The 58,977-nt window shown below is 37.6% G+C and overlaps 5 protein-coding genes and 1 pseudogene across 8 annotated transcripts; 2 read left to right on the plus strand and 4 right to left on the minus strand.

Moving 5' to 3' along the window:
* Positions 1-1,304: 1,304 nt before the first annotated feature.
* Positions 1,305-6,952, minus strand: LOC131785423 (microfibril-associated glycoprotein 4-like). The gene is made up of 4 exons (XM_066172559.1): positions 6,626-6,952; positions 4,005-4,125; positions 3,419-3,830; positions 1,305-1,637 (listed from the first exon to the last, which is right to left on the minus strand). Exons 1-4 carry the CDS (start codon positions 6,950-6,952, stop codon positions 1,409-1,411), a joined length of 1,089 nt encoding a protein of 362 aa, XP_066028656.1. The 3' UTR covers positions 1,305-1,408.
* A 1,542-nt stretch (positions 6,953-8,494) lies between these two features.
* Positions 8,495-16,077, minus strand: LOC131780793 (microfibril-associated glycoprotein 4-like). Its single transcript, XM_066173467.1, has 5 exons — positions 15,936-16,077; positions 12,204-12,370; positions 11,135-11,255; positions 10,547-10,958; positions 8,495-8,723 (listed from the first exon to the last, which is right to left on the minus strand). Exons 1-5 carry the CDS (start codon positions 16,075-16,077, stop codon positions 8,495-8,497), a joined length of 1,071 nt encoding a protein of 356 aa, XP_066029564.1.
* Positions 16,078-16,932: 855 nt separating this feature from the next.
* LOC136280023 (uncharacterized) lies at positions 16,933-18,259 on the plus strand (annotated as a pseudogene).
* A 334-nt stretch (positions 18,260-18,593) lies between these two features.
* Positions 18,594-22,801, minus strand: LOC131772179 (ficolin-2-like). The gene is made up of 3 exons (XM_066173554.1): positions 22,484-22,801; positions 19,194-19,314; positions 18,594-19,018 (listed from the first exon to the last, which is right to left on the minus strand). Exons 1-3 carry the CDS (start codon positions 22,799-22,801, stop codon positions 18,594-18,596), a joined length of 864 nt encoding a protein of 287 aa, XP_066029651.1.
* Positions 22,802-25,420: 2,619 nt separating this feature from the next.
* Positions 25,421-33,051, minus strand: LOC131785505 (ficolin-1-like). Of its 4 annotated transcripts, none has more exons than XM_066171150.1 (7): positions 33,014-33,051; positions 31,897-31,948; positions 30,748-30,812; positions 29,042-29,431; positions 28,044-28,158; positions 26,718-27,132; positions 25,421-25,728 (listed from the first exon to the last, which is right to left on the minus strand). In XM_066171150.1, exons 4-7 carry the CDS (start codon positions 29,360-29,362, stop codon positions 25,500-25,502), a joined length of 1,080 nt encoding a protein of 359 aa, XP_066027247.1. In that variant the 5' UTR covers positions 29,363-29,431; positions 30,748-30,812; positions 31,897-31,948; positions 33,014-33,051; the 3' UTR covers positions 25,421-25,499. The 4 variants fall into 4 exon arrangements, with proteins under 4 accessions (XP_066027247.1, XP_058958388.2, XP_066027242.1 ...); XM_059102405.2 differs by lacking the exon at positions 33,014-33,051 and adding an exon at positions 32,783-32,829 and having other exon boundaries at positions 29,222-29,431; positions 31,897-32,011; XM_066171145.1 differs by lacking the exon at positions 33,014-33,051 and adding an exon at positions 32,783-32,829 and having other exon boundaries at positions 31,897-32,011.
* Positions 33,052-35,479: 2,428 nt separating this feature from the next.
* Positions 35,480-55,448, plus strand: LOC131785527 (uncharacterized). The gene is made up of 29 exons (XM_066173593.1): positions 35,480-35,524; positions 35,634-35,711; positions 41,079-41,163; positions 41,783-41,818; positions 42,756-43,205; positions 43,658-43,789; positions 44,106-44,336; positions 44,636-44,812; positions 45,524-45,661; positions 46,069-46,320; positions 46,606-46,752; positions 46,964-47,101; positions 47,499-47,600; positions 48,133-48,242; positions 48,707-48,892; positions 49,257-49,328; positions 49,920-50,035; positions 50,979-51,207; positions 51,491-51,565; positions 51,766-51,908; positions 52,443-52,557; positions 52,672-52,822; positions 53,020-53,146; positions 53,271-53,328; positions 53,413-53,501; positions 53,611-53,731; positions 54,290-54,331; positions 54,628-54,763; positions 55,249-55,448. The coding sequence occupies exons 3-29, from the start codon at positions 41,100-41,102 to the stop codon at positions 55,314-55,316; spliced, it is 3,705 nt and encodes a 1,234-aa protein (XP_066029690.1). The 5' UTR covers positions 35,480-35,524; positions 35,634-35,711; positions 41,079-41,099; the 3' UTR covers positions 55,317-55,448.
* The last annotated feature ends 3,529 nt before the right edge of the window (positions 55,449-58,977 follow it).

Here is a 58,977-nt window from a genome sequence, read left to right on the forward strand (position 1 = left end):
TGATTTACTTTTAGTGTTTTGACTGCGATCAGGTCCTCATTATAGGAGCCTCCAATGAGCCCTTGAGCAACGCAAGTCAGCGAGAGGGTCTTGCACCAACCATTGGTTCTAGACCTCTGGCAACCTCTCCCGACTCGTCTCTAATCCTCCTGCGGGCGGAGAAACGCGCTTCCTGCAGCGCTAATGACTGGGGCGTGGTGCTCGCAGGTTATGACACTAATGTTCTCGTAAAGGTTTCGTCGCCTCCAGTAACATCGACTTCCTCAACAAAACGTTTAGAGAATAAGTTAGTGCCAACCGTTTACTGAATTTTTTTTCTCGGGATCCGTTTATGTTGGTCTCAGTAATTAGGTCTTATTTATGCAGCTTAGTTATTTCGGCAGCCAGTAATGCAAAATCAGGAATACATTGTCAAGGGAGGGCTGGGGAGGAGGGAGGCGGAGCTGATCCCGCTCCAATGGTAAACGTCCTGTGGGCTTAAAAGTTACAAAGGGATCGAGGAATTTTTGATTGGGTGGGTTACAACACATTGATTCGGAAAACACAGTCTAAACTGGAGCTCAAATAATTTAACAAGTATTTAATGAAATTTGAACTCTTAATTAATACTTCTAGTTCAGCAGTGGTAATATGCGATCCCGTCGTTGAAAGAATTTTGGTTAAAGACATGGAATAAACTTACTCACGGGTTTTATAGGGAGGGGGGGAGGTGTGGAGTCCCTAGACCATCCCCTCCCCGAGTTGTCGCTGAAGACTTAACTAAATTTGAATTTGGTGTCTGCTCCCTGCCCATCTTCGTTAATAATAATAATAATTCTTAAGAATTAAGCGTGAGTTTATGCCTAACCACAACTTGATGCTTTCTTTAAAAATCTAATTCGGCGACAAACACTAAATGAATAAAAGTCACGGGAGAAAAACGAATACGAAATGTAAGTGAAAGTAACTAGAAGCACATAAGGGAAACTTGCCAACGCGACACTCAAACCCACAGCGCCCAACCAAGGAAATGATAAAAATACGAACAGACTAAAGGTTAATCTTATAATGGTGACATGGACAATCCCTGGGGATAAACCACAAATAGCCCAAGCTTACTCATTCACAGGGCGGATAACTCTATCCAACGGATAAATCGCTAAAACGTTTTGAGCTATCTACCGGATAGAGATTTATCCAGTGAATAGTGTTCTCCAACCATCGAACAACCGAGGCCAGGTTCACCATAAAAACCTCATACTAACTGCGGAAATTATTGACGAGAAATGAGCATATTATGGCTGCTTCTAACGATATGCTTTGCTATTGCTATAAGTCGGTCTGGATTAATCCTATTGAAGCTGTAAAAAAAGTTTCTTTGATGTCGTCATACTTAAATCATGTTTTGTCATCTACGATAGAAACCATCTTATTCCTTGGCTTTTACTTTCATCTCAGTGCGTTTTAGTGAGTAGTAAAGGCCTCTGAAACTAAACCAGTTGACTCCCTCAGCATGAGAGGCATGTTGGCCATTCAAATACAATCCGTTTAGATTGGATATATGGCAGCCTTTGTACCACCAGGCTCCTTTGTAGTATTGGGCACAGCTTGTTCCAAATTGATCACTATCTTGATCTTTCGTGGAAAACTGCATACCGCTGTAATAAGAATAAGACTTATGTTGCCCTGTTTCATTTCTGTCCAGCCGTTGAGGAATGAAGTTTTCACTTAAAACTTAGAAAACCAATTCTTCTTAAGGGAACTACTTTGACAAATTGCTTTAAAGAAGGAATCAAGAGACGCGAGAGAGACAGAGATAAAGAGGTAGATTTATAATATAATATCTTAGAGTAGAATAAAATAGGATAGAATAGAACACAGTAGTTTAGGATAGGGCACAATAGGATAGAATATAATGATATCCTCAGTGAAAATGAGTTTTTTTGGCCAAGGAAATAAAAGTCACCAAAAATTTCACGTGTGTGTTGGCTGTTCTTAACATAAGATGATCATGTTTTTACCATAGGTGCTACAATTTTGTCTAAATAGCTGGAAATAAGTTGAGTGGGACAACGATCTAGCATTCCGTTTAGCCATTCTTACTGAAGCCATATCCATTTCATTGGCCATTGCCTTCATTCCAAAGTTGTTCCTAAGGGTTTTCGCTTCAATTTTCATGCATCTTCTTTTTCTCATTCTAATCAATATCGTGACCAAATTCAGTGCGCCCACAATTTTTTTTTCGCGCCAGGTGATATTATGAGAATCACAATCCGAGCTTTGTGCCAAAAACGTGACGAACTCCACAAGAAAATTCTACATTGCCGCTCTGAACTTTCTAAAATTTTTCCAGTTGTTTTAGTAAAATCTATTCGTGCCAAAATTCAGGATGCCTGTTCTAAAATATTTAACTAATTGCACACAATTAAGGCACAAAAAACTCGACCAACTTATCGGTCCTCAAAATAATAGCGACTCATCGCCTGAAAGCCTCAAAACGTCAATTCGCATTCCAGAAAATTTACCACTTTCCGATTCAGAAAAATCAGTTCTTAGTAAGAGCTAAAATTTTGTTCCCATTTCGGAAAAATCGACGAATTTTCAGTCAAGAAAGACGTTAAAAAATCCCTCGCCGATTTTAAGTGAAAGTCATTTTTTCACGACAAAGAGGATGATTCTAACACCTTGAACAAAGATACTTTCGACAGTCAGCATTAAAAACGGCTTAGAAGGAAAACACTAATTGCATTCCATTCACTCTCACATTTCACCCTCACAACCACGCAGTTAAATCTATCATTCTTAAAAAGTTTCAATTAGTCCAAAACCATTCAGAGACTGGTATTGTCTTTTCGCAACCTCCACTAATTTAATTCAAACGTTACAAAAACATGGGCAACTTTTTTTGGTCAAAAGTTCATTTGAAACCAAAGACCAGCCTGAAACTTTCAAATGTGCTCGCTCACGATGCAAAACCTGTCCTTTCATTCATAACGTAGAGAAAATGACGGGACCCAAGAGAGCCATTAAGATCAGTGATCACTTAACGTGCACCTCCGGCAAGTCATTTACTGCATAACTTGCAATTATTGCAAAAAGTGTAGAACAAAAAATTATCTTTCAAATCGGCATTCTTAATCTCCAGGGTATCGACGAGCGCTTTTCATTCAACTGACTTATTTTTGTTTTCTCTTTACGGAGGAAAGCGCGCGTGATCTTCGACCAATAAGAGTCTTCCTGTTTACGCTTCGCTGCTCAGAGATCTATGATATTTTCGCCACTGCGAGAACAATATGAATTCTGCCCAATGACCTCTACAATTCCTATATCTTTCATTTTCAGAGGGAACTTCACTCTTAAAGAATATCAAGAGAGAATATAAGAGTTAAGCGTGCATGAGACATTCAACACCAATGCATTTCTTAACTATTTATGTTACCTATGATCCATGAAGGAATCTCCCGCTGTGCCATTGTATTCTCTGAGAGTGAGTCTGTACTTTTTAGCCTCGTCTGCCACCTTAAATGTCTTGTACTGAGCGTATGTGATGTTCCCCTCAAAGTCCTCTAAGTCAACTCTCAACATGACGTCATTAGCATTCGTCAAACGGTGAAGATTGTCGTTTCCAAGCCAGAACTCGCCGCTCAAACTTCCGAACCCCTCTTTGTAAGCTTTCCAGTCACGATAGAAGTCAACGGAGCCGTCCAAACGTGTCTGGAAAACGGTCCAACCTCCACCGTCTGTGGTCATGTCACACAACACTGGTATTGGCTTACCACCATCTGGGTTGATGGTGTACACGCCATTGGAAGTGAAACCATCTTTAAGTAGTTGAGCGCAGCATTTCGCTTCTGTTTATAGAAGAAAAAGAAATAATTAATAGAGCTCAAATTAATTAAATGACCAGGGTGGATGAGCTGTAAGAGTCATTTTATTTGATCCAAATTGGGATATTTAAGACTTCACGCATGCTTTCAGTCAATATAAAGTGGCAAACTAGTGAAAGCGTTAGACATGATACTCACCGCATGGTTTTCCCGTATATCCAGAAGCATAACGACATTTGCATTCTGCAGTGTTGTCTTTATAGTTGGGAACACAAATTTCGTTCTCTGCACAAAGGGAAGAGCTGACCTCACAATCACTCTGTTAAAACAAAAGCACCTGATTACTTATACTAAAATACAGGTACCCTATGAATTGATTGACTGATAGACTTTTAAAATTGCATGTGTTTCGTATTCTCAGATTGATTCAGATCATAAGCTTCCAGAGAGGCCAACATTAAGTTCCCTGACCAGACTAACTCTCAGGGTTTTAAAAAAACTGAGGGCAATGCGTTACCTTTGATCTGATAACTCCAAAAAGTTAGACGTTCTAGTCTTCTCAGATAAGGACGATCGAGTATCATTGAATTGTTCTGAAATCTGCCCACCGGTGGGCTTAAAAGAAACTGGAGATCACTTCTCTGTCGCAAGAGAGGGAAAAATATCAGTAGGACGGCTTCAGACCGCGAGGCTCAAATTGTTTAAAATCACCTACATATCCACATCATTTTTTCTGAAGTAAAGTTAAATCAATGAAGGGGTAAGTTTCTAAAGAAACTGTGGTGCTGCGTCGGTGGGAGAGTATAGCAGGTAATTTAGTGTTAACAACTGGGTTGAAAACGTAAATTAGCCACCGTAAAGAGTAAAAAAGCTGACATTTCGAGCGTTAGCCCTTCGTCAGAGCGATTGGCGAAGGGCTAACGCTCGAAACGTCAGCTTTTTTACTCTTTACGGTGGCTAATTTACGTTTTCAACCCAGTTGTTAACACTAAATTACCTGCTAAAGTTAAATCAACCAGGCAAACTTAATGTTTTCGCTGCGTACTTTCTGGCTTGTTATAGATTGCACCCGCAGTGCATTTACAGCAGACAATGTGTTGAATAAGATAACTAAATATATTTCTTGTTTTAACGACTGACCGGCACCCAGACACAAATCAAGACCAACGGATGTCATTTTTAGACCTTCCGAAAGCATTCGATTTCGTACCCCATGAACGATTGCTGCCTTAGCCAAAATGGCATGGAATAGATAGACCTCAGTCTTCTATCTTGGTGTAGAAATCTCTTTGGCTGCCCAGAACGTGTCGTGGTGCGTGGCACTTACTCTTCCTGGACCCAAGTGTTATTTGGTGTCTCCGTGGCACGATCCTTGTTCCTATTCTCTTCTTAATATGCGTCAATGAAATATCATCAAACATTTCCAACATTATTAAATTAGTGTCCGCTGATGACACTAAGATATGAAAGGAACTGGAAAACGTAGAAAAAGAAAAACAGGAGCCACAATTCGATATCGATGAGCAAGCAGCATGGACTAAAAAATGGAATCTGCGCTGCAATTTTATCAAGTTAGAAGTAATGGCGAATAGTGCACAGACAGAACAAATCCTTGCAGCGAAGAACACTAGTGAACTAGTAGTTGAAAATAGGACCTGAAAAAAATTCAGGTCCGTACGGGATTTGAACCCATGACCTCTGCGATACCGGTGCAGCGCTCTACCAACTGAGCTAGCTTTTCAGGTCCTATTTTCAACTACCAGTTCAGTGGTGCTCTTAGCTGCGAGGATCTCTTAAACTCGTTTCTGCACCGCAGTGCAAATATATAAATTTCATATATCTAAAATCATTATTCATCACTTGGATGGTTTATTTGGACCCAACATATTGACCAGCTCCCAGTTGGCTTGTTAGCTCAGTTGGGAGAGCGCTGCACCGGTATTGCACAGATCATGGGTTCAAATCCCGTACGGACCTGAATTTTTTCAGGTCCTACTTTCAGTCTAAAATTCAGTAGTGTTCTTAGCTGCGAGGATCTCTTAAATTAATTACGATTTTTTATGTCTGAAAGATCCCCCATAAGTATTCTTTTTTGAAAGAGGTGGGGTAGTGAAGGAAGAAGAAGAATTCAAAGAACATTTCAGTTAAAACGTTTCGTTCAAAAAAATCACGTGCATTTGTCACATCAGCGTTGTTAAAGATACCTCTTTCTTGAGCAAAATTAGTCATTGCCACGATACCAAATGGATTATACGATGAAGTTTTAAATTTTAATGGCCTCACAGATGAAATGTTTTTCAGTCATAATAAGCTTGCTCATAAAACATGCATATGGAGTGTTTCCCATGAAATGAATATGTTTTACAGAAATTCAAATAATTGAAAACATTCTTTGTATGCTGCAGATGTTTATCTCTCACAGTATTAGAATCAAGTCGAAACTTCTTATCAAAACTGAAAAGGATAAATCGAACTTGATCTTACGAGATCGACGAAATGTTAAGAACTTTGTAAGAATTTTCGTCCCATTTTTTTCCATTCTCTTTCCAATTCTTTTCAGAATGATATTCGAAAGAACCCTCATCTTTCAATTTGAAACAAGAATATTAAGGATATGTGGTTTTAATAACACAGTTGGTTACACTGTCTTTGTTTCATTAAAAGTAAGGAAATTTGAGTTCTTTCCGAAGTTGTTTAGAACCTTGAAACACTCAAAATTTTACACATTACGTCAGCACACATTTTAAAAAAGTTTATTCTACAGGGTATATAATGCTTACCTACTTCATTCTAGAAAAACTAAATCTAAAGTTTCTTACCTTCACTCCTCGGTAGAGAAATTTTTTGTCTTCGGTGAAATTCTTAAAACTAGCAAAGCGATCGGAGTCGCTTAGTTGACATTTAAACTTCTTGTTGTTTATTGTGAATCCAAAGTTGTATGATACACATGAGCTTTCTTTCACGCAGTGTAGTCGACAAGAACTCTCTGAATCCACCTGTATTTCTCTAATAACACTTCCATTAAGGCGTCGACCTCTTATTTCTCTGGCAAAGTTAACGGCTTGGAAGACAGGTGTTGTCATTCGAGGGTCTCCGTATGGAAAAGCAATCGTTAGAGACACTAGAAGTAGTTTAAGCAGATACATACTTCGGAATCTCTCAGTTCGATTCCTCAGCATCTCTCAGTGTTTGATATTGGTCGCAATTTTTTCGGTTTTCAACTTCACGGTATTAATTATTAATCTTGAACTTGTTGAAATTTCAATGGATAGAAATTATAATCAATCGAGTAAACAAGACTCGTTATTGTAGCGTCACTGGTAGTTGCAATTGTATGTTTGAATTTTGGAGAAATTTTTTTTGCGGAAATTTAGACAGTACCCTAAGATAACTTTGATTTTAATTTTAGTGTTTTGACTGCGATCAGGTCCCCATTAAAGGAGCCTCCAATCAGTGAGAGCCCTTGAGCAATGCGAGTCGGCGAGAGGGTCTTGCGCCAATCATTGGTTCCAGACCTCTGGCAGCGCTAATGATTGGGGCGTGCTGCTCGCAGGCTGACTCTAATGTTTTCGTAAACGTTTCGTCGCCTCCAGTAACATCGACTTCTTTAACAAAACTTTAGAAAATAAGTTAGAGCTAACCGTTTACTGAACTATTTTTCTGATCCCCGCTCCAATGGTAAACAAACGTCCTGTGGGCTTAAAAGATACAAAGCGGATCGAGGAATTTTTGATCGGGTGGGTTACAACACATTAATTCGGAAAACACAGTATAAACTGGAGCTCAATTAATTTAACACATGTTTAATGAAATTTGAACTCTCAATTAACACTTCTAGTTCAGTAGTGGTAATATGTGGTACCGTCGTTGAAAGAATTTTGGTTAAAGACATGGAATAAACTCACGGGTTTTATAGGGAGGGGGGGGGAGGTGTGGATTCCCTAGACCGTCCCCTCCCCGAGTTGTTGCTGAAGATTCAACTAATTTGAATTTGATGTTTGCTCCCTGCCCATCTTCGGTGTCTCTCTATGTAAAAACTTGCAAATTTAAGGTTTTTTTTCCTTAAGACTTAAGCTTGAGTTTACGCCTTACCACAACTTGATACTTTATTTAAAAATCTGGCAAACATCAAGTAAATAAATGAAATAAATAAATCCACGAATTAAGGACCCCGGAGAAATACGAATACGAAATATAAGTGAAAGTAACTAGAAGCACACAAGGGAAACTTGCAAACGCGATACTCAAACCCATATCAGCGCCCAACCAAGGAAATGAGCATTTGCAAGTATAAAAATACGAGCAAACTAAAGGTTAATCTAATAATGGTGAAATAGTTAAAAAACATGAGTTAAACCACGAATAGACCAAGCTTAGTTATTCACAGGACAGATAACGCAATCCAAAGGATAAATCGCTAAAAAGTATTGCGGTATCCACCGGATAGAGATTTATCCGGTGGATAGTGTTATCCACCCTTCGAACAACCGGGGCCAGGTTCACCATAAAAAACTCGTACTAACTACGGAAATGATTGATGAGAAATGAGCATATTTTCGCTGCTTCTAACGATATGCTTTGCCATAGCTATAAGTCGGTCTGGATTGATCCTATTGAAGCTATAAAAAAGTTTATTTGATGTCGTCATACTTAGAATCATGTTTTGTCACCCCGCGATAGAAACCATCTTATCCCTTGGCTTTTACTTTCATCTCAGTGCGTTTTAGTGAATAGTAAAAGCCTCTGAAAGTAAACCAGTTGACTCCCTCAGCATGAGAGGCATGTTGGCCATTCAAATAAAATCCGTTTAGATTGGATATATGGCAGCCTTTGTACCACCAGGCTCCTTTGTAGTATTGGGCACAGCTTATTTTAGATTGATCACTATCTTGATCTTTCGTGGAAAACTGCATACCGCTGCAATAAGAATAAGACTTATGTTGCCTTGTTTCATTTCTGTCTAGCCATTGAGGAATGAAGTTTTCACTTAAAACTTAGAAAACCAAATCTGCTTAAGGGAACTACTTTGACAAATTGCTTTAAAGAAGGAATCAAGAGACGCGAGAGAGACAGATTAGATTTAATATAATATCGTAGAGTAGAATAAAATAGGATAGAATAGAATACAGTAGTTTAGGATAGGGCACAATAGGATAGAATATAATGATATCCTCAATGAAAATGAGGTTTTTTGCCAAGGAAATAAAAGTCACCAAAAATTTCAAGTGTGTGTTGGCTGTCCTTAACGTAAGATGATCATGTTTTTACCATAGGTGCTATAATTTTGTCTAAATAGCTGGAAATAAGTTGAGTGGGACAAGGATCTAGCATTCCGTTTAGCCATTCTTACTGTAGCCATATCCATTTCATTGGCCATTGCCTTCATTCCAAAGTTGTTCCTAAGGGTTTTCGCTCCAATTTTCATGCATCTTCTTTTTCTCATTCTAATCAATGTCGTGACCAAATTCAGTGCGCCCACAATTTTTTTTTCGCGCCAGGTGATATTATGAGAATCACAATCCGAGCTTTGTGCCAAAAATGTGACGAACTCCACAAAAAAATTCTACATTGCCGCTCTGAACTTTCCAAAATTTGTCCATTTGTTTTAGTAAAATCTATTCGTGCCAAAATTCAGGATGCCTGTTCTAAAATATTTAACCATTTGCACAAAATTAAGGTACAAAAACTCGACCAACTTATCTGTCCTCAAAATAATAGCGACTCATCGCCTGAAAGCCTCAAAACGTCAATTCGCATTCCAGAAAATTTACCACTTTCCGATTCAGAAAAATCAGTTCCTAGTAAGAGCTAAAATTTTGTTCCCATTTCGGAAAAATCGACGAATTTTCAGTCAAGAAAGACATTAAAAAATTCCCTCGCCGATTTTAAATGAAAGTCATTTTTTCACGACAATGAGGATAATTCTAACACCTTGAACAAAGATACTTTTGACAGTCAGCATTAAAAACGGCTTAGAAGGAAAACACTGATTGCATTCCATTCACTCTCATTTTTCACCCTCACAACCACGCATTTAATCTATCATTCTTAAAAAGTTTCAATTAGTCCAAAACCATTCAGAGACTGGTATTGTCTTTTCGCAACCTCCAATAATTTCATTCAAACGTTACAAAAACATGAGCAACTTTTTTTGGTCAAAAGTTCATTTGAAACCAAAGACCAGCATGAAACTTTCAAATGTGCTCGCTCACGATGCAAAAACTGTGCTTTTATTCATAACGTAGAGAAAATGACGGGACCCAAGAGAGCCATTAAGATCAGTGATCACTTAACGTGCACCTCTGGCAAGTCATCTACTGCATAACTTGCAATTATTGCAAAAAGTTATACATTGGTGAAACAGGAAGACGATTAGGTGACCAATTCCGAGAACACCTTCGCGACGTAAAAAGAAATGACCAGGACGCATGCAAACCAGTCCCTTGTCAGTTTAATCTCCCTAATCATTCTAGGCAGCATATGGCAGTTTGCTGTAGGCAGTTCGGAAAGCCGCAAAACTTTAGAACAATAGGCATTCTGCCCAATGACCTATACAATTCCTATACCTTTCATTTTCAGAAGGAACTTCACTCTTAAAGAATATCAAGAGAGAATATAAGAGTTCAGCGTGCATGAGACTTTTCTTGTAACCTTTTTGGTTGATCATTACTTCGGCCCAAAACAAAGAGAGAGAACCTAACACATTCAACACCAATGCATTTCTTAACTATTTATGTTACCTATGATCCATGAAGGAATCTCCCGCTGTGCCATTGTATTCTCGGAGAGTGAGTCTGTAATTATCAGCCTCGTCTGCCACCTTAAATGTCTTGTACTCGGCGTATGTGATGTTCCCCTCAAAGTCCTCCAAGTCAACTCTCAACATGACTTCATTAGCATTCGTCACACGGTGAAGATTGTCGTTTCCGAGCCAGAACTCGCCGCTCAAACTTCCGAACCCCTCTTTGTAAGCTTTCCAGTCACGATAGAAGTCAACGGAACCGTCCAAACGTCTCTGGAAAACGGTCCAACCTCCACCGTCCGTGGTCATGTCACACAACACTGGTATTGGCTTACCGCCATCTGGATTGATGGTGTACACGCCATTGGAAGTGAAACCATCTCTAAGTAGTTGAGCGCAGCATTTTGCTTCTGTTTTTAGAAGAAAAAGAAATAATTAATAGAGCTCAAATTAATTAATTGACCAGGGTGGATGAGCTGTACTGAGTCATTTTACTTGATCCAAAATTGGGATACTTAAGACTTCACGCATGCTTTCAGTCAATATAAAGTGGCAAACTAGTAAAAGTGTGCGACATGTTACTCACCGCATGGTTTTCCAGTATATCCAGAAGCATAACGACATTTGCACTCTGCAGTGTTGTCTTTATAGTTGGGAACACAGATCTCGTTTTTTGTACAAAGGAAAGAGCTGATCTCACAACGGCTCTGTTAAAACAAAAGCAACTGATCACTTTTATCAAAATAAAGGTACCCTGTGAATTGATTGATTGATAGACTTTTAAAATTGCACCTGTTTTATTTTCTAGGATGGAATCAGTAGCTTCTAGAGCGACCAACACTAAGTTAACTGGCCGGAATAACTCTCAGGGTTTTTAAATAACTGAGGGAAATGTGCTGCCTTTGCTTCATTCGAAATCTCCGAATGATTAGACGTTCTAGTATTCTCGGATGATTAAGGGCGATCAAGTGTAACCGAATTGTTCTGAAAAAGTTCCATGGAATGCGTGTCAACATGACGAAGACTTCTAGAAATTTATCTTACAGCTATTATCCACAACAAGAGAAGCAAGCATTTCAATTTAAATATAGTTTTTCATTGACAACATTTTTCGAAAACATTAGATTAGGAACATAAAATACATTAGTCATCAGTACTCATTATTACTTTAAAATGTCCCTCAAAGGCGTAGAGTAACGTTTAGCCAATAACGAATGAACACATTCTTTTTCAAATCGAAAACACTGGATTACATCTCGTTTCTGAGCCGTCAAGTTTACAGGCCCAATGCAAAGTTAAAGTTTAAATCTTACACTTTCAAAATCAGAGGATGATAAGAAAAGTTCTACAGTAATTCTAAAATTGTATTTCTTTACCATTACCAAATACAATATATAAACATCTGCATCGTTCCTTCAATCATACATAATACCGCTTGGAATTAAGTAAAAGAGTCGAAAATTGAGGTAAATTACCTACCTTTATGCCTCTATAAAGAACTTGGGGGTCTTTAGTGGAATTGCTCAGTCCAGTAAACCGACCAGAGTCGCTTAGTTGACATTTATTGTCAGCATACACTTACACAAAATTTATCATATAGGCAATATAATGCTTGCCCGCTGCATTCTGGAAAAATTATATCTAAAGTTTCTTACCTTCACTCCTCGGTAGAGAAATGTGTTGTCTGCGGTGAAATTGTTGAAGCTAGCAAAGCGATCAGAGTCGCTTAGTTGACATTTAAACATCTTCTTGTTTTCACCGGGTCCAAAGTTGTATGACAGACATGAACTTTCCTCCACGCAAAGCAGTGGACAAGAACTCTCTGGCAAAGTTAATAGCTTTGTAGTTGGATGTTGTCAATCGACTTTCTCCGTTTGCTAAAGTAATTACCAAGGAAGTTAGAAGGAGTGTTGGGTACATGTTTTCTCAAGAAATGTTGCCAATTATGGTGATCTTTTGGGTTTTAGCTCTTTTTCATTAATTATTAACACAGAACCTCAGTGAAAGTAGAAAAACATCATGTTGATTGATTTAAATGCTTTAACCGGCATGATAGGGCAATATTTAAATCAAACAATAACATTTTTAAAAATTTATTCATGTTTTGAACAACTATATTATTAGCTGTTTAAGGATGATTTTCAACCAATATTTTAGTTTTAAAGATTTTCGTAAGATGCCTCTGTTGAAATACGATGAGGGCAACGAAACAATTTACCAAAATCAGAACTGTAACTTTAAAGTCGCCCGAAAGGTCGCTTAGCGAAAGCTTATAAACAACATTTTATCTTATGTCCTTTGGTACAATGAACTGTCGAGAAATCAAAATATTGTGTTTTGATATTTTGGGGGAATGAATTCAAATCGTAAGAACGAATTTCGTGGTAATATATAAAAAAATACCTAAAGGGAACATTGGAACTTTGTGAGACCACACACGCACACGCACGCAGGTGAAGTTAATAAATTTTAAACTAAAACTTTATTCAAATAGCAGTCTTTTACAAAACGTTTCGCCCGGTTAATAATTAATTTTGCAAGTGATGATAGGAATATTAGAAGAGAAGTAGACAAGTATTAAAGGTGAATCGACAACATACAAACAAAGGCTAGAAACTAAACTATATCCCCCGTAGAACTTTATATTTGCAGATATATGTAAAAGTTGTTGACAATAGCTAAAAGTAGAGGGTGATATTCTCAAATTCTGTGGCTATATAATTTATCAAATGTTACTTTATTCTTAGTGCGAGCTGAGTAACTCTAGATACCCTCTACTCCAGCCTTTCGACACTTCAAGTTGTACGTGAGAGGCCATTTACGCTAATTCAGGATTACAAATTCAACTTGGTGTTGCATTTCCTCTTGTGAAACCATCCATTCGTTATCTCGAAGTTATGTGGGGTTGTTCTCATCATGCCAGGCAAAATTGAACATGATGAAATATGATCAAGAACTACGGCTAATACTATTTTGCGAAACTAAACGAAACGAGACGAAACCAAGCGAGATATAACAAAACTAGAGGAGTAATGCAGATGTATTTTGCAGTAAGGTAAAGATAACTTTCACGAGGATTTTTGAGTAATCGGTAATTAAAAAGAAGGGTTTTTATTCAATTGGCAATGTAGTATTTTAAGAAGAGTTATTATTTTGCGAAATCGACTGAAGTCCATTTCGCAAATTAGTATCTCACCTAAAATTACTATTTGGCAAAATATATTTTAAAACGGTTTAAGAAGTAAGAGGAGGCCAAAATCTTCGGTGATATACTAATTGTTATGTTTAAATGTATTTTTGGGACATGAATAAGAGGTCACGTTGTCACCGCAGGGTGAAAATAGTCGATTCCGCAGAGTAGTAACTCTTTTGAAATTACTACTTCGCAAAATGAATAAAAATCCTTCTTATGAAATGACGATTACACCATAATCCTCGTGAAAGCTATCTTTACCTTATTATAAAAGAATTACTACAATATTCGTTTCGTTTCGTTTCGCAAAATAGAGCAAGCCCAAGAAAACCTGCAGAGCTGTTAAGACAAAATAAAAATCCACTCTGATCCTAGGCCTGCTTCTTCGGGTTTTTAACGACCCGGCCCTGATGTGGAAATTTTGTCTTTAATGAGCTGTTTGGTATCCTTTTAGTAATCCCCCTCAGATTTACTTTTGATTCAAATACTTAATTCAGATTGTGTTGCCTGATTTTCACTCTTTTCATAAACTAGTACTGTTTCTTAACTGATTAACGCTAACACCTTCAAAACTATAAAGGACATAGCTTTGTCACACCACTAGCAAATGATTTTGCTGGTTTATATAAACGACATGGGGGGAAGGTGGGGGAAGGGGGGGAAGGTCTGGAGTCCCCAGACCCTCCCCCCGACTTATCACTTACGATTCAACTAAATTTGAATTTGACGTCTCCTCTCTGCCCATCTTCGTTGTCTCTATGTATAGAAACTTGCTCATTTAAGATTTTCTTCCTTAAGGCTTGTGCGTGAGTTTAAGCCCATCCATAACTTGATGCTTTCTTTAAAAATCTAATCCGGTGAAAAACGTTAAATTAATTAATGAAATAGATAAATCCACGAATAAAGGTGCCCGGAGAAAAACGAATGCGAAACGCAAGTGAAAGTAACCAGAAGCACATAATGGAAACTTGCTGACTTGACACTCAAACCCACATCAGCACCCGCCCAAGGAAATGAGTATTTGTAGATATAAAAATACGAACACAAATCAAAGGTTAATCTAATAATAGTGACAGGGAGAAGCTCTTGTAATTAACCGCGAATAGACCAGTCTTAGTTATTCACAGTTCAGATAACGCCATCCGATGCATAAATCGCTAAAACGTATTGTGGCATCCACCGGATAGTGGATAGTGTTATCCACCCTTCGAACAACCGGGGCCAGGTTCACCATAAAAAACTCTTTTGTCCCGTTTGTTCTCCAGTTTCAAACTTGGCTATCAAGTAGGCCTTTTGCTTATCAGTGAAACGAGTATTGCGAGAACAACTCTGCTTTAGGGCCTATCCCATTTCAAGAGAAGCTACAGACGATAACGGGTGGATTCCGTGTCAAGCAGTTGCGGCACGGCGCGGTCAAAAAGAGTTTCATATTCAAGAACATATTTGTATCTCCCACATTCGAGATGCTTCTGTAATGACGAATGGCGTTGATAGGACTTAATGCAACCCTCTTCCGAGCAGAAAAAATATTTCAGTTGTGGAATCGCGCGATTCTTCACTTGAATCATCGCTACCTTCATCAGTGTTGTCTTGGTGCTTTTGAGATGTTTTAGCAAACTCAGCTCGTCTCGGCTTGATAGGAACAAAATCGAAAAGCGAAAAGTTCGTTTTTCTCGAAAATAAAAACATATTTGATGAAAAAAAATACACAGCCTTTCTTGTCTTACTAGGGTCTACTTGTGTGCAAAAATTGAGACAATTTGAATTTTGATCCTTGCCATAAAAATTTTATTTTTGCTTGATTTTTGCACGGATGTCCTCTTAATATAATCTATTTGAGCCAAAACTCAGGATGTCAGTTCTAAACCTTTTAACAACTTGCACCAAATTAAAAGCCAAAAACTCGACCAACTTATTGGCCCTCAAAATACTAGCGACTCATCATCAGAAAGCCTCAAAATTGTAATTAGATTCCAGAAAATTTACCACTTTCCGATTCAGAAAAAACAGTTCGCAACGTTGACAAAGATCTCATTTTCATCCGTCAAAACATTGTCAAAAACACGGTTAACGATCTTGTAGCTAAACAAGAATTACTTACCATTGCAAAAAATTTCATCATCAATACTACTGGAACTTCGTGTATTTACTTTTTACTTAAGAGCTAATGTCAGCATGCATCAAACAACCATACTTTTGACTTCAGCCGGCAAAGGAATCATTGATGGATCTGGACATTTTAGTTTTCTGAATGCAGTAATTCCAGAAAGGTTTTTTCTAGATGTCATGCAAAGAGGAAAAAAACCCATCTCTTGGTATTTCGGAGGTTGATTCATCTTTGAATTTCTGTGTCACGCTTGTCACGCAACTGATATAATAAGTTAGAGAAGATATATAAACTGAAACTCAAATCTGGCTAGAATGTGGTAGAGCATAATTAACGTGATCATCGAAACGGCTAATAAAATCATAAATAAACAAGGTAAGAATATTATGCTAGACTTTTCATGACGGTGGCGACAAGTAGGCGCACCATGTACATTTCATAGTCGCTATCAAGTAAATTTTGCGGGACTTTGAGTTCGTCTCAAGATAGAACAACACAAATACACAAGGAAAGTTTTACAGTAACTTTATAACCATCCTTTGGTCTTTTAAAAGCTTAAAGCTCAGTAGATTGTGTCATATCGGTCATTGTTAAAACTGTCTTTGTTTCGATGCTACTTTTCGACATAGGAAAAGTATGTCGGACAAAAATATTTACCAAAAAAAAAAAATTTCTTTGGCAGCTTCAATAACGACAGGAGATTAAGTTAAGATAATAGAACAAAGGATTATGTTCTCAGAAATACCGTAAGTCTTATACATTCGTTACATGAGGTCACACAACTCGGCTAATATTCACGGTGAAAATTTGCATATTTGAGCGGTCGAACGAAAAAAGTCATTTCTCGAAAACTAAAATATATTTTCGCAAAAAAACTACACCACAATTATTAGAACATATTGGGAAACAAACTATGAAAGTAGGAGAGAAAACGAATTTTGGCCGACTTGCCACAATATTCCAAATTTGTTCGATGGATGTTGACATCCTCTCTTAAAATCCGCAAACCTAACCTCCCAGGTCGACTAATTGTTTCTGCCTGCAGTTTTCCACCGAACTTATTTCCAACTATTTAGACAAAATTATGGCACCTATGGTCAAAACTTTACTATCTTACATTAAGGACAGCCAACACGCACTTGAAATTTTTCGTGACTTTAATTTCCTTGGCCAAAACAAACTTATTTTCATATGGATATTACATGGATATCACTGTCATTCCCAAAGACGAAGGTCTCCGGGCCTCCAAACACTTTTTCGATCAACGTAATGTTAAGGAACCTAGCTCTGAAACACTACTACGTCTAGCCGAACTAGTACTTACACTCAATTTCTTTTCAGAAGGTGGCAACAAGTACAAAGCAAATAAAGGTGTAGCCATAGATACAACTATGGGACTCAGCTACGCCAATCTCCTCTTGGGTTTTATCAAACACCAATTTTTTAGTCCCAGCTATACCACGGCCTCAAACCTGAACTCTACGGTCGCTACATCGACAACTGCATCGGTACTACCTCCTCTACCAGAGAAGAGCTCACTCAATTTATAACCGCCGTCAATTCCTTTCAATCGGCTCTTAAATATACCTGGCAAATTTCCGACACTTCTTTAGCTATTCTAGATATCAAAACTTAAATTGAAGGCAATGTTCTATGCATTAGTGTTTACTACAAATATATAGGTACTTGTTGTATTCACCTTCGCATCCACCCCACGTCAAGAATTCCATACCGTGCCCAATAAATTGATGGACAGTCAGCATTACAAACGGCTGAGATGGAAAACACTGATCGCATTCCATTCACTCTCACATTTCGTCCTCACAACCACGTAGTTAAATCTATCATTCTCAAAAACTTTCAATTACTCCAAAACGATTCAGAGACTGGCACTTTCTTTTCGAAACCTCCACTAACTTCATTCAAACGTGACAAAAATGTAGGCAACTGTTTGGTCAGAAGTTCATTGCAAACCAAAGACCAGCCTGAAACTTTCAAATACGCTCGCTCACGATGAAAAACTTGTCCTTTCATTCATAACGCAGAGAAAATGTCGGGACCCGAGAGATCCATTACGATCACTGATCGCTTTAAGTGCACCTGCGCCAATGTCATTTACTGCCTAACTTGCACCTATTGCAAAAAGTTATACATTGGTGAAACAGGAAGACGATCAGGTGACTGATTGCGAGAACACCTTCGTGACATAGAAAAATATGACAAGGACGCATCCAAACCAGTCGCTAGAAACTTTAATCTCCCTAATCATCCTAAGGAGCATATGGCAGTTTGCGGCCTTTCCCTACATGTGGGCAGTTCGGAAAACCGCAAAAACTGTAGAACAAAAATTTATCTTTCAAATCGGCATTCTTAATCTCCACGGTTTTGACGAGCGCTTTTCATTCAACTGATTTATCCTTGTTTTCTCGTCACAGAAGATAGCGCGCGTGATCTTCGACCACTGAGAGCCTCCCTGTTTACGCTTCGCTCCAAATATCACAGATATATAATATTTTTGCCATTGCAAGTTAATGTCGCGAGAACAATAGACATTCTGCTCAATGACCTCCACTATTCCAATGGCCTTACAGTTTCAGAGGTAACTTCACTCTTAAAGAATATCAAGAGAGAATATTAGAGTTAAGCGTGCATGAGACTTTTCTTAAAACCTGTTTGGTTGATCATTACTTCGGCCCAAAACAAAGAGAGAGAACGCAACGCATTCAATACCAATGTATTTCTTAACTATTTATAATACCTATGTTGTGTAAAGGAATCTCCAGCTGTGCCATTGTATTCTCCGAGAGTGAGTCTGTAATTATCGGCCTCGTCTGCCACCTTAAATGTCTTGTACTCAGCGTATGTGATGTTCTCCTCAAAGTCCTCCAAGTCAACTCTCAACATGACGTCATTAGCATCCGTCAAACAGTGAAGATTGTCGTTTCCGAGCCAGAACTCGCCACTCAAACTTCCGAACCCCTCTTTGTAAGGTTTCCAGTCACGATAGAAGTCAACAGAGCCGTCCAAACGTTTCCGGAAAACGGTCCAACCTCCACCGCCCGTGGTCATGTCACACAACACTGGTATTGGCTTACCGCCATCTGGATTGATGGTGTACACGCCGTCAGAGGTGAAACCATCTTTAAGTAGTTGAGCGCAGCTTTTTGCTTCTGATTTTGTAAGAGAAAGAAATAATTAGTAAAGCCCAAATTCGTTATTTGACCAGGGTGGATAAGCTGTACTGTGTCATTTTACTTGATCCAAATTGGGATACCTAAGATATCACGCATGCACTCAGTCAATATAAAGTTGGAAACTAGTAAAAGCGTGCGACATGATACTCACCGCATGGTTCTCCAGTATATCCAGAAGCATAACGACATTTGCATTCTGCAGTGTTGTCTTTATAGTTGGGAACACATATATCGTTCTTTGCACAAAGGAAAGAGCTGACCTCATAATGGCTCTGTTAAAACAAAAGCCCCTTATTACTGTTGTTATAATAAAGGTATCCTATGAACTGATTGACTGATAGACTTTTAAAATTGAACGTGTTTCATATTCTCAGATTGAATCAGATCAGAAGCTTCCAGACCTATCAACATCAAGTTCCTGGAGCAGACTAACTCTCTGAGGGAACTGCGTTACCTTTGCTATGATATCTTCAAATGATTAGACGTTCTGGTTTTCTCGGATGAGGACGATCGAGTATCACTGAATTGTTGTGAAATCTGCCTACCGGTGGGCTTAGAAGAAAATGGGGATTACTTCTCTGTCGCATGAGGGGGAAAAATAGTATCAGTAGAAAAGCTTTAGCCCACGAGGCTCAAATTGTTTAAAAGCACCTACATATCGACATCATTTTTTCTGAAGTAAAGATTAATCAACTAGGCAAACTTAATGTTTTCGTTGTGTACTTTTTTGGCATGTTATGGATGGCACCTGCAGTGCATTTACACCAGAGAATGCGTTGAATAAGAGAACAGTTCTTGTTTTAACGACTAAGCGACACCCTGACACAAATCAAGACCAACAGATGTCATTTTAAGACCCTTTGAAAGCATTCGATTTCGTATCCCAAGAACGATTGCTGCGTAAGCTAAAATGCCATGGGATAGATAGACCTCTACTATCTTGGTGTAGAAATCTCTTAACTGGCTGCCCAAATCGCGTCGTGGTGGGTGGCACTTATTCTTCCTGGACCAGATTGTTATCTGGTGTTCCCTAGATCCTTGTTCTTATTCTGTTCTTAATACACGTCATTGAATTTCATCAAACATCTCCATCACTGAAGAAATGTAAAATGGTTTCCGTGTTTACATAGCCTGATGTAAACACGCGGGAGGTTGGGAGAACACGGGATAAGCGTAGGAAACCACGACGCGAAGCTGAGTGGTTTCCAGCTTATCGAGTCCAGCCTTGGTCTAGAATCGTCATCTAAAGACATGGTTCTGTCGGCAAAAGTCGAAAGAAGAGCTTCCTTGTCAGAAACACTTATGATGACAAAAAAAAGCGCCCGAATGGCCAATCAGAGCGCGCGTACTATTTGAATTATTTTATAAAATTAAGTTAGAGTCCACTAATGACACTAAGATCATAAAGTATAAAGGAAACTGGAAAACGTAGAAAGAGAAAAATACGGGCCAGAATTCAATATCGATGAGCTGGCAGCATGGACTAAGAAATGGAATTTGCACTTCAATCCCGACAAGTCAGAAGTACTGGTGAATAGTGCACAGAGACAGAACAAGTTCTTGCCAACATATATGTCGATTTCAAGTCTTGCAACCGTCAACAGTACTAAAGGCCTACAATCGGCGATAGTAATGTTGACACATTGAATCCTCCAATCCCATATTACTTCAATTTAATCTCTTTTGCCCTTTTAATGGGGGATGGGGGTCTTGTCAATAGTTTAGGGTATGTTAGAAACATGAGTGTGATTCTACACATTGATAGATTCTGAACTCTTCAAAATGATGTGTCAACTAATTTTGACGCTGATTGTTGTCGTTGATTGCCTCGCACCTGTAACGAAGCGAACACGTTTATACTCTAGGAATCAAAGCCAGAAAAAGTATTAGGTTTAATCCATAGAAAATTGGTCTCTTCGAATCCCGAGGCTTTCTCGACGATATATAATCATCTTGTGCGTTCTGTGGTGAAATGTGCAGCCTTGGTCTGGAATCGTCATCCAAAGACATGGTTCTGTCGGCAAAAGTCGAAAGAAGAGCTTCCTTGTCAGAAACAGTTATGATGACAAACAAAAAGCGCCCGAAAAAACTGAACGTGCAGACAGACTTATCCTCTTAAACACAGACTTATCTTCTCCCTCTTGGTAGATAGTGTATGGCGTAAATTAATTCAGTTATTATTCAGAGTTTTCTTGGTTAAACTAAGTTTCACTAACCTGGTTATCACAGTTTGACCATCGCTTCTGACATCTCGTTCTAAAGACAAAAGTCTCAGTCCACTGTGTAATGTAATAGCTATTTCAATTTAATATAGGTTTTTCCATGCATTTAGGAATGCCATTTCAAAATAAAATAAAAAAATCAAGAGTCAGACGTAACGTTTAGAGTTTGCTTCTCCTGTATCTGTGCTTGCTTTCCCTTTTTGACGTAAGTAACTAGTCGTAGCTGGTCGTGAGCTAATAAAAAAGCTGACACCAAAGGATGATTTAAATCACTGCACATCGATTGTTGAACCGTTTGCATTTTGAACGTTCAGTTTAAGTGCTAGTGAAGCATGATTAAACATTATTGTTCGGCTGATTATCAGATTTGTTCGATAGGGTTGAAATCTTCTTTAAACCTCTGCGGAAAGTTTTAAGGTTAGAGGAAGTCTTCCATGTGCCGGGAAAACCACACTGAACTCTTCCAACTCCAAATTTTGGTTGGAGCCTCTTCTTCCGCCAAGTGAAGACAACTTCTTGATTTTCTTCAATTTAATTTGTTTTCAAATCACATTCGCCTCGACAGTCTGAAAGCATCTCGCAGAATGTTTCCTTAGAGAGTTCAAAGCGCCTGTTTAATAATCGAGTGTAAATTGGGGCTGAGAAGCCTACTCGACTTCGTAGTACTTTAGGTTTTCTGTATATTTGTTTTAAATGTTAAAAGGCGCACACGGCTCCAAAGTATATCGGTTTTCTTGCCTTAATTATAATTTTGCTCTTACGAAATTTTAAAAATTTGCTAGATAAGTGTTTTTGACTGAATAATACCTAGTAATGAAAAACAAACTATCGCCTTTTTTATTTCTGCTCCCGCTTCCCGCCCCCATATAGATCCCGCTGCCTGCCCCTCGTTCTCTCGCTTCCCGCTCTCTCCCGCCCCCTGTTCTCCCGGGCTCCCGCCTCCCTGTCTCCCTCCACTGTTGTTGATAGTAATTTCGCTAAGGCTTTCCATTAATAAGTCTTCCATATGCTAGATATAAATTACAAGGTCCGACAGAACGCGCATGCTACTTTTGGATAGGAAAGCAAAGGAAAGTTTAAAACTTTTCGATGAAATTTGTCTGTTTTTCTTTTTAAAGTTGTGTCCCTTTATCGCAGATCTCCGCCACCCTTAAATATAAAATGACTCATACATTGAGCCTCAAGTCATTGTTGATGCACTAGGACAGATTTAGCCTACCATCACTCCTCTGTAAATGAAATTATTATCCTCAGTAAAGTTAGCAAATCCAGCGAATCGATCAGAGTCGCTTAGCTGACGCATGAATTTCTCTGAGTCGCCCTTAATGGTTCTAAAGTTGTAAGATTGACGCCGTTCATCTGCACTCTCCGAATGACAAGAAATTTCCAAATCAACTTCCATTTCTCTTATAACGCTTCCGTTCAGCTTTTGTTCTTCTATCTTGTTTGCAAATCTAACCGCTCTCAGATCTGGCTCTGACATGCGGCTTATGCCGTACATAACAGCACAAAGAAGAAATAGCAGACAGAGATGCATTTTTAATTTTCACCGTCAGAAAGTTTATGATGAAAAGGAATGAATGTTTCTTTTAATTACTATTGCCTAACCAAGCCATTAGGTATAAGGAAATTTCCAGAATGAAAAAAGAATACACCATATAATTTAACATTTTGCAGGTTTTTTTGGGTATATAGTAGTCTTTATCAAATGTTAAGTCATTTTACAATTCTGTAAATAAAATTTTGTGAGGGCCTCCTTAATCAACAGAGCATTAGCTTTCTTTCAGAGCCACTCTTTTTAAACACTATTATTTAAATTTATTTTATCATTATGTTACTGTACTTGTATCAAAACTCTATCAAATTGCATGATATTACAGCCCTCAGATCTGGCTCTGAAATAAGACCTATGCCGCACGCAAAGGCACAAATAAAATATATTTTACAGAGATGTATGTTTATTCTTCACCTTGAGAAAGTTTGTGATGAAGAATAATTAATTTTTTTTTCTTTATTATTGCCTAGGTAAGCAGGTGTAAGGAAATTGTCAGAATTAAAAACAGTATAAGTAAAAGGATATGCTTTTTAAAGTGACCATCTGCTTATTCCTGTTGACTTTGTGGTATCTAATTCCTTTCAAGTTGCACTAGGTTGCCGACTATCTCTCATGAAGTGAGGGTTGGTTCATTTTTTTTCTTATGCAGAGAGCCTGAGTGAAGCATATAATTAGTTAGTTTACTTATATTCTCAGCCAGATAAAGAACTTTTAAATTTTCTTAAGCCATTTTTGCTGTATATATTGTTTTTAATAATTTCTGAGAAAATATGACTTTTTCTTCATCAAAATTAAAAGCAGTTAGAATGGATTCATGTTCAGTCGCAAAGGAAAACCGGAGTTTGAATTTGTTTATTGTCAGAAAAATCAATGAAGAAGGTGAAAGAGTAATAAAAAAAATTTTTGATGTAGGAGCGTGCTTTACAAAATGTGGAATGCTTTTAAGCCAGTAGCTAATTAAGGCCTGTTTAAATGGCCCATCAGTTCTATAAACGCGGGCCGCTGGCACTCTGTCAAAGCTTTCTGTGTTTCCTATATTTCCCTGAGGCTATTTTGCTTTTGAGCGCTTATTTTTCTTATACTTCATGTCACGAACTTAATTGAGACACAGAGTGATGAAAACATAGGTGAACATGTAACCACGAGTCTTTAATCATAATTCATATTTTCGCTCTCGTTTATTTTACTAACTAATCTTCTCACGTTTCTTTATCAAGTTACATCCGGCTACAGATCGGTGATACCCAACTGTTTATCTTTCTGGCCAGGAATGAGAGCATTTAAACTGAACTCCAAAATAAGCGCAATTGCGGTACCAGTTGTTTGCATTTATTGATAAGTTTACTCTCATTTGGAGGTTGCACCTTTTACAACAGAAATTATTTGAACCGCAACAAAGCAGGCAAAACAACTTCTTAGGCCCAGAATGGTTCTTAAATCAAGAGTCAGAAAGAAATGTTCTATGGACGACTATGTCAGAAGAAGTTAAAACAACTCAATTAAAATCCTGACTGCACATAATTAATTCATCGTAAATTGTTTCTCCTGGGGTTCTTCTTTTAGTCTGAAATTTAAAAATTTGAAGAATGATGATCTCCTCTAGCGATTCGGTGCATCCATAACTTTTTTTATTCACATGCGAGGTGATAAGGAAGCAACACAACAATCATAATTGTAATCATGATATTGCTTATTAGACAATCAGGTACAGAAGATAGAATAAGTCACTTGGAAAAGCAAGCAATGGATCATGAACGATTTAAGTTTCAAGTTCTGAGTTCACCTTTGAAGTTTATTAGAGCCAGCTTACACCATAATAATGTAAATAAGAGTGTGGAGATGTCATATGTCCTTGCTAACAGTTTTATAATTATTTTAAAAAAGATAATGCTGTACATCAGAATTTGCGATCCCCCTTGTTCAGCAAATGGGTCTGAAGTTATTACATGACGGCTGAAGTTGTCCTTCGGTGGCATGTTTATTAAATGGAGGATTAGATGGAGACCTTGAGTTCCTTTATTTTGTTTTTATACTAAGATCCCCATTGCAAGTTTTTTATCATTTTAACTTTGTGACTAAATTCAATGATATTGCTGGAAGTTTCCGTTAAAGCTAAATTCCTGGTTGTACATCGTTACCTTAGCAAGAGAGTTTCATTTATCTCTTGGAGAAAAAAACGTAGAAAGAGAACTAGAGCTAAGTTAAGGGAAGAAGTTTCGTGGTAAGTAAGATGAGATTTCCAATCAATTTTAGTCAACTTTATTTGAGCCCTTGAGGAGATGTTTGACTTGCAATGTTAACCTTGCGAGCCAAGCAATTACTATCAAGATGTCAAAAATTTTAGAAAAGAGTTGAAAAAGAGCCTTTAGCTGAAATTTAAACTTTCATCTCATTCGGATGAGTATGAAGAACGTGGTCCTTTGAGGAACAAATCGCTCAGATTGAACAACTTGCATAATTTGTACCATGAGGCTCTCCTGATGAAATACACACCACTTTCATCCTTTACTATCGTGATCCTTGAAAGAAAAACACAGATCACCGACAGAAAATTGCGAACACGATTAATCTATTTTATTTTCCCGAAAATTGAACTAGTTGTTGACAGCAGATGACCATTTAATCGAATCTCGAAGTGTTACTACTACACAGAGTAATCGTTAATTTGTTGGAAGGAAGTTTATTTTTTGCTTTTGAATTTCATCTCAGTTCGTTTTAGTGAATAGTAATGGCCTTTAAAATAATACCAGTTGACTCCATCAGCATAGGAAGCATGTGCACCATTGAGGTACAATCCGTTCAGATTGGATGCGTGACAGTTCTTGTACCACCACGCACCCTTGAAGACTTGGGCGCAGTTGTTACCACGTCTATCATTATCATGATCTTTCGTAGTAAATTGCATATTACTGAAAAGAAAATTACAAATGAGGTTAATTTCGTTGTGTGTCTTAAGTAAATTATCTAACCATATAACGTCTGGGGCACGTTGGGAGCAGTTTAAATAGAGAAGTGGACAAACGAACAGGAAGGCAAGGAGACATGCTCAAAGAAATAAATGTGCAAAATGATAGGTGATTGTATAGAAGGAGAGACAGTCAGGTGACAGACAGACAATCAGACGGACGGACAGACAAACAGACACGCAGGCAGATGGGTAGGCAGGCACACACAAACAAACACGCAGGCAGGCGGGGAGACTGGCATTAGATTATGGAAAACCATGGAAAATAATTATAAGTGAGAATAAAGTTTGCAAGGTGTGCTGCCCTCATTATCCTGTCTTCAGCAATTTAAGCTCTAGTTTTCCCGTGCAAGGGTCCCCATCAACACAAAGAACGTAGAAGGAAAATGTTCTCAGACTTTGTAAATCTGAAACCAAATTAAAGTTCTTGGTCCTGTTCCTGGCAGTCTTACCTCGTTTTCGGCCAAAGCGAGAGAGAGAGGAGTAGAAGTTAAACTTATGCTTTCCAATTTTAATAGTAATACAATTAAACAGTAAATGGTCTGAGCTCACGCGCAAAAGTTAAATGTGAAGTCTGATCGTCTGGATAGGAATAACGTTGAGAAGAACGTTCGTCGAAGAAGGTGACTAATGTTTTGCCTAGTTCCCATAACATCTGAGAATAACGAACAGTTGCATGGGCCAGAATTTTAACACACGAGAAATACCTCCTCATTTGACTCTAAAGATGACTTTCCCCCAGGTTGTGTTAGCCATTACTACCGACAACAAACCCTTTTAGGACTACTCTATCCCGAACGATCAGAAAACACAGCAAACCAGTAAAGAGGTCAGCCCCAGGTTGACAGAAAGGCTGCGTTATAAAATATACTTGTACAGATGACGGAGCCCTCTCTAATTTCAGTTCAGTCCTAAAAAACCATTTCTGCTTACTTATGTCTATTGGTCATAGCGTCACCAGCCGTGCCACTGTATCCTCCAATCAAAAGCCTGTATTTATCTGCCTCACTTGTCACCTTAAAAGTCGTGTACTCAGCGTACTTGATGTTTCCATCAAAGTCTTCCAGGTCAACTCTGAGCTTGACGTCATCAGCAGCAGTCAAACGGTGAAGATTGTCGTTTCCGAGCCAGAACTCTCTGTTCAGATTTCCAAATCCTCTTTTGTAGGATTCCCATCCAAGATAGAAGTCAACGGAGCCATCCAAACGTCTCTGAAAAACGGTCCAACCCCCACCATCGGTATCCATGTCACATAACACTTGAATTGGTTTGCCGCCATCTGGATTAATGGTGTACTCGCCACTGGAATTATAACCATCTTGAAGCAGTTGCGTACAGCTCTTGGGCCCTATTTGTCATATGAAAAAGTAAAAGGACACATTTTTCGTGCAAGAAATCAGGTCAAGGATCAAATAGAACGATTTTCAAGTGAGTAATCACAGGTAATCCTGGACTGTTTTGTTTTTCTTTACTGCGACCCACTTTCTCAACCAATTAGGGCTCAGTTGTTAAAAAAGCGGATAACACCTTCTTAGAGATAAATCGCTATCCATTGGATAGGTGTTTAAAAAAAAAAAAGTTCTGCGCTATTCGCCGGACAACGACTTATCCAGTGGATGGCATTATCCATCCGAGAAACCGGTGCAGATGCAGAACTAAAACTGATCACGGCTTGGTCGCCCGCGTTTTCCTTTGCTTTGGTAGTTTGTTTGTTTTTACCTTTGTGTTCTCATCATCTTAAAATAATTTTCCTTTCTTCTTATTTGCCGTTAGGATTATTTTTATTTTGGTTGTACGAAACTCGTTCTAAAATTGCTCTTTATATAATAAAGGGTTTCTAAAGTGCCATACCCATTAGCTCATGGCGCTTCACAACACTTTTCGGGGGACTTTGGCCAGACTGTGTTGAGCTGTTTACAGTTTTGAAGGAAATGATGCATCATAATGAACCATATGTAATACTTGGAGCTGCGTTCCCTACCCTTTGCGAGAAGTGCACGGGTTCGTTAACATCCCCTGGTAACGAGTACAGAGAAGATGCAGGAACGGGACCTGCGGTTTTTCGGCCTCATCCGAGAAGACTAGAATGTTTAACCATTTAAAGTTCATTTTATAGCAAAGGCAGGACATTCTCCTCAGTGACTTTAAGACCCTGACTGTTGGTCTGGTCTGAGGCTTGAACCTTCGACTTCCCGCACATCATTCCGGCGCTCTACAACATGAGCTAACCAGGCGAGGGTTTTTTTATATTGTACTTACGGCATAGTTTTCCTGAATAGCCATCGTCACAATTGCATCTTATTGTGCCGTCCTTGTAGTTGGGAATGCATACTCCTTTGTCGCTGCACAGGGAAATGTTCTCTTCACAAGCACTCTATATGGAATAGATTATTTTAGAGAACCTTTTTTCTTTCGTTATTTTCTTGCTGTCTCAAAGAGGAATTTTGTGGAAAATTCTGATAAAAGTAGGAGGTGTTTCGAGTTTTAAACTGTTCATTAATACGGTCAGCTTTGATGACTTCCAGCGAGAGTAACATTTTCGTTTCCCTTAACAAGGACGAAGTTATGACTTGACTAATTCTATACTCGTACTTTATAGTTTGGTGATGGGTAGGAATGTTTGTAAAAATAAGTAGAGGTGCATTTTATTGACTTGTTTGTGGTTGTTGCAAATTTTCAAAAACTCGTCTAAAGATTTTTCGACAATTCGGACATTTTCCTACCACGCAAATTTAAGCGACGGGGAATCGTTACTCTTTCCAGCTGTCCCCTAGGATTCCTTCGTTTCATTGGTGAACTATTTTGGATTAACTGTGACAACACCAGCATAAAAAAGTCTGGCGTTTCCACGAAAATATTTTCACAAAACCGACTGCTAAAATATTACCGTCAGTGAGAGTAGAATGAACGGGAGAACCGCTTAGAATAATTCTTAGATAATAAGGGGAGTGTTTCAAATCTTTTAAGAGGCCTAAAACGTCACTTTTTTTTATACGTTTTGCATTTTTCCTTGTAATTATAATCAATCAATCGGAACAACTCTTGTTTACATCTACAGCCTTGAGTATCCAAGGTCTTAAGTAGATCTCATTGCTGAATCGGTGCTTATTCTTTGTTATGTGCTCTGATTTTCTTTCCATTTTCTTTTGTTTGGTTAAGCTTTAACTTTTGCAGCTTTTTCATTTTTGTTTGGATGCTTTCAAAAAATGAAGCACTCTCTTGTACCACGTACTTTACCCTACAGAAATTTAATTTACCTGTGGTCCTCGGTAAATAAAGTCTTCATCTTCGGTGAAATTAACAATCCCAGAAAATCGATCAGAGTCGCTCAGCTGGCACTTGAAGTTCTCCCCATTAGTTTTCGTTTTTCTAAAGTTATAAGACTTACATCGTACTTCTCTGACGCACTCAAACTGGCAAACAGTTTCAGAATTCACCTCGATTTCTTTTATGACGCTTCCATTTAGCTTTTTCCCCTCTACTGCCTTAGCAAAGTTTGTGGCATCCCAGTCTAGCTCAGAAATACGGCTTACACCGGAGACAGCTTTGCAGACGAGAGTTAGTATCCAAAGCTGCATTGTCAGATGTTGAAGAGTTCAGAAAAGGTAGAGGTCTGTTTTCATCGAGTGGTATTCGCTTACCGCAGTCTGACAAAAAATTATGAAACAACCAAGTAAATTATGCATAAGTGACGCTCGGTAGGTAAGCATAATCTACAATAGCTTGCCATGCCATCTTTTCAAGTTAAGATTGTAATTTTCGCCGTGTGATTGAAGCTCTGTCAAATGCAGAAAATGCTGATAAAAATGTAAAGTGAAGTTTTGCGTTTGAATTCTCAACGATCATAACTTTTATTCACACCGGTTAGTTCCCCATCTGATTTAATTATATTCACCCTTGAGTTGGGAAAAGACTATTTGTTGTGAAGCTCTCTTCGTGAGACCTAAATTGATTTATTATTCCAAACATAAAATTAAAACATACCAAATACGAGGCTGGAAAAGTGGCTTTTCAATTGGGTGAAAAAGAATCGCAGAAAAATCATAGTTTTTAACACCACCTTCCAAGCCATATGCTAACGAAGAGATTATGGAGAGATGCTAATCATATGTGCAGAGTTCGAGAGTAGCTCGCTTGTAGAGAACTTATTCAGGGCTCGTAAATGCGCGAAAATTACAATCTTCACGGCCAACTTTTCTGCATTTCAATCCACAAAAAAATGTGTCTCTCGGTTCTATAGTAGTTTACATCTAAAAGAAAGATGAACTCAAGCCACAATTGAGTACCTCTCAAACAGCTAAAGGCATTACAAAAAGTGAAACTGCTCTTAATTTTTTTATTTACGGTGCAAAGTATCTTAATAACTAACCTCTATTGCAAAGAATTATATTCGATTCTTGATTTTCATCTCGGTGCGTTTTAATGAATAATGACGGCTTCGAAATTCTACCCAGATGACTCCATTACAGTAAGAACTACTCAGGTGTAATTCATTTTGATTAGAGCTATGGCAACCCTTGTACCACCAAGCTCCTTTATATTCGATGGCACATTTTTTTTTAACATAATAATCAGTATCTTCATCCTTCGCTTTAAACTTTATGATGATACAAAAACAAAGAACAAATATGATCCATAAGAATTAACAGTTAATCCATGCACAGATGTTTGATATGAGATGACAACTAAAGGTGCGACAAATAAGATGACTGCAACAGGGTAAAAGCAAAGTAAAATACGTAAAATGCACGCAGATTTGTGTTTCGTGCTTTCCAGTCTTTTCAGTTGAATTGAGGACAAAGTAACACTCGGTATAATGTTTGACCATAGAAACACGTGTCTCCCCTAACTCTAGACTCAGATAATCCAACAATTCAAGTTATAAAGATCTGTAACAAAATCAATCAGCATTTGAAAGAGCATTGCCAATAAAACACACATATAAGTAGGTTCTACAACTGACAAAACTGCGCGGCTGTCAGGTTGTTTCCCTCTCTCCTGTTCAATCTGGTTGTCTGCTGTCAGCATCTATAATTATGACAGAAAATCCAGTATCCAAAAAGTATGAACAAAATTTACGCGTTCTGTATTGAAATTTAAAGAAACGACGACGGAAACAGGAGCCACGGAACTCTTAGAGCAAAGGATAGAACTTTGAACGGATTGAACGAATGAGGTTTTGAACGGTTGAAATACGAAAAAAACGAAATAAGTAACCTATGAACCTGGTGGTGCAATTAATAACAATACTAATGATAATAACAATAATTATTATGATAATAACAATAATAGTTGTAATAGTAAAAATGATATCCAAAGAGGAAACCTTCTGTTTTATAACATGGAGGGAAAAAAGGCGCAGGAACTTTCTACAGTCACTAACACTCGAAAGGTCTCTAGCAGTCGGTGAGATTAATTCTGCAATGCCTACTTCTGGTGCACAGTTTATTACAAATTTGTCTGTCTTGACTCTATTTGAAGCTACATATTAAACATTCATTTAAAATTAGAATATTAACGGTTTTCGTTCATGCATACTGCTGTGGTGAGTGTGTAATTCTTTTTTTCTCACAAACAGGTCTCATATATCTGCACCAATTAATTTACACTTAATCGTTTCGTTTTTCCACGTGCATCATTACTTTAGCTGCCATTTATATATCATGTTTCACGCCCTTTTAGCAGTATGTCTTATTTTGCGTCGATGTAAACCTTTTTCCTACGAGTGTTTCGTGTCTTGTATATTCCCTCAGCATTTTGGGAATTATTTATGTCTCGTGGTATCTTCGCATTTAATTTTCACCTCTCAAATGTTAGCACATTTTCGTAAAAGTCGTTTTCCTGTTCCTTAGAAATTTACTTCTTCTTCATGCACGTGTTAAGAGTAGTTAAATAGAATGCTGAGTAAAAGCTTTTGAATTAAGCGGGCCATTGCCCCCTTAAATTTTACTCAACGAACCCGTACAACTCCAATACTTTGTGGTCCACGTGAATTGTACTTGTCATTGTCCTTTGTGTATCTATCTATCTATCTATCTATCTATCTATCTATCTATATATATATATTACACTGGTTAAAACACTAGGCAATTATATTTTAAAATGTACTTACTGCATGGCTGTCCATAATACCCTTCGCGATATCTTCACTGTGCAGTGTTTTCCTGATAGTTGGAAATTCACAACCCATTGCTACCACAAAACGAATCACTCATCTTACAAACGCTCTGCTGGAAGAAAGAAAATACCGTAGAGTTATTATCGTTACTGTTCTTCATATCGTTCGATCTTATCATTCTTCTGAATAATTAGAATTAATTTTTAGGGACAAGTTTAAGCACTGCGCAACGATAAGGAATCGCTATCTGACTGAAGAAATTTTTATTCACACATTTATGAGGATTATTTTGCTAAAAATGTGCGCTCTTGGATCGTGCGTGGTTATTTTTATTTCAATTTCATTTGCAATTTTTATTATTTTTTGTTTGGAAGCTATCGGCTCCTTTCACCTTTCCATGAATTCCGTAAAAAATCTATCTAAAATTGGTTAACGATGCGAGGAAAGGAAAGATTTCTGCACAGCCCTATACTTAGTTGTACACACAGTTCTTGGATAAAGAAAATAATACCGAAAACGATAGATTACCTTAGGGATTACGGCTTTGTTTTACAATTGTAGATTCGGTAAAATTTTTGAGTCAAACAAACCGATCAGAGTAGCTCATGCAGTTGACATTCATATCTCATCCTCTTTTTACTGGGGCCAAAGTTTTATGACAGGCATGACCTTTCATCCTCAGAGTGCAGTCGATAAGAACTCCCTGAACTAACCTCTATTTTTTCTAAAAACGCTTTCATTGAGGCGTCTTCCTCTTATTCTCTGGCTAAGTTAAAAGCTTTAAATTTGGTGTTAACATTCGATTGTCTTCGTTTGTGAACGAAACAAATCATCAGGAAGTTAAAAGGAATTGTACAATCATGCCTTCCTTCACACACACCTTCAACGTGACGAATAGTACACCTCTGTTAAAGTTTCCTTACCTTGCAAAATGTAAAAAATAAAATATAATGACTTCACATCCTTTTTCAAATAAAAAACTTGCACAAATTGCCTGATTATTTCTCGTCCGTCTTCATTTAAATATTGGCATCGATTACCTTTTCCTTTTAAGAACAATGTAGTGTCGCGTTATGCGTAATTTTGTTAATCCCCTGAGGGTTTAACAAACCTGTTCTTTGCTGATTTGCATCTTGCGACGAAATAACTGAGAGCAGAAATTCGAAATGTTAGGACAAAGAAAGGAGGCAAAATATTTATGTTAGGGCTACGAGGAAAGGGGTTAAAAATGGGTAAAGTTAAGTTACATGCTGGTCTTGTCATGTCCCACACAGTGGTATTACACAGCTTAAACTTTGTAGTATCCGCTGGTTTTCCTTTCCTCCTTTCTTTTCTCTATCAGGAGAGTCAATGGCTCTAAATGGATTCTTCCGAAAAATGACTGAACTTACAGAAAATATTCTGTTTTACAGCAGACAGGTCAGACATCAGTGACACTTACTATTTGGAGCCGATTCACAGGAAAACACCGAGACTCATCGAATATTGTTACGTAATAAGAAAATAGTGAAGCAAAGCTGAAAGATGAAAGCTAAACAGACAGATTTCATGTGGTAAATTTAAAATATTTTGTGAGCCCGATGAAACTATACATAGCAACGTCATAAGAGTGCGACCGAACGCCCGTGCGATGCCCGATGTGCGATGTTATCCAGAATTATTGCCGTTCAAATCTAAAGACTAGATGGGCAATAGTTATAAAATTTATTTACATTGCCTGCATGTTACTTACCTTGGTTCTTGGAGGAAGAGTTCAACTCACTTCAGTGATGCCATCTTAAGTTATTCAAGTCGAATTGCCTGTAACACAAGGTTAGGATGAGGCCCGATGTAAATTAGCCAGTGAAACAGCCCCTTCGTTGTTCTTTCAGATTTCGAGAATTTTTTATTTAATCAGAAAATAAAGATAATTTACAGGCATAAACCCACGTGTTGTTTAGTTTTTTTTTTTTTTTTACCAACGAGAGTGTTTAAAGTGTGGCGAAATGTTTCCTGAAACAGTGTATAAACAACTCTTTAAAGCGTAGTAGTGGGAATTTTCCTCATACAACGAAAAAAGTAAAGTGTTAAAAATATTATAAATTAATTGGTTTATACGTCAGCTGTGTGTACTTTAAGATATGGAACTCTTCTTGAGTTTTGAGAGCACTCAAGAGACTAGAGTCGCTCTTAGCTGCACCTCGAGCGACTGTCTTGCAACCCTCGTGCTCTCTCACTTCATGTCTTAAGGAAGTTATTTCAGTGTGCTGCTGTAAATTACTATATTTCAATCAATCAGTTGTCATTGAGTACTACCTTCTTGCAGACATCATACACATATCTTTAAGCAATGGAAATTTTCAGCCTCATGTTTTTGAAATTAATCGATAGAGATGCTAATGTAAACAGGTGCTTGAATTTCTTCTGATATTACTGCTGATTAAAAAGAAACTGAACCGTACCTTTTTTTTTTTTCTGGATAACGTGTCATCGGACGTGTCCCGATGGCGTCATCAACGGGTTTGCACTTATTTTCAACAACAACTGTTGAAAGCTAGCCCAATAACAGCGAGTCAAATTACAGCTTACTAAATTTACCCCAGCAACGGCCCGAAAAGATATAGGAATTCTTAAAGCTAACATTAGTGTTTTTTTTCCTGTTGGGGTGAAAAAATATTACTAGATCTTGGTCAACACATAGGGCGACTCGACTCTATGAACTTCGTAGTTGCAATCTCTTTTCTCTCCCCTCGCATGCTAATTGCAATAAAATGGGAGAGCACAATTATGTCTAAACAGCATCATCACTTCGCCAGCCTAAATTTTGTTACCTTAATTGAAGGGAATTTGTCATCCAACTGTATTTACTTGCCATTAATCGTTTATTCATTGACTAGGTGCCAGAAGTTACTTGAAATCGCTTCATTATCCATGGGGATTTTAGAGGAGATTACATGCATGCTTTTCAATCAATTTAGAAAAGAATACGGGCAGTTTCTCTTCTGCAGCCGCATATGGGTATTTTTTGTTATGTTACACTGTATTCTACTCTCAAATCCTCAATAATTTTACTATGGTAATGGCCAACTCGAAAGCGTTTGCCCACTTTGGCCAGTAAACACTCTTCTCGTATCTTAAGTCGTTTGTATTTTTATCTTTTTTCCCGATTTTGCATTTTTATTACTCAATCGAATTTGATGCAACTAAAAGAATTGTAAATTATTACAAATTGGATAATAAAAAAATTAATGCAGTTGGGAAGTACTTTTTATGTCAGGTTTTCAGTCTCATGAATTCAATTATTTCTCGTTGATTTCAATTTTTTTCCGCTAAACGTACCTGATAGGGCAGCCCGGTAATAACCTTTTCAAAAGACTGCAATCCAGCGTTCAATCATGACGTCAATTGAAAAACCCTTAAACTTGGAGCACGTACAGTGTGAGACTTTCAAAATAATTTCCAAATGACAGGTTAAGCAAATAATATTCCGTGCGAATAATTACTTCTTCACTTGTAAGTGGGCACGTAATCGATGGCTGGAATATCTAATGACGAATAGACGCCCACATAAGGCACTAGATGTTGGCTGCATCAGTGCGTGAAGGGACATATATCAAGGTAGTCGCGGAGGTGAGAGGAAATGGTTTGTAACACAGTTATTCAACATCGCACGTTGCTTTCACTGTTCGATGTCAGAATTTTTATTTCTTTTCTGTCGAACCTAAAATGTTCGTTGTTTTATTCAAATACAGCAATGTTAAGATTCATCAGGATTTGAGCTTCCACACTTCGTCTCATACCAATATTCTCTGTGGGTTATCTTATCAAAGGTAAGTAATTTTTTCATAGTTACGGATAAATATTTAGATTTGGTTGATTTGTTGGACTAGTACAGAATTTGACATTTCATAGCCATTTAAAGGAATCACTTTCAGAACCGTACATCCTGGTAGTTAACTGATGAAACACTGATGCTTACATTTAATTCATTATTCAGAGCTTTTGTTTTTTAGGCCTATTCCGATCGTTTTTGTTTTGCTAATTTTTTAACCATTATTCTCAATGTTAACTTAGACAAAAGTTACTAGTTTAAAAAATTCTTTCACGTTAGCGATATCTGTCGAGTAGAGACTCGAGAAAGCCTTGTAAGGCTGGGAAATCTGAAATACGTTTGAAAACTGTGGTGAGCGAGAAGCCTGGCCGAGGAGCTGTTGGTGAGAAAATTAAAAGTAACATGTTATTTTTAGAGCCTGGTTCTTCCCACCCACAAAATCATGATGCGTCTTTACATTAACATTTGAAAGCGTTTGTTTCTTAATTAGCTAGCTCTTGGTGAACAGCAAAAATGAGCAATTTCGATACCTGTTGACGTGTCCTCAAAACTCATGACTTTTCAAGAGAAAAAAAAATTTCTTATTGAAAAACATCTCTACCTAAATTCAGTGCCTTATCAAAACATCAAATAAGGACATACAAGGCTGAGAAATAGATGTTGATTGAGTAATGATGCCAGAAAATAATGAATGATTAGGAATCCCCTGCAATTGCCAAGCTAGAATGCTCTGGCAATCGCTTTTTCCAAGTGTTACCATTTTCCCACTCTCACATTTGTCGCTAAGTGTCAACGATTACAGCAGATCTCTGCCGAACGTTAGCAATCATCCTAAGGGACCTCATTAAGCAATAAGGACAAAAACGCCGTGGAAACGCCAATTCAGTAAAAATGAATTTTTAATTTTTCGTACGAATTTTGCGAATTTCTAGATCCAATAATCATCTCTAACGACCCTTGACCTTAGCTTTGAACTAAAATAAGCATCTCCTTCGTAGATTGTAATTTTGATGGTAGGTACAAACATAGTGCGAATGATATTTACAGCATGTGGGAAAAAATAGGCTATTGGACGTTACATGATAACAAATCAGATCAGTTAAGTTATCAAGAAAATTGTACGTCCTCTTGCACATCAACTCATTAAGAATTAAAAAAAAAATTAAATTGGGCCAAAATTTTATAGAAGTTTTACCAAGGAAGATTTCATATTTTTGTGATAAAAATATTTCAAGCAGATGCATAATAATTCAAAACGTCTTTAAATGAAATTGAAATTAGTGGGTAAACAATATTTTGTCCTTCAGTCGATAAAACTTTTCTTTAGAAGGACGTAGTCGGTCAATAACGTTCGTGGTTGTTTATCGTTGACATTCGCATTTGCTTTTCAATTACTTGTAAAGGAAAGGTAAGTCGGAATATCAGTTACATCAAATTAAGAATTTTTTTTTCTATTCAAAGAAAGTGTCTTTTTGTGGTTATAATTGCGACTACAGGTGCAAGGTATTTTTGTAGACGTGTAATGCTCGTATAGCAGGGTACTATAGATTGTAATATTTCACGCGCTATTCTAAATTGACCATAATTTAGGATCATACTGTTTCGTCATTTCTTAATCCATAGCTTTCGACTGTCGCTCGTTAGAAACAAAGGGGACGATATTTCCTAATCTAAGGGGCTGTATTTCCTAATTTACGATGCGTCATATGCAAGCGCATTTACTTTGTATACTTTTGATCGTTCGATAACATTAAAAATCGCGAAAAAAAAGCACAACGATACAGAACGAAAAAAAAAAAAGGCAAAATCTTTGTTTTTTTATGATACGTCTTCATAAGTGAAACTAACAGTCCAAGTTAATTCTTTTACTAAAAACTGCATGACTGACAACCTCCCTAATTAAATATCATTAAATGAACACAACGTTAATTAACATGCAAAACAGTGTGCTAGAAACCATTCATCACACAATAATAATTTGTGTGTTAGATCCTGGTTACGTGCTCAAAATCAACTTCAATTTCTCTGTTGGAGCAGTGAAGCCGAGAAGCCGAGAAGCAAATAAACTAAATTAAGTTTAAAAGTGTGAAGCACTTTAATTTTTGACTTTGCAGAAGTGGATTGTTAATTCTGAAGGTAAGTAAAAACTAAGTAGCTAAAAGCCGAAAACAGAAACGCATACGATAACAATTATTGGAGATATAATTTTAAAATTCGAGTAAAATGACGAAAGCTACTCAGACTTGAAATTTTTCATCGCGAAAAAAAAGATTCCTGAAAATAAATCTGAATATTTTGTACAAGAAGCACTTTTACCATTAACTCTCATCACAAGACAGTATTATGCGAAAACAAGTTTGTTTTCAAGGAAAATGGCTTGGCCTTCAGACATGAAGAATCAGCAGCACGTCCCAAGAACAGCTCTTTTTGCTGACGAAGAGCAGATTGCTGAAAATGAGATTAGTGAGGGAAATAGCTAATGCCCCATTCACACCAAAGCTTAAACATGTTTAAAAGTTGTTTTGTTAAACACAGTTTAATTTTTTTTTTCTTCATAGAAACTATTTAGCCGAATATTTTTGACTTGAATGTAGCACATTGGAAATGCAAGTTAGCAAGTACTTGAATCCAATGGAAAATCAAGTTTTTCAGTTCTCTGTTTATAATTTTCATTCAATGAAAACCAGTTTAACAAAACATGTTTTGCTGGTGTGAATGGGGTATAAGTCTTTGAATCTCTTTCCTTCTCGCAAAAATCGTGAAAGCTATGGAAATGAATAGCGAATATAAATCTTGAAGTCAAGTCTTATGTGTAAGATAAGAATAAACTAGGTCATTTAACATTCATGAAAAGATTCAAGATAACGCTTTAAGCTTTAGGATGACATTAATTATATATATATATATATATATATATATATATATATATTATAATAACATTGTATGGTCCGAAATTTGAGCAGTTTCGGTGCAGTGATGTCTCCGTCTTGATGGGTCGAATTTCTGCGTCTTCTGGACTAAGAATTGGAAGGTTGTTGGAACGTTTTAGAAAAAAAATCAAACTGAAGCTGGTGAAACAAGTGCGAAGACAAATTTATGTATATTTATTTCAGGATATTCATTTCAGAATATTCATCAACTATAATTTTAATCCACTGGTTGAGAAAATTTAGACCAGGAGGACATATAACGATTGCCGTGCTGCTAACATTATATTATCTATCATATTTATCATTATATAACATGGATTACAAATACAAAGTAGAGAAAAGTTAGAAAAGGAATGAAATTAACAGAAGATGCTGAATTTACCAAAGAAGAAACCTGTACCCCGGAATCTCATAAAGCTTAGTGTACATCTCTTACGCAGTACCTGGGTTTTCTCTCTTTTGATCATAGCATATTTGACCGCAGCTACTCCTGAAGTTTTAAAAAACTCAGAGAATGTTACAGGATGCAAATAATATTACCAAAGCGTTAAGAAGAAGGCCGGAGACTAAAACTTGGGATCGTTCAGGATTAGTAGCAGATAATCTCAAAGTTTCTAAAGCGCATGCGTGGAATCTTTTGTTTTTTAACGTGTTGACATCTACAACTAAGAAGGGATAAAAGTTACAAAAGCCTTTCAAAATCAAATAATCCTAAGACATTCATCAATAATCCTAAACTAACACAATAGAAAATTATCCTAAAACAATGGAATTGAACTTTTTCAGAAATCTAAATAATAAGTTTGTTCTTAAATTCCTTTGTATTGGATATAGAGCTCCATTGATTGCATATTCAGAAAGTTATTAAAGCTTATTGATTTGTAGCATATAGATTTACGACGGAGGAGTCCTGTTTTCGAACACGTTGCCTCAAAGGTCAGTATCCCACGTCAACTGTATTTAAAAATATAGTTCTTCAAATATTTTTGGATAGAGAATGTAGCTATGTTCCATGAAAACGTTTATGGGCCAAAATTAGCAATCTTAAATTGATCAAATCATACAACAAGACCAGTTGGTATGAACTGGCACCTTATCGGTAGTTTCATACCAGTCTAATTTGTAAGTTATCCTAACGGCACGGTCATGCATTTTTTTTGAAGTGTACCTTTTTTGTTTATAAGAAATCGCCATAATCACATACATGCGAGAGAGAGAGACAGAGGGAGAGAGAGACAGAGAGAGAGAGACAGAGAGAGACAGACTAGTCGAGTCATATTACACTAATGATATACGTAACTGACAAGATTACGTTATATTTTTTCAAGTTTGTCCAAGAGGGTTAGTCACAGGTATTCAATAAGATTAACATATCGGTCACAGAGGAGACAATGATTTTGAGATATGGCAGGTAAAAAAAGAATGACCTCAAAAACCTTCAGTTTCCGGGGACAAGAATAGATTCGTTCGACAAAGTGAATCTTCCAATTAAGTTCATTGTCTGATTCAATACCAAGGCATCTGGTAAACTTGACTTGATGAACTACACTGTCCTCTGATGTGCTTTGCTACTGCTTTGTTGTGTTCATAACTGTGATGATCTCTCTCATCTTCATTTATATAAATCCTAAGTTCAAATTCTCATACTCACATGCGTTGATTCACTACATTCTCCTTTTTTAATCGCCTGACTCGAACAAATGAAACGACCAAATATTAAAATCCTTATATCAACTGATCATAATGACCAATAAACACTACTGTATGACTGAAGTGATAGCCGTTTCAAAAACTTGAGCGAAAGTTATCAAGTCAATTTCATTTTTTATTTTGGAATTTTGTCTCCGATTATTTAAGACTCTTGTAGTTTTAAGCCATGTTATGGAAAGGAAAAATCTAATCTCACATTAAGGGAAATCAGATTTACCAGCTCAACCCACGCACAGTCGGTGGCGAGTTTTTGATTTTTAATTTTAGATTATCTTAAATTATAAAAGTACATTTTGCATTGTCATGTATCTACTTTACAGTTCGATTATTTATTTGATATATTTTTAACTACTTTCACTTGTAGGTTACTTATGTATCAGGTAGTTACACAAGACTCCTCAAGCATGAAATAATGTTTTCACTCTCATCGTGATTAAATAAAGAATCTTATTTACTTGACTTTCATATATTCTTAACCGTTTACTTAATTATTATCAAACTCGTTTTCCTTCCGGAAAAAGATGAAAAAGAATACCACGTTTTCAGAGCAGTTCAGACAGTTGGATATTCTGAGCGTCAGTTAACAGAAAGGTGTCATCTTTTCGTATTTTTGTAACAGCCATCGTGAAATTTGAGAGACAAACAGCCTCTACGTATATTTTTATGTCTTCTTTGATTGGTTTTTAATTAAGTTGTAGTAAATTTGTTTTATTTCCCATATTTAGAGGACAAAAATTGAGCTTAATATGGAAGATTTCACAAGACTTATTTTCGGACTTATCATGCTGGTCATTTTCTCAAAGGCAACAGGTAGGGCTCAGAAACTAATACTGAATAGAGAAACAGTTTTAAAGAAACAGGGAAACAGGAACATCGCTGTAATTTGTAATCAGAGATTTTACCAAATAATGGGCTTCTCATAGCTAGATGACTGATGTTAAATTAAGTACTTGGTGGTCGATTAAGAGAGATTGTTATTCATTTGACGTGGGTGAAGGATTAAGAAAAATCTGGCTCTCTACTTGAATGCTCATTATTTGTAGATTCTTAGATTCTTATGATACCCTTATTGGTAGCTAATTAGCAGTCACTTTTTCTATATTTTCCTCTTTATACTCAGTCGGCGATACCTGATTCCCCCTCTTTTCGCCCTGAAAACCATGGGATCCCCTAAGTCTCCCGACCCCCCCCCCCTCCTCTCCCCAATAATTCCCCACTATAATTTTGTAATTGGATGATGTACAATTGAGTTACATCGCACAAAGACGTTGTTTTGGGGGCAATACTTCTATACTTTACCCAAGTCAAATGCGGAACTTCCTTAACTCTTAACCGAGTGTGGGTTGTTATTAACATACAGAGTCAAATATCATCATTAACTTTTTGATAATTTATCTATTCATTGATTCATTTTTGTTTTCTTTCACAGCTCAAAATCTCTCATTGCTCCCAACCATCAGCTTTGGTGGGTCTTCAGCGAAATGTTCTTTCTCTTTGACGCAATTATAAGAATGCTTCAACCAAACAACGCAACGCATAGAGTACTGGAATTACTGTATATTACCCACTGAACGTTGTTGTTATAAATATCATTGAGTGAGATATTACACGTAATTTCCTTGGTCGGTATTCATCAACCTCGTTTACATACTCTCCTCTAAACCTATCAATCGACCAATGAAAGCGAATGTATTATCTTAAAAAATTTTTGTCACATAGTCACACTACTAATACTAACAAAAAGGCGACTGAAATTAAAGAGATTAGGTACAATGCTATGAGATACTCACTTACATTATGAACGTCACTAAAACCAAGCTTGTAAGCTGTGACTGTGTTGTTTGTTTAGTGTTATGGTAGAATTTAACCGACAGAAATAACACTACAATCCTACAAACTCAACTTCTTTATCAAACAACGTGAACTGTTCTTAAAAAGGAGCGATTCCCAAAGGCCGTACCGTAATTTTCCTTTAAAAACTTACTTAAGTCCACTACAGTCGATATCTAAGCCCATCACTTACACAATCCCACCGGCAGTTGTCCCCATATCTCTTCGAAATGGACAATCTTCCACATTAGCTCATTCTCGATATAGCTTTCCAGACAGTCCGTTACTCCCGACAACAACAGCTCACAACTGATACACGACTGAGTCTTTACACACATTTAAACGGTATCCTAGAACATTCTGGAAGCTCAAAATACATCTGTCTTCTTGGTATTACATCATAACTACGTGACCTAATAGAATTTTCTAGGACATTCCATGGTTTGCATGTCAGCTTGACTTGGCATTCTAGAAATGTAGACACTTATTTTACAGTTGTAATCTATAACAAAAGGTATTTTATGGCAATTTCTCACGTGAACTTTTTTCTTGTCACTCGTTACTTACGTCAGCTCAAACCTGTGTGGCATCAGACGGCACCACTTATAACGTCGGTGACGAATGGATGCCCACTCCTTTTAATTTATGCCGATGCGTCGCACCACTTTCCATCCAGTGCACGTTGATTTTTAGGTGCGCTGATAACCATGGAAACACAAAAAATCCTGGTGACCAGTGGTTACAGAGCCCAACAATCAGTTGTACCTGTAATCAAGGAAACTTGGTAGCATGCACTACTTTAAAACAGCCCGTTTGCATGGATGGCAACGGAAACTTTAGGAAGGATAAAGAAATGTGGACTAACGGTTCTTGCGTGCACTGCACGTGCATTCTTGGTAGCATAAACTGCACTGGTTACCATGTCAATATTACTCATGGGTTGTACAGTGTCAATTCATATCCAACCTGTGAAGGGTGTGAAGTCATGTCTAGAACGCAGGGTGCCCTAAGTTCATGCAGAGGTGAGTTAAAAAAATTGAGTTATTTAACTTGCATAATAATGATTTATGATTGGTCCGGTAGTTTTCTGCGTTTCCATGATCATGTTTAGCAAGTAAAAAGGGATTACCATATTTTCCGACATATCTAAGCCTTTTTCAAAAGAATGAAATAGAGAGGTGTTATGTACGTCTACTTTGTGTCTCTCTCTTGATCTTTTGTTTTCCTTTTCACAAATGTATCTAAACATTATTACGGTAGAATGAATCTCTCATAAGATGACCGTACGGCCCCGGGCGTGCAATTCCATATAAACCATTGTGAAAGCCGGTCGGAGTGAAGTTATCCGGCTCAGTATTGACGCGATTATTTTGTATTTTCCAAGAACATGAATGAAACTGTGGAACTGCGACATATTTTTCCCTCCGCCGTCTTGGTCGGTCGATAATTATTTACTCATTGTATCTATTGTTAGCATATCATGACCTCTCTACAAAAGAGAAGCTGTTCCAATGTGCAAGTCGGGGATCCTTTATTCACAAAAGTCACCAGTGCAACAGGATTTATGAATGCCCGGATAAGTCAGACGAAAACGACTGCGAAAATGGTATTTTGCTGTAATCATGATAATTTGCAGGGGATGCCTAAATCTGTCCATTTTTATTTGCCATATTATTTGCTTGTTTGTTTTTTTCTTGGGATTAGGAGGAGATTTTTCACGAATCTTTTTTAGTACTTTAATAGGCTTTTGCAATTGCCCTTGTCTGACTGCTGTATCTTTTCACCTGAGGGACGCGTAAAAATACTTATTCTAAAAGCTATACTCATTACGTTTCTGATGTTTTTTTTTCAGTATTTTACAATTGAAATCACCATAAGAAGTCAACAATGAACATGCCTGATGTTCTAATATTTTCTTTCAGCCGTTTGTAGAGACAATGAGGGCGGTGTCTATCTCATAAAAGATAAAAACGGTTGGCCAGTTTCTCAATGTATGAAGTGTTACTGCAAAAGAGGGCTGCTGACATGCAGCAGACACTTCAAAATAAACTTCCCGGGCTATCTCAGTGGTATCTATACGCAGTATGAAGACTGCAATCAACCTTTATGCAACGTCGCCAAGTTTATACGAGAAAATGGAAATGATTGCGAAGGTATTAGGGAGCTAAGATAAGTGACAAAAGTAGTTGGCACGCCTCCCCTCACTCGGTGGTCGGCAATCCCTCCACTCACTATAATAAACAGAAATCTTGTAGCTCATCTCTGATAAGTTACTTGCATGTCCCCCTCCCGAAACTTTATTATTTATGTTTTTCCCATAATTTTTATTACTTTTAGCGATTTGAAATTGTCCTCTTTTTTTGTTGTAATAGACCATTACATGACAGGTCCTTCATAATCTTTCGCTTTTGAAATTAAAGTAACTTATCTTAATTGTGCTCCTTACAATTAGGCTTGGAATTTATCCAGAATGAAGGTGTTTATCTAAAAGGCCAAACATGGAAATCTGACGGATGTCAGTTTTACTTTCCTGGCGCTAACGCTGACCCGCTAAACATTTGTCCAGCTATGACCAGACCTGACTGTTATGTCTACAACGGAGCTGTGTGCTGTGCATCTGAGTGTCCAGGTAAGCACTTCGGTCAAGTGTACAACTAAAGGTGGTGGGTGTTGCCGAGGTACATGTGCGTCCTTTCGTTGTGGAGAAAAATTGAAAATTCATGGGTGAACAGTAATTTCTTATGACTTTGGAGGAGGGGAAGGAGATTTTGGGGGGATCACATAATTTTCAGGGGTACTGAGCGAAGGGGAGATTGGTCGTCATCAGCATAGTAAAGAGGAGGACTTTAGAAAATTGAGTGTCAATAAGAGGGTAGGGGGGGGCATAAGGATATTACACAGCCTTATTGGGGGTTGGGTCAGGTTAATATTATGACTGGTTCCTAGGGAGCGAAAAAGAAAGATTTAAAAGAAAAATTATCGACACGACCTTGTTAAGGGCTAGCTTTTTGGGTCCCCTCCCAAACGCTCTTTGGAAAAAAAATCTGGCCTGGATTTTTCAATTTTGTCCTCTCTGACCATCACTAAAATTTGCCATCGTAAACTTTCCTTTTTCGTTCCTTTTTTGTCGGTTCTTGTCAGGTCTGTTTTGTGTTCGCTAGGGAACTTTTCTATCAATATTTTACTCTCTGATCTCTCTAACAACCTTATTCAACATCTCTTCTTCTAGAAAATTTTAATGTTCAACAACATAAACGTGATGTTTCTATATATATCTAATGATCGAATTTTTCCCGCTATCTATTATATTTTGGTGACCCTTTTGTTATCCTTATTAAAGTCTTGCCGCAGATTGCACACCAATTGAGAGCGAACCTTACTTTGTGTCGCGGTGGCCGTCAGCTTGTGTCAGGTGGCTTGAACTGTAACGACGCTGGTCACTGCCTGAAGAACTTTCACGTCCAGAATTGTTCGTCAGGTAACGAAACTGACATTCAAAATAAACATACGCATTTCTGAGTTACTCTCGTTGTGGAAATAAATCGCATTGAAATCACTTCTCCTTCACTATGTACTGTCCGACAACCGATCATAAAAAGCATTTTTATGATCACAGTTTTAAGTTTCATTGTTCCTCTTCCCTAGAATTATACTTGTTGACCATAAAACATCTTTAATATTTCATAACTTTTCTGTGTTGACGCTTTTTCAAGCTTAATTGTTTTATATCTGTCTTTTTAAGATTTTGTTTTTGTCATGCGCATTTGAAGTAGGTGGTCACGTGACAGGCAACAGGTGGTTGTTACTCCCTTATTCAAGACGCCTATTGAAAATTATCTATATCTTTCATTCTTTCAAATAACATTTGTGAATTCTTCCTTTCAGAGGTCACCTGTCGCGATGAGGACTCCATCCAGTATTTCGAGGGTGCCACGTGGTCTGTTGGCAGTTGTATTCAGTGCAGCTGTACTCAGGGCAAGATTCGCTGCAAAAGGGAGCTCTTTCTGGTCTCATTTCTCCAGCTTGGGGGACAAAAACCAGCCGTGATCCTGAACGAACCAAATTTCAGTGAGAACTGTGATCAGTTTGAATGTAACGTGGCGAATTTTATGAAGAAAAACAACGGAGTATGTAAAGGTTAGTTTTTTACAATTGGTAATACAATGTATCCCTATTCTTTCCGAATACGTTTCCTCGAGGATCTGTTCTGTTAACTGATCTGTTCTCAAGGACAGGGCAATGTTTCCTTTTAATATGATTTGAATTTCGGTCACCCCTTTGGACCAGGTTCGTCTCCTGATTTTGGCGAAATTTTTAATCATCCTTCGGCTCTTTGATGTCAACGTCATTCCCCCTTCAATTGTTTAGATTTTGTTTCCGTTTTGATTTCTTGTTTGTTTATTTGTTTGTTTTCTCCCTCAGCTTGCAGGTGGAACGGCCAATTGTATTACGATGGTGATCATTGGAAGGAAAATGGCGTTGACTTTTACTGCAGTAGCTCTACTTTGCAAGTCAGGCCTGGCTGTTATGTTTCCAACGGTAAAACGACATGTACTGGAGCGATATCAGGTGTGGGTTTAATTCATTAGATTCAAACTTGTTATCAGCCTTGATCCACTGAAAGAAAACCTTGAGTGCTTAGCGGCCTATTAAAGAAGTCTTCACGACCTAGACTCAGGCCTTTTACGGGCGCCTAGGTCAAAAATTTCCTCCACTCTCCTGTTCTCTCGACCTAACGAATGGTTTCTTAAATTTTTTTTCGTATGTCATCTGCTTACAGGACTATGTGAGCTGTCCTTAATATCAAAAGACGACCTTTTCCTGTGTGAGAGTGGTGACGAGATAAGATCCCTTGGGGACAGGTGTGATGTCAAGAAAGATTGTAACGATCACTCAGACGAACGAAACTGCAGTCAGTGTAAGTATCTGAAATCCACTTTGGTATTTTTGTGAGATGCTGCTAAATTTTGTGTGAGAGGATCTTAAGTAAAAGCAGCGTAAAACAAAGGAGACACGAAAGAAGGAATTACGTCTATAAACATTGTGATATTAAATAGAAATAGAAATTATGTACTCAAAAGTAAAATGACCAGAAACTCGATCGAAGAATAGATGGTCGGTGAAGAATTCAACAGAAAACAGACGGTAACGTCACGTGAACTAAATTGCAGCGAGGCTAAAGGCATTCGTAAAAAAACGTGGTTTAAAAAATTTTCCTGCGTACTATTTGCACACGAAAGTGTATTTAAATTATTTATGAACAAGTACAATTCTTCCCCCCTTTTTTTATAATGTTACCTACGACCTATTTTCAGACTATTGCGCTGCTGAAGAGTCACATGGTTTTGTTTGGCTGAGAGCTCAAGTCGGGAGTGAAACTCTTAAATCGTGTGCCGCCGCAAATTCATCTTGGACAGGTACTACCAGTTTCATCTTAATCATCTCTTCTTGCAGGCAATACTAGTGCTTAAAAACCGACACTAGTATATAGTTGACGCCTACTCAATCGACCTCGTCGCCTAAAGAGGACTAGCACTATGTTGTCGAAATGTCGCAATCCACATCCGAAGTGACCACATCGTGGGACAAACGATTACACTTTTCTTTTGCAATGTGTCAGTTGTTCTCTAAGGCAATTCAACGAGTCGGAATCCTAAATTCTTGAATCTGATTGGCTAATCGTGTGCTCGAAACTGGTCCAGTTTTATACAGTCCGGACCGCAGTCCAGACGTTTTTCCGGGTCATTCGTCACAAAGCGTTAAAAAGTGAAATCGGCAGAAAAGAATAAAAAGTTATTTACCAGTCTACATTAGCCCGTATGGAGAAAACTGTGCCCTTCGGCTTTAGGTTGTACTCAAGACCTCGGGCACAGTTTTCTCCCATATGGATCTCCTGCCCGGTAAATAACTTATTTATATGACTATTCAATCTGTATTTTCATTAACTAGGGATTTTTGGAAGCAAATGTGTTTATTGGCCTTTATTTGCCACCAAATGGCAACACTTGAGCACATGTACTTGTGAAAGAAAATCCACGTTGGAGACTTTTAGGAAAAAAGTAAGTTCCATTATGCTAACATACAACAAGGGCTAGTCACGAAACGATTGTATCCATGCTTCTTTAAAGGTTCCTATCTAGTTTTATTATCTATGTAAAAACACGAGCCTTAACTATTTAAAATATAGGCTCCAGATCAAAGGATCCGATAGCAATTGCGTTATTAATCAAGAAATTTTACTCGTTCAGTGTAACAGGAATATCCATAACAAAATGGGAGCGGAAGAGCGAACTTGACCTACCACAGGATAATTGCAACATCCCTAGGTTCAGGGGGGAGTAGTTGCATGCGGAATCTTTATGACTGAGAAAGAAACTGAGATTGGTTTCAAAGAGGAAAAATCGTCATGTGAATGAGATATTGCAGTTCAAAGACGATTATGTGAATTTTTATAAATTATCTTTTCAAATGCTCATTTCCTGCGAACTCTTAGACTTACATGTACAATGCTTTTCCACTTTAGCTCGCAAATCTCAACGATACTAACTTCCTGAATGTGTCAAACGATCTGGCTACCGCCGCAGAGAACGGGGATTTCATGAATATCCGGTTGTTTCATGATCTGTTCAAAGATTTGTTTTACAATGTAACGCGGTTACTTACTCCGCTTACTCTACAAAATGCTGATAAAGCGCTGCAATACTGTAAGGTACGAACTACAAGAGGATACGAAATTACGAGAAATTATTGTACTCAGGAGCAAGTTTAAAAGTTTAAAATCCAAAATAGCTCAAAAGTTGAGTGGTATTATGAGTTATTTTAATTGTCATCAAGGGGATTATAAAGATTTAAAAAAATCTCAGAATCTCGCAGTTATTAGATTAATTTAGTTAAAAAATTGGTACAAAGGAGTGTGTCAGCACAAGTTAAAAATTTAAATCCTACTAATACGGCCACCATTTGATTGTTTTGGTAAATGAATATTGTCAACGTGACGTCATATGAAATCATACTTTCAATATAATATTACGTAGGAGTATGTGGAGATATTAATCATTTGGTTCTGATTTCAGAACTTCATCCAAACTCTGCTATCATCTCCGATTTACGGGCGAAAGTCGTCATTTTGCCTTAAACCGAAATTGGTAAGCAACAGTTACTGTGACATTGGATCAGAGGAAAGATTGAGCGTTAGAGACGAAACTCGTGATTGAAATTGCTGTTGTTGTTGTTCGTAGGTTGAAGACAGGTTCCGATTAATTCAAAGCATTTCTGTTTTCAGCAATGCGAGATGTCAATGAAAACATAAGCTTGTGTTTTTATTCATGAGTAACATTCAAAGCGTTTTCGATAAAACATCGTGAAACCACATCCAAGAAAATATCAATGCTAACGAATGAAGTACACTTTGGAAAAAACATGGTTGGTTTCAGTATTAAATCTGATTGGCCGAGAGAGTGGTGTGAGTTTTCCGAGCCAATCACCAAGCGTATAGCCTACAGTACAGTATATTAAGGCATTAAAATCAATGATGGCGGCCGTAACTTTCGCTTAGAAAATACTGAGCACTCGCTCGCAAAAATAATGCCTGCTTTGCAGGTTATCAAACGTAGTGATAAATAACTTTCCTTAATTTATTGATCAAAATTTCAATTCATTTAAAGTATAAAATTTGGTTCTATTGCACAAATGTAAATTTTGTTTGTTTTAGTGTAATGTCTATTTGTTTCCCATAGGCTCATGATCGAAACTTTCATATCAATAGAGCATTAGAGTTTCTACGTCAGGCCCCTAACAATACCGACGCCTTCGAGTATGGCCAGAAGGGATTTTATCCAGTCAGGGATATTGGGTAAGTGTCCATGCCTCTTTCGAAATTGCTGATTTCAGCAGGATACGGGACGCGTGTCACATATGAACATATGTAGTTTAGTATTATCAACTGAATTGATAATACTGGCTCAGAGGTTGAGCGACAATGCGCAGAAACCGAAGGCCTGACACTCGATTCCTTTGGATTTTTCTTGTCCCACGCTCGTGACAAGACGGTAAAACGTCTTTCTTTATGAAAATACCGTTATTTTTTAAAGTATCCGACGTATGAGCACAAGTCGTATTCTCTAACCGCATATTCTTCGCTGAGACATACAACTGTAGATTTTGTGCTAAATGCGTCGATTGGCAACGAGATGTGGTTTGGAAAGTTTCCAAAGATAAATTTACCTGAGCTCTTCCTCTTTACTTAGGATGGTCCCAAATGAAGTCAAGTTTGGTTGACTGAGCTGGGTTGAATTCTCACCCTGAGTAAATGAACAATGAAAGTAATCTAAAAAATTTAGGCCGGTTTTAATGTCAAACATATAAGTCAAACTTCAATATTTTCAAGTTGAGAAAGTGGGTAATATTTCCAGTTCTTTACCTCTAACAGTAGCCTTGAAATGATTTAAATCAAACTTAAGTTGAGACAAAGCAGCTAAAACTATGAAGCTTCTTCTAACGTAGAAAGGTGATATCAAGCTGAGAGACTGACTTCCTTACATGAACTTTATTCTTAAGGTGATACCTCAAAACTTATCTTCAGATCATTTCCACTTACCTACAACCTGTAATCTGGAGCTTATAAATTTTGCGTCACGAATTTTGCTCAGCGGACATTGCATTCAGCGTGTGATCGTTCACACGTTCAGAAATTAAAGTAACAGTGAGGCGCATACGTGGCAGTAAACTTAAGAAGTTTACTTTTTCTGGAGGGCATTTCTGGCCAGTCTCTTAGTCATTGTATCTTGATCGTAATTTTACAGTAGCGAGCCGCATATCGTGGATAACTTCCGGCCAATCGCGTCACAATCTCACCCCATTATAATGAGACAAGAGCTATCTCTTCAGTTAAACACCGCTAAGCTCTTACCAAGAGAGGTAGAAAAACCTATCTCCGTACCTGTCGATAAAAGCAACACCACTGGTAACGTGACAACAGCATATGGAACAAGAGCTAATACCACCGGCGCTTCCATTGAAAATGTGGTAGGTCATTCAAAACTGTTTAACTTTAAGCTAGCGAACACTATTAGCCTAATGGATCTTGCAAATCTAGCTTAATGTTGGTTACTTACCATAAGAGACAGTCTCAAAAATGCTCAGATTCCTAACTTTGTAGATGTTTGCATGGGAGAAACTTCAGAATATACGGCTCCACAAATGTATAAATCTTTATGGCTAAAACGATTTTATCGCTTAGGAGGTAAAAAAAGTAACAATTTGCCAGTTGATCCTGTCTTTTATCATTGTTGTCTTTCTTTTTCGTGAGAATAACGAGCTTACAGATGAGGAAATACGCCATCTGCTGCGGGCTAACAACTGCACGAATCTAAAGTTTGATGAGGTAATGTGATTTTTCTCGTGTCAGCTGGTTTAAAACTTAGTTTATGTAAGAGAAGAAAAATTGTTGCGCCTTGCATGGATTTTTTTCAGAGAAAGAAGGTGCGAAGTGACTAGGAAGGGGGTTAATTTAAGTAACTCTTTGTTTTTATTTCTGGTATAGTGAAAAATTGATCATTTTCTTATATTCTTATTTTATCTTAGGAGATCGGGGCCGTCGTTTATAACAAACGGATATCTAATGAATTTCAAAGGCACATAGAAATCCAAACTAACATGGAACTAGTGCTAATGTGTATTTCTACGGCAGCAGTGCTTTTGGCCCTAGTACTATTGACGGCGTTAAAGTAAGTTTTTTATTTGACTTCTGAGGGATTATTGTATAAATTAGTACTCTCATCAATTATTATTCTTAGCACTTCTGCCATTGTTGCTTTTTAGAGAAATCCGGATTGCTTTGGTTTAACTTTACTTTGCTCAGAGTTTGGTTCAGAAAATGGTGCCATTTTCTCAACTAATCAGAGTCAAAACTAAAACCAGTTACGTCTCAGTTATCCATGTATTTCCAGTTTCCGACGGTGTGCTTCTCATCAGTTTGAATTCTAACCCTGGCCCTAAGCATCAGCTCCTTATGATATTTCCGATTGTCCAGATTGGCCATTGTGATTACTGTGGTTCTTCTTTTATGATTCTCAATCGAAATACATCTGATTGGTTAACATCCTCAGGAATAATGTTACATGTACATGAACTTACAATGCATCAATTTATGGGGATTATAGAAATGATAAAGGAATTATATGCGGACGAGGGCATAATATTCTTAAATTTATAGCTAGGACATTACTTTCAAATCTAAAATGTTTGAGTTCATTCTTTAGGTTAAAGAGTTCAGAGAGGTTGTTTATACACAAGAGTCTCCTATTGTCTCTGGCACTTGGACATCTTGTGTATATTATGGATAAGACTTTGTTTGATACAAGAGAAAAACATGCGGTGAGCAAATCTTCAGAGAAAAAGTATAGCATTTTAAACTGGATGTAAAATGGTTCAGAATGAAATGATATTTTCTACCTAACTACGAATTTTTTCAATTTTTGGTTTATTTAGGCTTTGTGTTCCGCGCTCACGGTTATTCAGTACTTTTTCCACACTGCAATATTTACATGGATGCTTGTGGAAGGAATAAATCTTTACATCAAGCTGGTTAAAGTGTTTTCAGTGAAGAAACAATATGTGGCATATGTGGCCATGGGCTGGGGTAAATATCCAGTTCATTTCCAATCTAGTCCAGTAATTTGAACTATTTCTGAGGCACAGTTGCAGAAGCTCATTCGACCCTTTTTGTTGTCAGCCTAAACAAGACAAGAAACCTTAATTACTTTACTGAGTGTACTGAGGAGAAGGAGAAATATACAAGCCTCAATTGTCATTATATCCTGTCCTCCTCTTTTTAAGGAATTCCTATTGTTCTCATGGGGTTCGTGGCTGCTATCAGTCCGTCCACATTTGACATGGGGAAGGCTTCGTATACAGATGTATCATGTGGAGCTCTTCAACTCACAGCTAAAAATGAACGACGCAGGTATTTTTGTTGAAAAGTTTCTTCGCAGCTTATTCGATGAAGATCATTTGGTTGTGACGCACAACGTTTTGAACCAGAGAAACTTGATTGCATCCACTCTAATAGACAATTTTTTCTCCCACAGATGTTGGATCAACGGAAGTGTTTGGATTTACAAAGGACCCATATTAGGGATTCTAATGGTTTGATGTCTTTTTAATTCAATTGATCTTTATTTCCAGTGACTATCGGAGAAGACCATTTATGTATCTTGGTTTTTCTTGCAGGCAAATACTGTGTTATTTGCAATCCTGCTTCGCGTCATATTTGGAAAAATATCTACTAGATACGGCAATGATCATATGCAAGCTACAAAGTAAGGAAAACTATTTGCATGAACTAAGAACTATGTTCCTCCATTTCGCAAACATTTACTTCGTAATTTCAGCGTGGATGAACTATCTTCTCCAATTGTTTCTCATTAGGAAGGGTATCAGAAGTATCGTGGCCTTGCTCCCGTTGCTCGGAGTCACGTGGCTGCTGGGTTTTTTCGTAGAGTTCCATCATGCCGTAGTATATATCTTTATTCTGCTAAACTCTACACAGGTATGTAATTCAAGTTTTGAAAGTGCTTCAATGGTTTACTCCTTAAGGGACTGGTGAATTTTCATCGCTCGGGGAGGAGGGTCGGAGGATTTTGACTGTGTTATGATAAAATTTACTTGATACCACCTCATTAGGAGTCTCATTTCCATATACCCCTTTTCATACTTTGTTGACGACGACTACTAATCCCCTTCTATTCTGTGATCTCCCACATAATCCCTCCTCCCCTCCCCCCCCCCCCCCGAAATAAATTAATTATGACAGTCTTCGCAGTAACTACTTCGGCAGTAGTGAAAATAAGACCTGATAAAAATTCAGGCCTGTGCGGTATTTAAATCAATGACCTCTGCGATACTGGTGCAGTGCTCTACCAACTGAACTAAAAAGCCAATTTGGAGCCTGTCATTATGTCAGTTCGTAATAAACCCGTGAACGAAATACCAAGGCTTCCCGCTGAAAATACTTGTTCTTGTACCATGCAAACATACAACTCCGAGTTGGTCAACGAAACCTATGAATATGACTGTTTCATTTTGATTTTTTCTGTTATGTTCATAGGGAATCGTGTTTTTCATCTTTCATTGTGTTCTTGACGAAGAGGTAGGAAAAATCAAAGCACAATTTTTTTTTATAATTCTCAATTAGAGGAAGATTCTTGCGATCAGAGGAACTTAATTGCATAATTAAATTCGTTACTATCTTGTCTGCCTTTGATAATTCCTTTCATATTTCAATAGTTTTATCAAGGTTTGTCAGTAATTTACGGATCTGAGTAGTTTTTGTAGGATAAGTACATACCAATAACATGAGCCTTCCCCTTTGTCCTCCAATTTTCCCTCGGAAAAAAAAAGGAAAGAAAGGAAAAAACACATTTATTATGGATTTATTATGTCTAGGTTCAAGACGCAATCCGAAAGTTATTTGGCCGGAAGTCTGGTGAGCTACCAAAGACGAGATCAACACCAGTTTTGAACCATAATAATACATCTGAGATGGAGAGACACTCGGTGGTGAACCTCTTGCAGGAATCCTGTACGTTTGAAGTATATCGCAAATTAATTGCAGTAAATTTGATTGATTTGCTTTCCATAGTGTTCAATTATTTATACACACGTCTGTTCGTTCGTTAATTCATTCATTCAATTAATCGTTAGTTTATTTATCCGTACCTTCGTCCTTTCCTACCGTCACCCCAACTTAATTACCTTACCTCCCTTTCTCACTCTAACACTCACCTACCAGCCCTTTCACCTTCAATACACCTTCATTCCTTTGTCCACCCATTCGTTAATTAATTAATTAATTAATTAATTAATTCAGCCATTCACTTCAATCATTTATGGGGGGAAAAGGAAACTATAAAATCGAATATCAAAAAGCTGCATTTTTTCGTCTGCTTTTCTGTCGCAGTCGTGCAAGGCGAATGAGTGGGGGAAAATGAGTGTACTAAGAGAGTCAAGTGATGACAAAAATTGCAAGACATTGTACAATGTTTGCTCTACAATTTCGTTTTTCAGCGGGGAAAATAGATGGAGTTCACGGCATGATGAACATGGAAAAGAAGAATAACGAAAGTTGCTTATAGATAAGAATACTTAGTAAGAATTAAACTGATATTAGAATTAATTGTTAAAGATCCAGCGAAGGTCATTTCAACATTTACAATTAGCATAAAATGTATGTTTAGATACAATATTGTATTATTATTATTATTATTATTATTATTATTATTATTATTATTGTATTATTTGCGTTTTTCGTTCTCCTTTTATATTTTATTCAATTTTGTTCGGTGAGATGGAATATCCGAAGGAGGCAATGATAAACCAAGAGGGTAGAAGGATGTGAAGATGAACTTGTATTGTAAATATCTACAAAATGTTTGTTGGGTAAGATAGAAAATCTCAAAAGACGTAATTACAATAAATCGAGAAGGAACAAAGATGGCTGGCTGAGGAAAGAAAATATTAAAAGAGAGTCTCAATGGAATTAACTTTTAGATGTACAACGGTTAAGCATCAAAATTGACAAATTTCAACTGCTAGTCGTAAAAAGAATAAACCGTTAATTTTTTTTAAGCGTCATGGATAGAATCTATTGTTAGTTGTAAAATGACCAAAATTTTGACCGTTAGCCGTGAAGGCCATTACCCCAGTAAGATTCTGATTCATTAGCTGTTGTGTTCAGTTGCATAATTGTTAAACCTACAGAGAACAAAATGTGAAATAAAATCAATATCAGCATCGTACCAGAGCTCCCTCGTCATTTGTAAGAACTGGCTGCTCACCCTCTCTCTGATCAAAGTAGGGGTTCACTTTTAACTTCTCTCCATCATATTCATACGGTATTCAGCAAACAGGTAATGACAATATTCAGACTTATTAGATAGAAGTTGTTGTCTTAATCTAACGCCAAATTCTCATAGAGAATTAAGTACTAGAGGTGCGAATTGACAATTAGATTCTCGGTTAAAAATTTCATTATTCACCTTTCCTTGTTATATCATTGAAGGAAAAATACCGGAAAGTAAGGAACTGTTGATCAGGGAAGGATTCTGGTCGGTACAAGCTTTGTCAGCTCAATTGTAAATACGCGAATTAAAGAGTGTACTCGCGTTGCTCGTGGACTCGTTTTTGGGACGTTGACAGGTGGAAAGGGGGGGAAAGCTAACGGCGGAGTGTTACCCACGCTGAGGCAAGACACCAAAGGACCTGTGCTGGTTTCTTTCAGTCTTCTTTATTACCTTTATAGCGTTGCTCGTGGACTCGGTAGTCAAAGTTTTGGGACGTTGGAAGGTGGATAGGGTGGGAAAACTAGAGGCGTAGTATAACCCACGCTGAGGCAAGACACCAAATAACCTATGCCGGTTCCTTTCTGTCTTCTTTATTACCTTTATAGCGTTGCTCGTGGACTCGATAGTTAAAGTCTTGGGACGTTGGAAGGTGGATAGGGTGGGAAAGCTAGAGGCGTAGTATAACCCACGCTGAGGCAAGACACCAAATAACCTATGCCGGTTCCTCTCTGTCTTCTTTATTACCTTTATAGCGTTGCTCGTGGACTCGATAGTTAAAGTTTTGGGACGTTGACAGGTGGATAAAGTGGGAAAGCTAGCGGTGGAGTATAACCCACGCTAAGGCAAGACACCAAAGAACCTATTCCAGTTTCTTTCAGTCGTCTTTATTACCTTTATAGCGTTGCTCGTGGACTCGATAGTTATAGTTTTGGGACGTTGATAGGTGGATAGGGTGGAAAGACTAGCGGGGGAGAGTAACCCACGCTGAGGCAAGACACCAAAGGGCCTATGCCGGCTTCTTTTAGTCTTTTTTATTAACTTTATCGCAACAACCACTGCTACAGTTTCTGTTATTCTCTATACTGTGACAACAAATTCACTTCTCCTCTTTCAGTAACTTAATTAAGAGTGCACGCTTCTATAACTATTCATTATCGGATATCACGAGCAGATATGCTGGCCGCGACCTTACACGATTATTATCTATATTTAAACAAACACTTTCACGAAAACCTCAAGCAACATACTCAATGCGTTCGAAAAAACCCATCAGGCGTAGGTCCAAGGTAAGGCCAAAATACAAAGTAAAAACTGCACGCACTCGCACTAAAACTACAAAATAACCAGATAAAAATGCTTTACTAACAATATATGATTGCCGAAACCCAAATAACCTTGGATTTAAAAGATCAATCCTATCCAAACGATTAATACCTAAAAAAAAAAACTAATCCTTACTTTACAATACTCGCAATTAACACACAAGTTAAAGCCTCACTCCAAGGCGAATGACAGAGCAGGGCCGTGTGCATGAAAACTAATGATTAAATAGAGATGATTGTTCACGATCAATCTTTGCCTTCCTAGTTTTACTTTTTGAAAGAATAAAAGAGGAAGGGTGCGTAGGTTACTCTTGTACTCATTTAGTAAGAAGTTCAGCGAAATCTGAGGCAAGTGGACAACCATGGGACCCTTGTCATTGTTCTATTAATATGGATTGCCCGTTGGCAATCGTGGAACTGTGGAAAAGTTCTTTAACTTTGGACTTATGCGTTCATGTCAGGGTCAGGGTGTTTGGTATTTCCCGAGACAAAGTCCAGATTGTTAAAAGTAAAGTCTTCCTTAACTCTCTCTTTTGCTGCAGAACGTCTTCCTCTGGTACAGTAAACGATCCAAGCAACCAGTATAAAGAAGGTATTGACTACGCTAGCGTGTACACCATCGATCCAGATGGATAAGTCATTATCCGGCGGATAGCGCAGTACGTTTATTTTTTACATCTACCCCCTGGATTGCGATATACAAAGAACCAGGCCAGCGGCAGCAGCAGCGGTGAAATACCAGGGTCTACCCCGCGATGCTTTGCCAGCTTTACCTTTAACTTCATCGTGAACTTTACCTGCAATAAAAGATTTTAGGTAATAAGCTGAATCATATATGCATTTTGATTGGCTCTTCATGCTATGATCTATTGAAGGATAATAAAGATGACGTCAACATTTACAAAGCCTTACTTTTTAAACATATTTAATCCATATAGACCACACTTTTCATCGGTTTACGAATGTAATAACCCCTTGGGATGTTCGGTAAAGACTCGAATACTAAAAACAATCGTGACAAACTCGGTTACGTGACGAACTCGGTTTGTTTTTGCTACACTTTGACGTCATCTATTTGTTAACGAGATTGAAAATACCAGTTGTCAATGAATTATCCAGATCAGTCTCATCCAAGTTGGCCGTAGGATAAAACAATAATTTTCTTGGTGAATTTCCTATTAGCTAAAGATATGAAAATCTTTGCGCTATTTTTCAAGGGGGAAACTCAAAAGCTGAACCGATTAAAGAGAAACCAGGGTTACAAAACAAGTTAAAAGACGTAAAAAAAAACAAACAAACAAAAAAAAAACAAAAAAAAGAAAATTAAGCCTGATATCGTAGAAAAATAATGGCAATTGATCTGGATAGAATGCATTTTTTTCTGATGTCAAAAGCGAACAAGCTTGCATCGTATGTATAATTCATCGTACGTATAATTTTAGACCAAAAGTGCACGAAACGAAGTTAAATCACCACTTTATCTCATCCATTTGGTTTTTTTTTTTATGAACGAAAAGGATACTTTAGGAGCAAGAAGCAAAATTGGCCACAATGACATTGGCTATTTTGCCATTGATTTTCCCACAATTTGATGGATTGCTTTAAAAAAACCTTAAAAACTGTGTGGTTAT

The sequence above is a fragment of the Pocillopora verrucosa genome, chromosome 1, assembly GCF_036669915.1.
Source record: "Pocillopora verrucosa isolate sample1 chromosome 1, ASM3666991v2, whole genome shotgun sequence".
Lineage (NCBI taxonomy): Eukaryota > Metazoa > Cnidaria > Anthozoa > Scleractinia > Pocilloporidae > Pocillopora > Pocillopora verrucosa.

Bases quoted from the DNA above. Each gene is read 5' to 3' on its own strand.
- LOC131785423 (XM_066172559.1), bottom strand. From the start codon at position 6,952: ATGTATCTGCTTAAACTACTTCTAGTGTCTCTAACGATTGCTTTTCCA. The intron at 4,126-6,625 runs GTAAGAAACTTT...TTGTTTTAACAG, and splicing joins TTCTCTACCGAGGAGTGAAG to AGTGATTGTGAGGTCAGCTC. The intron at 1,638-3,418 runs GTAACATAAATA...TTCTTATTACAG, and splicing joins GATTCCTTCATGGATCATAG to CGGTATGCAGTTTTCCACGA.
- LOC131785527 (XM_066173593.1), top strand. From the start codon at position 41,100: ATGGAAGATTTCACAAGACTTATTTTCGGACTTATCATGCTGGTCATT. The intron at 43,790-44,105 runs GTATTTTGCTGT...ATTTTCTTTCAG, and splicing joins CGAAAACGACTGCGAAAATG to CCGTTTGTAGAGACAATGAG. The intron at 53,502-53,610 runs GTAAGGAAAACT...GTTTCTCATTAG, and splicing joins GATCATATGCAAGCTACAAA to GAAGGGTATCAGAAGTATCG.
- LOC131772179 (XM_066173554.1), bottom strand. From the start codon at position 22,801: ATGCATCTCTGTCTGCTATTTCTTCTTTGTGCTGTTATGTACGGCATA. The intron at 19,315-22,483 runs GTAGGCTAAATC...TTGTTTTAACAG, and splicing joins TCATTTACAGAGGAGTGATG to AGCCATTATGAGGTCAGCTC. The intron at 19,019-19,193 runs GTGAGTATCATG...TTACAAAATCAG, and splicing joins ATATACTGGAGAACCATGCG to AAGCAAAAAGCTGCGCTCAA.
- LOC131780793 (XM_066173467.1), bottom strand. From the start codon at position 16,077: ATGAATCAACCTCCGAAATACCAAGAGATGGGTTTTTTTCCTCTTTGC. The intron at 12,371-15,935 runs GTATGGTTGTTT...TAACTTTGCCAG, and splicing joins TTTGCCGGCTGAAGTCAAAA to AGAGTTCTTGTCCACTGCTT. The intron at 8,724-10,546 runs GTAACATAAATA...TTCTTATTGCAG, and splicing joins GATTCCTTCATGGATCATAG to CGGTATGCAGTTTTCCACGA.
- LOC131785505 (XM_066171150.1), bottom strand. From the start codon at position 29,362: ATGCAGCTTTGGATACTAACTCTCGTCTGCAAAGCTGTCTCCGGTGTA. The intron at 27,133-28,043 runs GTAAGTACAATA...TATGACAAATAG, and splicing joins CTATTCAGGAAAACTATGCC to GGCCCAAGAGCTGTACGCAA. The intron at 25,729-26,717 runs GTAAGCAGAAAT...TTTTCTTTTCAG, and splicing joins GCTATGACCAATAGACATAA to TAATATGCAATTTACTACGA.